At 46.3% G+C, this 60,673-nt stretch overlaps 1 protein-coding gene across 6 annotated transcripts; it reads left to right on the top strand.

The window, feature by feature from the left end:
• Positions 1-3,058: 3,058 nt before the first annotated feature.
• LOC135981584 (olfactomedin-4-like) lies at positions 3,059-28,610 on the top strand. 6 transcript variants are annotated; one of them, XM_065584787.1, is made up of 6 exons: positions 3,059-3,249; positions 5,513-5,537; positions 8,755-8,907; positions 17,290-17,502; positions 18,131-18,284; positions 23,148-23,251. In XM_065584787.1, exons 1-6 carry the CDS (start codon positions 3,179-3,181, stop codon positions 23,168-23,170), a joined length of 639 nt encoding a protein of 212 aa, XP_065440859.1. In that variant the 5' UTR covers positions 3,059-3,178; the 3' UTR covers positions 23,171-23,251. The 6 variants fall into 6 exon arrangements, with proteins under 6 accessions (XP_065440859.1, XP_065440824.1, XP_065440842.1 ...); XM_065584752.1 differs by lacking the exon at positions 23,148-23,251 and adding an exon at positions 26,650-28,610 and having other exon boundaries at positions 3,065-3,249; XM_065584765.1 differs by lacking the exons at positions 3,059-3,249; positions 23,148-23,251 and adding exons at positions 3,306-3,325; positions 26,650-28,610.
• Positions 28,611-60,673: the final 32,063 nt, after the last annotated feature.

The raw sequence follows: 60,673 nt of genomic DNA on the forward strand, positions 1-60,673 counted from the left end.
CTGGCTTGTCACTAAATTAAAAATGCTTTTGCACCTGTGCTTCGGAGTCATTTTAAAACTATGTCCTGCGCCTTCAAATAAAAATATGCTTTCTTGTCAGGGTTTCCCTCCATCTGCTTGTAGCAGCAGGGGTGGCGGAACCGAGAGTGATGGTGGGAGGGAGTGGGCTGGTGTCCCTGCAATGGAAATATTGTGGGGACTCAGGTAAACTTACACATCTGTGGGGGGAGAAAGTGACAGAAGGAGGGAGGTGAGAGCAGGATGCAGAGTGGCTGGAGTGGCTGCCGTGGGGCCAGGGAGCAGGGACCCAGAGTGGCTGGAATGGGCCCAGGAGCAGGTGGGAACACTTGAAATCCTCCTTCCCAGCCTGGAGCCGGCTGCCTCTCCCTTCCCCCTGAGGAGTCTCAGCACCGCTCCTCACTCACCCTCCTATCCCTTCGCCCCATCCCATTCTCAGGGGCTTCTGCATCCTCTAGATGCCAGATTCCCCTGGGGACATTCCACAGACTAAAGAGGGTGCGCACAAAGGTTCATACTCACTAGGAGCCTGATTCAAGGCCTGCTGAAGTCAATGAGAGTGTTTGGATGAGGGTTTGGATCAGGCCATAGGTCAATATTCACTTTGGTGAGGATTCTCCTTAGTGCTGGGTGGGGGATGGTGCATAGACAGCATGATTCCCTGCCCCCCGCCCAGCCCTGCTCCCTTATGCCTACCCCTGACAACAGCATGGATCCACTTACCTGTGGTGGGGTTACCACGGAGGCTGGGAGAAGGGAAGCTACAAGGCCACAGAGGAAGCACTACACTGTTCTGCTCTTCTTAGCAAGAGATCCACCAAGTTTTCATCCCTTCCACCCACAAGAACAGATGGGATGATATGGCCCATAATTTTCTCAATTAAAACCAGTGGTGCAAGTAAAATCCATTTCTTACCAGTACGGGGGAGAGTGGGGGACACCAGCTAAGGGGGGGGCATGACCTCTCCATGTGACCCTCCTTTTAATTCTTCCACCCCCCTCCCCAGCCACAGAGCTGCCTCTCTATCCTCCGCCTGTGTACTACAGCAGCGGGGAAAGGAGCAGAAAGCTGGCAGCTCCTCCAGTGGCTGTACCGCCCCCAGCCCTGTCCCCCCCCAGCTCTGTCCTCCAGCAGGGCTGCTGCTGTATGGATGGAGGAGACGCAGCTTTCTGGAAGGGCAGGGGCTGGGCTGGGGGCCGTACAGCTGTGCCAAAAGGAACTGCCAGTGTGCGGCCATTGGCTCCTCCTGTGTCTTACTGGTATGCTGTACCAGCGATAAATATTTTGCTGGTACGGTGTACCGTACCGCCGTAATTGCACTGCTGATTAAAACAAAATCCCGCATATTAAACAGAACTTTTGGAACATGTTGGGTGGCCTGTTTGTGATTAGAAATCAACCAGACAAGCAAATATTTCAGTTACCTTGTCCTCCCAATTCCCACACTGCCAGTTTGTTTGTGTTCCAACTGCTGTCACTCGTTGGATGTTTAGATTGCATAATGTTTTGCGCACTAAGTTAAACCAACAGTGTAGCTCTAAATTTGCAATAGAGCAAATTGATACAAAATAACAAATCTGGGTGCTTATTCAAAGTCAACAACAGCAGGTAAACATAGAAATCTAACAGATTTGGGGAGCTGTATGTCCCAAGAATGGATGAGAAACATTTTGTGCTGTTTACAGAATATAACATGTCTTGTGGCTATCTACAAAACACCTCTGCCCTAGTGGAAAGCACACTCTAATGGTGATAGAGCCAGATCCAAAGCTCACTGAAATCAGTGGGAGTCTTTCCATGAACTTCAGTGAGCCTAGGATCATACCTATGTTGACGTCATTAGGCCTAGTGAACCAAAGTTCTTCAATGTTTAGCTCTAATCGACCTCAAAAGCTAGATGCATGGAATGTGTAAACAGCCAATTATCAGTTACCCCCCCCCCATACCAGGAACCAAGCGATAATGATGAGGTTTGCATGTTTCTGGCTGAAGAGGTAATAAACCAAGGGTAAACAAGACCAAGTAACAGTTTAGAGAGAAGTTACTAACAAGCTAGATTTATAGCCCTAGAATGATTTAATTGCTTAAATGTATAAACATGCCTTCAGTAGAGGGGGGAGGAATAGAGGGGGGGGGGAAGGGGGGCTTAGTTGTAATATGTAGAAGAAGAGAGAAACTGTTTTTGCTGGTGTGCTTGATCTGAGACTTGCCTGTCTCCTTGCACCACTTTGAGATCTCAAATAAACTTCGTTTGCTTCTCCACCCCGGTATGTTTATTGGCACAAAGCACACCGGGCAACGAACCCCGCTGTTGCTGTCCTCGGGCCTCTGTGCCGGCAACACCTATAAAGCAGAGGGGCTGGAACTTTGGAGACTTGGATTCTATTCCTGACATTGTCACACTGACTTCTTCTTTCAGGGTCTATTCTACAGCAGAAAAGGTTTGTTGGTATAGCTATACAAGTATCGTTATACTAAACCCCTCTAGTGTACATTCAGTGTCTACCAGCAAAAAATGTGATTTTACTGGTATAGCTTATACCAGTTCCCCAAACAAAATAAGGACTTTTATACTGGTATAACTGCGCCTACACTAGGGCTTTTGCCAGTATAGAAGTGTAAAAAATCATACCCCTAATCAACATTATTATACCTGCAAAAGATTCTAGTGTAGATCTGGTTTAAGTGTTAGTTGTCCCTTTTGTAAAATGGAGATGATAATAATATTAATCCACGGATGAAAAGCTCTTTAACTTCTTCAGAAGGAAGATGTGGTACATGTGAAGTGCTATTATTACTCAGAGGAACTGGAATAACCTCATATTTGAAGGGACACAAAGTTTCTAACTTGTTTTGTAAATCAGGAAATAGGTGGGGTAAAACATTATGTTCTTATACTGGGCAGTACTGCTCTATGGGGCCCTGTAGCAAAGAGGCGTGGCCTCCTTCAGAGATTGACAGAGAGGGAGGGCCAGACCGCCCCTGGTGGGCGGAACCAGGAAGCAGAGGGGCGGGACAGGAAATATAATAGGTGGGTGCTGTAGGGCAGTCAGGAGGCAGCTGCCCAAAGAGGTGGATGTGTTCTCCCACTCCTGATGCAGGAGGCTGCAGAAAACTCCAGTTACCCTGAAAACTTGCCCAAGCTGCTAGACCTGACTGATGCTTAAGAGCTGCTGGGATTGCCACTGGATGTATACCCCCAGGAGATGGAGGATGAACCTGGGGTTCAGGTACACCCTGAGGGAGAGGAGAAAGGAGCCCAGCAATAGCCAACTGCAGTCTGGCTGCAGGAGCATCTGAAATGCGGTCAGTGTGTTGCAGTGGGATTCCCTGCTGATCCAGTGGCAGACCTCTCTGTTGCTGTTAGGGCCCTGGGTTGGGACACAGTGGAGTTGGGCAGGCCTGTGTCCCCCTACCCCTGCTGACCCACCATTGGGGTGGCAGTACTCCCCCTCTTCAGGCCAAGAGGCCTGTGCTTGTCTGGCTCCCACTAGAGCCAGGACAAGAGATTATACCTGCACACCTGACCACTGGTTGGTGGGCTAGACTCTTTGGTGGGTGCCTGACCCCTGGCTTGGGGTGGGGGAGAGTGGCCCTAGACTGTGTTTGGTACCCTGCCCTGTCTGAGGGCCTGGGTTCCTGACTATGCCCTGCCTAAGGCTTGGGCTTTAGACTGCTTGGTGCCCTGCCCTGCCTGAAGGCTTTGGCCCCTGAACCTCTTCTCTCTCGCTGGTGGGATCGAGCACTGAGACTGGTGACTTCCCCATTATTTTAGACCAGTACTGGACAACCTGCAGCTCCCATTGGCTGGGAATGGTGAACCATGGCTGCTGTGAGCAGCTATGCAAATGTAAACAAATGGTCTGGTGGCCTGCCAGCTGATTACCCTGACAGACTGTGTGTGGCCATCAGGTTGCCCACAACTGTCTTAGACTACTCTTCAAGGAGGAGTGACAGCAAAGAGGTGTGGCCTCTCTCAGAGATTGACAGCCAGGGAGGACCCCACACACACACACCTACATGCCCCTTTGCACTGGTCCATCAGCACAAACAGGCCAGAAACTTGACAGAACTGGCCAGATGGGATTTCTCCAGTGTAAAGGAAATCCCCAAAGAACCTACAGCTGCCACAGGGGCTTCCTTCAGCCTGTGCCACCTCTGCCTCACCTGCATACTGGGGGAGCTCTTGTGGAACCCAGCTCTGCATTGTGTACCCTCTGTTTAAGTCTCAGAATCCTCCCCCTCCTGCATTTTCTTACACTTAAAGAGGCAGTACTCAGAAAACAGAACCCAAGCTGCATTCCCCACAATAAGTATGTATTTAAAAATCCAACTGCCAACACTAAGGGTTGGGGAACTGACCTGACCTTCCACCCAAACTCACACCTAGCCTTCCTGCCAGTTCAGAAATGTCTGGATAGCCATTTTCATTCTTGCTTGCCTCTATATCAGGCTCCAGTGACCACTGGAAGTGGTAATGCCTAAATGCCGTGAGACCAGCTCATCAGAAGCAAAGAGTACTTTAAATCTGCTGGCAAACCATGCAAATCTTAGTGCTCCCACGCACAGGGCTGTTCCACAGTGTGCTGTTCCCTGATCTCCCCTGCTTCAGAAGCCATGGTACCAAAGCTGTAGGATGGGCATTAATGCTGACTGTCTTAGCATTCTCTTGCAGGTTTGCTGGGGCTGTTCTTCAGCTCGGCCCCCTCTCCCATCCAATGGTTGTTCTTTAGCCCAAACTTGTGGAGCCCCATGTGCACAATGCTCATGTTATTAGGCATCCAGGGGCTTAGAGGAAGGGAGGGAGGCTCCTTTGACGTTGTATGTGAAATAACTTAACTTGAGCTGTTTTCACCCCATCTGAGTTTAGAAGCAGGGTTACAAAGATGATGTGGCCCAGGTTGTCTATCTGCTCCTGAAAGGATTTACAATAAAAATACTGATAAGTCCAGTAAAAGGAAGCAGTTATTCTCCCCTCCAGAAAAGAATGCATTTTAATTATTGAAGCCAATCAATTAATTGATCTGCCCATTGTGTATTTATTCCTTTGTGGCTCCCTGAGAACAAGACTAGATACAGGGAATGAGGAAAGGCTTTGCGTTACAAAAGGAGAGGGTGGTTAATTTTTGACAGCAGGCAATGAGAAAGTTATGTTTGTATAATAGTCAAGTCACTCTCTGTGCCGTGGCTCACTCACCGGCATGTCATCACCTTTGTGAGAAGTGTCAATAAATATTACACAAGTACCTCTTTCTAAGCACAAAACTCCTACTGGGGAATTCCCAGAGCCCCTTATAAAAGGGATCCCACTGTCCTTTCTCCATCGTGTCTGTTTGCTGAGAAGATGAAGTGTGAAAACTTGGCTGTGCTGCTGGTCTTTCTACAAAATGCCATCGCATTGAATGCAGCCAGCACCATGCTCCAGAATGTGGTAAGATGCATATTATGACTTTCACAGGCTCTAATGTATTCTTTTTTCCTCCCGCTATTCAGGTTGGGAGAATCTTTTAAAATTGAGGCAAGTTTTCAGATCTCCACTTGTTCTGTGGGCTCTCTGCATGTAGCAAGTGTAAAATATCACCTTTAACAAATGTCCTGGGACTTAATTATAAATTTGAAAACAAATTACACTGTTTTAAAAACAGCCAAATTCTGTTTTTGGTTAGGCAAGTGCAATTCCCATTGAGAATCTGACTAGTTTAAATGCAAAATGCAAGTTGAAATTAATTAGCTGTGGTTTGTACTTGAGACTAACTCAATCCAAAACCACAGATGCAAACACCCCTCATCCTTTGGAGTGCTCTAGATCTGGATTTAGATCTCAGGTTCATTTGCCCAGCACTTTGAAAACACAATGCACTATGTGAGTTTTAGGTGATACTATCAATGCAGTCTCTTGGTCTAATAGGCCTTGTAGTGCTGGGACTTAGGTAGTGAACTCAGCATCTAAGGGGAGGGAATGATTTTCACTACAGCATCCTTAAGCAGTGGCAATTCCTGGTGGTAAGAATCAAGGCTGAAGTGTAAATATATAATAAGCTGAGGATGGGGGAATTTAGAATGTCAAGAATTTCTCATTATGCTCACCCTTGGGTAAACCATAATTTGTGCAGATATTTGTAAAATTTATGATGATCCTTGTAACTCGGCTGTTAATCACTATCAGTCCCCCTGTACAACACGATCAGGGGGCCAGACCAATGGCCGCATACATTACCTTTTTGACAAGCTGGCACAAACCCCCCTGTTTTCTCTGTGGCCTTTTTCCTGCCATCTTCCAGTTCCTCAGCTATCCAAATGGCTGTTTTAGGGGCTGGGGGATGAGGGAGCAGGTGATGGGGCTGCAGCAGCATGAGGCTCTGAACAGGTTCTTGGATGGAGTACTAGGAGGCCCGCAGAGGAAGCTGGCTAAAACTGGGGCTCCAGAGCACTGTCAGAATGGAGTTCTGCTTCAGTGCGGCTTTGAAGTTGTGCAGCTGGGGATGACCCCTGCCACGCAGAGCTCCTGCAGGAATGGAGCACTGCTCTTGTATGGCTGACTAGCAGCTACCTCCGTGTGCAAGCCCCTTCCTGCCCCACACGCCTTTAGTTTAATCACCCCATTTGATGCACAGTTTATCAAATGGTTTTGCAAGCACTGGAGATTGCCATGGTTCCCATTCGGTGGAGCTCGGCTGTGTACATTGGTGGGCTGCATCCCCGCAGTATAGTGTCTTGCAGGGCCGGCTCTGGCTTTTTTGCCGCCCCAGGCAAAAAAGCCTCCCCTCGCCCTCCGGCGGGGAGCGCGGCAGGGGAGGGCAGGGAGCACGGCCGCGGCCCTGCTCTCCCTGGCCAGCCGGAGCGCTGGGGGCAGGGCGGAGAGCCCGGCCGCAGCCCCGCTCTCCCCAGCCGGCCGGAGCGCCACCCCCCTCCAGGTGCCACCCCAAGCACATGCTTGGTAGGCTGGTGCCTGGAGCCAGCCCTGGTGTCTTGTGCAGTACATGGGACCTTGATTACTGTAGACTCCCAGGGATGCATGTTGAGATTCAAGAGTAACATCCAATCTTGCCAGTGCTACGGAGGGGTAGGACCTGAAACCTTATTCCATAAGAAGGCAGAGAGATGGTATATATGACTTTAACATGAATAATGCACATTGTTTTGGACAGACTGAGCATCTGTAGCCTTTCATTGATCACATGTAGCTTTTTTTTCAAGGGAAGGACTCCATGAAACAGCATTGTACCAGAAGAAACATTATCTGTCTCAGCAGTCAGCTGGAAATCCCAATCAACATTAGAGCTGCTGGAGATGGCTCCTTTAAAATCAAAGTTTCAGAATATTGAGGAATCTGGACTGCTGTTTGGATGTTGGGAGTGGGAAAGGGGGTCATGATAGTGAGTTGCGTTATAACAGGCGTTTGTTTCCTTTCCAGTCTACACCTTTCTCCCCTGTTGGAATAGACACTCTTAGAATAATTTTAAAAGTAGTTTGGTGGGTTTCTGATATTTAAATCCACTTTTTAAAAAGTTCTTAATTTAATAAATTAAGATCTAGATAAAGGGCAGTTTGTAATCTGTATCAGGGATTTAAAAAGTACCACAAAGTACCAGGCTAGCACAAATGGGGGCCTTATCAAAGGTAAGTACAATAACCATATTTGTCTGTTCGTTGGATATTTTCCTCTGCTCCTTTTTTCACTGTTCCTGCTGGGCAGAATGCAAATCCAGTAATGTGGGGAGTCTGAGGGTGACCATTTCAAAAGCACGTAAGGGACTTTTTTAATAGTGACCTAGGCCCAGATTTTTAAAAAGCTATTTCAGCATTGTGGCACTCTGTTGTAATGCCTAACCAAGTTAGGTGTCAATTCCCTTTTCAAAAGGATTTAGGCTTATAGGAGCTCAACTATAGGGGTTGTGTTAATCCAATAAAAAGCACAGTGTGGAACAGAAGCCTGTTTCTCTCACTTCATTAGAAGTGAACAAATTTAGTCATGGTACAAAACTACTTATAAAAACAATATTCAACAGCCAATATTTTATTATTTTTTTAACTCTAGCTGCCCCAAGTAAAAAACTTTGTTTATACCCCTGTGCGCTGATGGAGAGAGCAGTGATGCATGGCCATGACTCCACTCAGTACCCTGCAGTAGAAGGCATACCAGCTACTGCAGGTTGGGGGAGTTTTAAAGTCTTCAGCTCTCCTGTTTACCAGGGCTGGCTGAAAAATATCAAATGAAACGTTCCCAGTGAGGAAAACAGGGTTTAGTCAAAATCAAAATTTTCCATGAAAATTGGTCTAATTTCTGTGGCTTCTTCCATCAGTGAAGTACAAACAAAACTTTGTAAAGTGCTTTGAAATTAATGGACTACAATCACTATGTGGCCCTGTTGCAAAGACCATTAAAAGCAATGACTCCCTATAAGATTTAATATTTCCTGTTCTGCCATTTACTGACTCACTGTCTGATTTTAGAAAAATCACTTCACTTTCCTGTACCTCCATTTTTCCAGTGTTAAAATGGTTATAGTATTTAACTACCTCTATAGGGGTATGGTGAAGTTTAATGAATTGATATAGGAAAATACTTTGAGTTCATAGGAAGAAATTATTACAACTTAATATTGACCCTGAATGCATTTATTATGATTACAGCTTAACTTTTCCCCTGCTTGGGGACTGCCAGTCCTTTGCTGTTGATTCCTAGTAGCATATTGACTATTTATTTGCTTTCTGAAACCAACTTGTTCTTACAGCCATTTGCCAATGTGACCGGCTCTTTGAATGACAATGGAGTGTGCCAGTGCTCAGTGTACCTGCCAGACACAGTGTTTCCTGTGCAGAAGGTCGAGATTCTGGAAATCACAGCCCAAGTGCTTTCTGAGAAATTTGAAAGAGAACTTACTAAAGTAAGGATTTTTGGTTTTTCTTTTTTTAAAAGCTGACCAGTCCTATTTTTAGTGAATGTGAAACAGTCCAACAGTCAGAACTTTGCAGGGCCTGTCTTCAAGCAACTGCAGTGAGGGGCATGTAAAAATCACAAGGAAAAGGATGATTAAACATAAAATGTTCAATATTGTAGCATGCAAGCAGGGCCTTATAATATGAGTTTCGAGTATCCTCAGGCCTCATTCCTGGGCCTATAGGCACATGGTGTTCTTTGAGGGATGGAGGAAGCACTTTGCTTCTCTTTATGAACCATGGAACAGTCTTGTTGGCCTGTAATTGCTATATACAGTTACAGAGGAAGCCATGATTCCTGCTCCCTCCTGTGGTACTTTTATGTAACCAGCATATGGGAGGGAATGAGGGAAAAGAGCAAATGTCAGCTCAGCCCAGGCTGAAGCATGGGAAAAATCCACCACCTGACCCCCTCCATTCCCTTAACAGTTGAGAAAAATCAATTTTCTCTGTCAACATTTGATGCTCTAGCAATGACTACTGGATTATGCATTTTAGTTAAAGACCAACTCTTTACCCTTACACTACTTTCCTTCCTTGTTACAAGGATTCATATCTATTCTCTTCTCTCCCCCCTCGCTCCCTTCCACCGCCAAGAAAAAAACAAAACAGGCAAAACTAGGGGACTACTGTGGTTTCTCGAGAGACGGAGAACCTGCATTTGATTTTTGCTGGTAGATGAATATTCAGGGTTTAAATTAGGTGTCCCAGAGAAAGTGTTGGACGTCTCCAGGAGCCAGATGTCTTAAGAAATGAAGTGTCCTTGAATCCATCAGTAGAAAAGGCACATCAGTAAATTATAAATTCTAACCATAAATACTCATAGCTCTCTTCTTATCTGCTCTTGATTATACTAGATGTGCTGCATAAAACACAAAATGGAGGGGGAGAATCCTATAGAAAGTCTTTTCAGTTAAAATAATTCACTTTGCACATCTGCTTTTTGGGTGTGATATGGCATTTCCAATTTGGTATGACCTAGCCTGGATATCACAAAACAGCCGTAAATAATCTGGAGCTCACTCTTTTAACTTTACTGACATACATGCCACATTGCTCACATCTTGGAAAAACAATTGCTGCTCTGTAGTGTTCTCTCCTTTTCATAAAAGAAGCTAAGGGAAAATTATCCTCTCTTATGCTTACCACACAAGTCATCAGGTTTAAAAGATCATGCCAAATGAATATTAATAGTCAGTGCAAAAAACATTAATTCAGTGTTATGACTCTCATTGTAACATGATGGCCCTAAGTTACTTGGGATAAATTCTGACCTAAGGTATATACACACTGAAATGCACATGGTATGTATCTGAGGGCCAAAGTTGGCACTCATTTTCTGTGTGCATATGGAATTATCCAGATAATGGACTTCAAGACTTCAGTAAAGAAAATTGATAGGTAAGATCTTGTAGGAAGTCTAAAGGGGTGGGGGGAGTTCAGGAGAATTGTCAGTTTTTAAGAGAGACATTATTAAAGGCACAAGAGCAAACTATCCCAAATCATAGGAAAGCTAGAAGTATGGTGAGAGACAACCCTGGCTTAATCAGGAGATCTTCAAAGACCTGAAACTCAGTCAAACACAAGTGGAAACTAGGTCAAATTACAGAAGATGAATATTTATTTAAAAAAAAAAAGCATGAGGGGTCAAAATTAGAAAGACCAAGGCAAAAAAGATTAATCTAGCTAGGGACAAAATGTGTAACAAGAAAACATTTTACAAATATATATGAAGCAAGAGGAAGACCAAGGACAGGAGAAGCCACAGCAATGTCTGAAGTGTTAATTGCCTTTTGGTTGATATTTTCACCAAAAAGTTAGCATGACTAATATAGTGAACATCTATGTAAATGAGGTAGGACCTTAGGCTAAAATAAGGAAAGAACAAGTTAAGAATTATTTGGACAAGTTTAGATGTCTTCAGGCTGGCAGGGCCTGATGAAATAAACCCTAGAATATTGTGACAGACCTAGACTGGTTGGGTACAGGAATCTGGTAGAGGAAAACATACTGGACACTGGATGAATAGTTTTCTGTTCCCTGAGTGACCAGGGCAGGGGCTGCCCCAATGCAGTCAGGAAGGTACTAGAAGCAGTTATGTCAGGCAGACTCCATAAGACAGCTGGAACCAATTAAGAACAGATTAGAAGAAATCAAGGGAAACAGGCTACTCAGATCACCTGAAGCCTGTTTAGAACTGTCTGGGACTAGTTAAAAAGGATGTTCTTTCAGAGGGCTGGCTGGTAGGAACGGGGAGTAAGTAGGTGTGTAGTGGGAAGACTGGAAGAAAGAAGGTGCACAGTAAAAGCGCCAGAGGACAAGCATGGCCAGGGTGCTAGGAGGGTCTGTTTGGGGAAGTAGCCCAGGGAAGGGCTATAGCTCTGGTGGTATAGGAAAACTACACGTTATAGGTGCCATTAGGGTCCCTGGGCTGGAACCTGGAGAAGAGAACGGGCCCGGGTTCTCCCTCCCCCCCACTCCACCCCTCTACAAAAATGCTCCCTGAGTAGGAAGACAGGGGCTAAAGAGGGTCTTACATCAAACCCGTTGACTGGCCGATGGTGAAAGTGAGTCAGTAAGCTGTAACCCTTGCCTCTTGTTGGGGAGAGAGGCTACACTGAGGGTTACAGCAAACCTCTGAGGCAAGCCCTAACCGCCTAGAAGCACAGGACCCCCTGAGGCAAAGCTGGAGCTCTGCCACAATAATGAACTGGCTGAAGATATTGCTGAGCTATTAGCATTATCTTTGAGACTTCATGGAGGATGGGAGAGATCCCAGAGGCCTGGAAAAGGGCAAATCTAGTACCTATCTATAAAAGGGGAACGAGGACAACTCTGGCAATTATAGACCAGTCAGCTTAATGTTGGTAGCCAGAAAGACAATGAATCAATTTGTAAGCATATAGAAGAAAGTAAGGTAAGTAACAGTCAACATGGATTTGTCAAGACAAAGGATGTCAAACCAACCTAATATCCTTCTTTGACAAGGTAACAACCCTCGTGGATGGTGGGGACACAGTAGGTGTGATGTATCTTGATTTTTTTAGTAAGGCTTTTGTAAGTGTCTCGCACGACCTTCTCATAAGCCAAGTAGAGAAATATAGCCTAGATGAACCTATCATACACTGGGTGCACACTTTATTCAGAGACTGGTTATCAATAGTTCATAATTGAGCTAGAAGGGCATATTGAATGGGGTCCTGCAGGGATCTGTCCTGGTCTGGTTTTATTCAATATCTTCATAAATGATTTGGATAATGGCAGAGAGAGTACACTTATAACGTTTGACAATATCAAGCTGGGAGGGCTTGCAAGTGCTTTGGAGGACAGGGTTAGAATTCAAAATCATCTTGACAAACTGGAGAAATGGTCTGAAATAAATAGGATGAAATTCAATAAAGATATATGCAAAGTACTACAGTTAGGAAGGAATAATTAATTGCAAAAATGGATATGACTGCCTAGGAACATGTACTGCAGAAAAAGATCTAGGGTTTATGTGGCATCGCAAATGAAATATGAGTGAACAATGTAATATGTTGCAAAAAACCTGAACATCATGCTGGGATGTATTAGCAGAAGTGTTGTAAGCAAGGCATGAGAAGTAATTCTTCCATTCTACTCAGCACTGATGATGCTTCAGCTGGAGTATGGTGTCCAGTTCTAGGCACCACACTTCTGGAAAGATGTGGACAAATTGGAGAGAGACCAGAGGAGAGTAACAAAAATGATTAAAGGTCTAGAAACCATGACCTCTGAGGGAAGATTGAAAAATTGGGTTTGTTCAGTCAGGAGACGAGTAGACTTGGGGGGGCGGGGTGACCTTTTAGGTACCTGAAAACTGTTATAAAGAAGAGGGTGATAAATTGTTCTCTTTACTTCTTGTCCTGCCCTCAGTGGTTAATGGACTTAAATTGCAGCAAGGAAGATTTTTAGGTTAGACACTAGAAAAAACTTCCTAACTATAAGAGTAGTTAAGCACTGGAATAAATTGCCTAGGGAGGTTGTGGAATCTCCATCACTGGAGGTTTTTAAGAACTGGTTAGACAAACATCTGTCAGGGATGGTCTAGATAATATTTAGTCCCGCCTCAGTGCAGGGGACTAGACTGATGACCTATTGAGGTGTCTTCCAGTCCTACATTTCTAGGAGTCTCTGTTTAATGGCTCCCCTCAGACTCAAAAAGTAGTTGTCACAGTTGTATAAAAAATTGTAACTTTGAAAAGAGAGTCCTCTTACCGTTGGTTTGCCTACTTAAAGTAAGTCACTGAGATTCAGTAGTCAGACACATTATGTGCTTAATTGATTGTATCTGCCCTGCACAAGTATCGATGTACCATTGACTAAACTCCCAAAGACCTGCCCCAGCATGTGCTGAGGTTCAGTGTATATCCTGGAAAGAATTATTTGGCGGAAGTCTCTTCTATGGCTGTTACAAAGCCTTGGTCAGGAGTCTGTAGGTGATATTACCAGGACAGTAGAACAGCAAAGCTCTAGTCTTAAAAAGTTGACCTGAGTACAGTTTTTCATTAAAAGGCCATTTCAGAGCTGTCCCCTTGATTAAAATAGATTTTTAAAAATTGTGACTGGGGCAAAACACTCTTAATTCATGTTAAGATAATGCCAAATTGATTTTTAAACCAACAAATTCATTTTAGGTCTGAGAATATGCATGTGCCGTTTCAGTCCAGAAATTAATATTGAGGGAAGTGATAAGCACCTGAAAATTGGGGCTTATAATGGAAATGCCTTCTGACTCCAGAGTTGCTAATTTGACACAATAATATAATTCTATTTATTCTTGCTGAGAGATGCTGCTTAACCTTCTTGCCATTAAGGAAAAATGGGTACAATTTTAAGTCATGTAGGAGGAGGATTATATCTTTCCCAAGATGCAGGGCCGGCTCCAGGCACCAGCTGAGCAAGCTGGTGCTTGGGGCGGCAGATTGTTGGAGGCGGCATTCTGCCCTAGGGCGGCACGGCTGCTTTTTTTTTTGTTCTGCTCCGGCTGCCCTGTAGGGGGCGGCGGTGCGGAGAACCAGAGTGCCCTGTAGGGCAGTCCTCTTCCTTCTCTCCCCGCCGACCGGAGCGGAACCCTCGCAGCAGGCGGCAGGAAGCGGCGCAGCGGGAGGGGCCGCGTGGCAGTGCCCCTGCTGTAGCCCTGGCCACCCCCTTCTCTCTCTCTCCCGCCCGCTCCCTCCCCCTCCCCCTCCCCTCAGCTGGTCCCCCTGCTCCGGCCGTGCCGCAGGTGGTTTTTTTTTTTGCTTGGGGCGGCCAAAAAGCCAGAGCCAGCCCTGCCAAGATGTTCCATTTGTATGGAACTCTAATTTTCACAGACTGCTTGACATTCTCCTTGACAATGTTTGTACTGTGACCTCTACATTAGTAGAGACATGTTCAAAAGTATATTTATCCAGCCATCTGTTTAGTGGTTCCACATCTGAAGAGGCTGCTGTGCAACAGTTATTCTACCTAAATGCTAAAATAACGGTCACCTCAACTGGCCTTCATTTAAATCAGTTTCTGGATGGATGGATGGGATTTGTAATAGTGCACTGTGCTAAAATAACCCCTTCTTCAGGGGACTCAATTAGTTCTGATGCATAAAAGATTGGATACTATTTGGAGTGTGGAGGCCAGACCAGTGCCCACTGAAGTCAACAGAAAGTCATCTTGGACAAATTGGTGGATTTTGTTTGTTTGTTACTTTTTCAGCCCCAGAGAGTACATCTACACAGCAGTGAGTCTCCAAGCTCAGGTCAACAGACTTGGGCTTTGCATTATGTGCTAAAAATAGCTGTGTAGGTGTTAAGGCTTAGGCTGTGGCACAAGCTCTGAGGCCTAGGGAGGGGGATATTCTTAGCACTGTCAACTGGGGCTCAGAGACTCGCAACCATGCGCTGTGTAGACATTCTTCATGTACATCACTTCTCTGAAATAATCACTGCAGGTTTCCTGGTAGAATCTTCCCCCTGAAATTCTATATAATCCTGGATAAAGTTAGCTCATAGAGGGAACATTAGTGAGTGTAAGCGGGTGGCTTGACTTGTACAGGCTGGAGGGCCTGGGATTAACTCTCCCTGAGATTAACCTTTTGTGGGCCCAGCACCAAACATATTTGTGGCTCCCAATGGGAGCAACAGAGGATGGAGTGGGGAGGTTGGTCCCCAGAGTAAGGCGCCGGCTGGGCCAATGGGGCATGGTATGGTGGGGGCGGCTCTACTCTGCCCAGCCCAGTTCAAGGGCACTTTTCACAAACCGGCAGTTGCCAGATGCACACTGGCCCACGTGGCCCTGTGCTGCCAGAGTGCCCCTTCCCTTTGGGGGCGGGCTTGGGCAGTGCCCCACAGCCCCCTGCCCAACACCACCTCACTCCCTAGGCCTAGTGTCCCCTGGACCTGCTATGCCCAGCATCCCCCCACAACCTCCCCACAAATGCACAATGCCCTGCACACCACCACCCTGCCCAGTGCCTCCCAACCCCCACCACAACTGCCCACCCCCTCCCACCCACAGCCCCCCACTACTGCCCAGCACCCCCACACAGAACCCCAAATCACACAGAACTCCCCCACCCATTACTGCCCAGTACCTTTCCCCACAGTCCCACCACCACAACACATTTCCCCCCAACCCCCTCCGGCCGCATTCACTGACTCTACCGGGAGGTGACTGTCAGCTGGGCTGAGCCAGCAGCATTGTCGAGGCTGGTTCCGTTCCCAGGGTGGGGAATTGTGCTGGCCCCTCGGGAGTGGCATGCTCAGCCAGACGAGGGCCCGCCCCTGCCTGGGCTGGGTCCCTCAGGACCCTCTTGCCTGGAGGGGCCCAGCCAAGCCCCGCCACTGGCTCCTCATCCCAAACTGGCCAAGACTGGTCAGAGCCAGAGCTGCACTGGGGTCTGGCCAGGGGGTGGAGAGGAGAAGGTGGGTGGGGCAAGGGGTCAGAGAGGAGTGGGCAGGGAGGTGGAGGGGCTGGGAGAATAGAGGAGTCAGCGGGCTGGCAGGACCTCAGGGCAAAGTGCAAACAGAGCAGGCTGGGATGGGGGCCCTTTTGAGCATGGGCTGGGCCCATGGCACTGTTGTAAACTCGGTATTGCTGTGGCTAGTCAGCCCTGATTACTGAAGGAGGCACACCTGACAGGGATCAGGTGATTCCCCCATAAAGAGTAGCTGGAAGCTGAAGTGAGGGGAAAACTCAGGGAGAGCAAAGACTGCTGGGAGTGAGGAGGCTCCAGGAGAGTCCTGGGATATGTGACTAAGGGTTTATTGGCACCAGTGGTGCCCAACCTTATTACACAGGCGTGCCACATAATCTGTTTGGCCCACAAGGTTTTTACATATTTTAATAAGATTTAAAGTCACTTGTATTGATTTATATTTGAAGTACAGCTGGTTTTGTATGTATTCAGATAGGTTGTTTCTGTGTTCGATATTGTCTATTTACATGTGTAAACTAAAATGATGTAAACATGATGAAAAAACGCTAATGAATCGGCCATTAGTATATTGTGTTGAAGCAGACTGCAGGCTTTATGAAATGCTCTGGTGGGCTGTGTATGGTCCACAGGCCATAGGTTATACACCCCGAGCTACACTGTCCAGCAGTTTGGACTGTGGGGGTGTGAAGAGCCATGCGCACCAAGATGCTGCACTGTAACTCACTCATGTTGATACTGCAGGTGCAACCCATAAGGTTCCTAGTTTGCCTTCATGTAATCCTCTTCAAACAGGACTACGTTAATGTGAAGAAGGAACCTCCTAGTTCAAGTCCCTGGCATCCACATGGGGGAGTTACAGAGCAGCACTTCAGTGCACCCTGCAGTCCGAACTCCAGGGCGGTATAGATGTAGCCAAAGATTCCAGCTAGGAAGTGCTAGCAGTAGCCTGCTAAGGCAAGGGAGACCCCAAGAGAACAGGGGAAAGACAGCAAAAGCTCTCCAGGCAGGGAGGCTTGGGAGCAGGAAGAGAAGCGTTTGCTTGTTGGACTTTAATTTGGGACTCTGTTTTATTTGTAGTTTATTTTTTGTGAATAAACCCAGGCCCCAAGGAGGGGTATTTTGAGCCTAGAAAAAGAGAGTGGAGTCTGCATAAGGGGCCCTTGTGGGGGAAACAAAGGCTGGTGTTGCAGGGTGACTTCTGGCCATGAGGGGTTGCTCACAATGTGGTTGCCCTTGTTACAGTGTGGAATAAAGTGAAGATTATGAATGAAATTCTGCCCTCAGTAATTCACATGCAGTCCCAGTGGGATTGCACAGATGTAAAGAACATGTCAAACATGCCTGTTACATTTGCTAAACTGAACTTGAAAATTTGCTTGGGTTTTTTTTTTAGGTTAGCCAATATACCAAAGCAATTGAAATGTATGAACAGAAAATCCGAAACCTAACCATCAAAGTGGAACATATGGAGTCGACCAGTGTTTCTTACAGTGAGTTGGACTTTCAGTTGCTGAAACTGGAAATCAATGAAATGGAGAGACTGGTCACTCAGCTGAAATCCACACTTGTTGGAAGCAATGTGATTGTTGAACAACTATACGTGGAGGTAGAGTATGAGGGTTCTTCTGCCATTCAGAAACATTCAGTTCTGTTACTCCAGTGAAATTTGGAATGTCTCTACTATTGTCAGTGGAGTTAAAGCAAATCTTGGCCATAAGCATGTTAGCATATTTCTTCATATATGGCAATTTTTATCATTTGTGTGACTGAAAGGTGAAGTTCTAGGATGCTGCTATATTAAATAAATATACTGTCTACATTATCAGAATAAATATTAATTTATGAGCACCCATGCCTAAAACCTTCTGTGCTCCAACAAATATAATTAAAAACTTAACTTATTAGGGTAGTGACCCAATCAATATAAAATCAAGAACCCTTTCCCAATATTAAATAAATCAAATTTTCAAATTTGTTATCACTCACTCACCTGGAATGAATAATTGCTTTTGATGGTAAGTAAAATATCATTAGTTTCTTCACTGTCTTCACAAACATTTTCTTGTAGTTGCACACTAGCTTGAGACCTGATGTTCATGCTAAAACTTATTCTTGGGAACATTTCCTAAAACTTGTTCTGCGGCACCTTTTTTGAAATGATAAATCCAGCCTAAAATGTTCGTGAAATAAAGATGACTGTAATTTAAAGTCATGCTGAATTTTTATTTCTCTAGATCAAGAATCTGACTCTCATGGTAAATGATCTGGAATCATTGGACAAAAACAATATCCTTGCAATCCATCGAGAAATTGTGGCTCTCCAGAATCGATTGAAGGAATGTGAAAAACATAGAAATCAAACCACAACACCCTCCTATTTCCCACCAGGTAAGCATTCTGTGTATAAATCACATGAGGAGAGATGGGAAAAGTAGGAAGAGGACTGAGTTAAATGAAATGAAAATAAAGCACAGGTCTTGGGAAATTTGCCAGACATGTACTAACCTCTCAGCAACAGGCTGATATGAAAGATGAGGGCAGGAAACAAACACTTTCGCATACTCTTACTGTTCTCTTTTAAACCCTGTTATAAGCCTAGCCTTCACAGCCTCCTCAGGCAAGGACTTCCACAGATTGCTTGTACGCTGTGTGAAGAAGAACTTCCTTTTATTTGTTTTAAACCTGCTGCCCATTAATTTCATTTGGTGGCCCCTAGTTCTTATATTATGGGAACAAGTAAATAACTTTTCTTTATTGACTTTCTCCACACCACTCATGATTTTATATACACCTCTACCCCGATATAACGCGACCCGATACAACATGAATTCGGATATAACGCGGTAAAGCAGTGTTCTGGAGGGGCGGGGCTGCGTGCTCTGGTGGATCAAAGCAAGTTCAATATAATGCGGTTTCACCTATAACGCAGTAAGATTTTTTTGGCTCTCAAGGACAGTGTTATATCGAGGTAGAGGTGTAGTACAACAGTATGAAAAGTAATGTTTTCCCTTCTTTCAAACTCTTTTTGTGGTAAAATGCGGCTTTTCTATTAGCTCTGATCATGGATAACTTCTGTGAAAGTGATCTGTGTCTTGTCAGTGTCACTCTACTTCTGCTTGGAAAATTTAAGCAGCAGCTGATGCACTGGAGCTGTTTGTATGCAGACTCAAGAAGACAACATTGCATAGTTTACATTTGATTAATATGCAGAAACTTATTCTGAGCCATAAAGGCTAGAATCTTAGCGTGAAATCCTAGTCCCATTGAACTCAGTGGGAGTTTGGCAGTGTCTTCAATGGAACCAGGTTTTCACTCCATGTGGTTTTTTTGGTTTTTTTTTTAAAGGAAGTTTAAATTCTGTAGCAATTAATAGCTTTCCTTAAGAGAGAGCTTCCCAGTCACTAATGAGTAGGCAAGAGGATTTTTCAAGCAATGTTACTCCCTCCCTTGTATGCATTTATATGACTTCTGCTTTAGAATAATTTGGCAAAAAGAAGGTATTAAAATGTTCATAATACAATGGGGGAAGAAGACTGCTTTTTCACCTGTACCTAACAATTTGGCCAGCAAATCAGAGGTAAACCAGACTAATAACAAAAAGTTTGGAGAAACCTTTGAACAAAGCAGAGCACTTTTCACTGTACAGATAGTGCACATCTATTACCTACCAGCACTTGCCTCCTACCATCTTCAGGTCAGTTATTTCAAGCTTCCCATTAGCAGGAGAGAGGAACTGGTGGAAATACATTCTTCCCTCTGTGGCTTCTTCAGGGCTTGCCAGCACTGCAAGCAGCCAGTGCAGTTTGTCTCTGATAGGAAAAATGAACAACACCTTCTTGTTGGGTCAGATGATGCGGAGAGGGGGAAAATACACTCCTTAGGAAAGGCTTACCAATGGTTCAGTGGAAAGTGTAGAGTTTAAAAAGCATTTGAAGGGCACTTCATTGATTTATTGAGGGTGATGGTGTGAAGAGAGAGGCTGCCTCTTTCTTAACATGCCTGAGAACAAGTCTTTCTTACAGTTAAAAAGTGTTAAATCCTTTAACAATAGTGCTGTGCTCAGCAGATGTATGTGAGGGGAGGAGGAGGGGCTCATTTCAGCATTGGTGGACCTCTTTCTGGTTGACTTGAATGTGGCATGCCTGCAGAGCACAGCAGCTTTCTTAGCACCGGGAATGACCCGGAAGGCCAGATCCTCAGCTGGCATAAGTTGCCATAACTCCATTGATTTTGGTTGGACTATGACCATTTATACCAGTTGAGGACCTAGCCGAGTACTTTTTGGATGGTTTCTGGGTGCAGTTCCCCCATTGGCACAGGAGCTGAAGAAGGCTCCTAGTGCAACGGAACCTTGGTGGTTCTCATGTTTGGGGCAGGGGGGTGAAGCTGTGGAGAGGCCATAGGGAGGGACTCTGTCTTGTGCATGGTAGAGGTAAGTTGCCACCAACTTCAGATAGTTCAAAACAAGGCTTGGTGGGAATCTGGAAGCAGGGTGGGATTGTGATTTCTGGGTGTGCTATTAGCCCAGGACTGGAATAGCAACTGTGGAGAGCCTGGAAATTTGCCAGTCTGTTAGAAGTGGAGGTGTACTACTGTGGAGTAGTACTACAGTACTACTACTACTGTGTAAATACCTAGATAGAGAGACAGATTCAGATCCTCAGCCAGCTGTATAATTGCCCACACAAAGCCTGCTTAGCCTGACTTTCTGTGCATAGTGGGGAAGGAAGGAAAGGGAGCAGATGAAATGCACTTTGCCGTGGGCTCAATCTTTCATTTCATGTCATATTGTTCAAAACTTTCTACAGAAACAGAGTCCAGTGTCACCTTTGGGCATATGCCCAAATAAATGTTAGTCTTTAAGGTGGCACCGGACTCCTCGTTGTTTTTGTGGATACAGACTAACACGGCTACCCCCGATACTTAAAACTTTCTACAGTGACTGATTGCACACACAGTACAGTCCATTTCCTTAACCAAGAGAAAGTGGAAGGGAGAGGTTGCTGTCTGGGAACGGGGCGAATAAGTGAGTTTGCTGGATTTCCTGGATGGGTCCCTTTGGAGGCAGTGCATGGCTGCTCACACTAGACTACCAACACTCCCTAGCGCCTTTAAGTGGTTAGGCACAGTTTTCCATACATTTCCTCCACAACCTTGATTCCTGTCAAACTACTTCCAGCTCGTACTATATTTATAATATTTGTATTGCACTGACCCTTTGTCCTGTTTTCAGATCTGTTCCCCCCCCCCCCTTCATATTTTGGTTGGGTAAAGTGGACTTGGGAAACCTGAAAAACTCCTAACTTGTCTAGGGAGGGTTTAATTAAAGTTACTCGCTCTTGCAGTACTTTGGAATACAGCCCCTCAAACACTGCATCCCAAGGTGCTGCTCACTGACATGCTGTGTAGAGAGAGCAAGTCTCTTCTCAAGCAACCTATCAGAAAGAAATTACTGTTCTCCATCTAGCCTGCTCTCTGACTGCAGTTTTCTAGTGCATGGCCCAGTCCAAGATAGGATTCAGTAAATTTGTTGATAATAAAAACTCATTACTTCTACCATGCATGCAACAGTTTCCAGCACCTCTGTCACTAGTTACTGCCCCAAATCGGCAGATTTCGTGCACTCCCCCATATAAGTAAAGCTGGGATGTAGGAACAGAAATGGCTATGGTCTGGCGATCTTTTGCAGGTAATGTAGTGGTGCCAGTTATTTGAAATGTCAATGACTTAATTATGGATATGCTAATTTAGGGCTGGACATTTCCATGGTGTTTGTACAAACACAGGCCCACTCCAGCAATCTGATCCAGGTGGATGGATCCCTGTTCCCCTGATATCAGTGTGAATCAATATGGGTGTAAGGGTCTGCCTGCATGGGTCAGATTACAGGACTGGGACCAAAATGTAATATGTTCCCTTCCCCAGGGAACTTACTATTTCTGGGTTGGATGGTGTCTCAGCCCTTTAGAAGAGGTAGCACATTGCTGGGCTGCCCCAGCAGCAACACAGGAAAAATTGTGGTCCACGGAGTCCCATTTCCCCTTTCTGCCTTGTTCTTCAGGGGCCACAGGCCATGTTCCCTCTAACTTTCTCCATCCATGTGCAGAATTAATTGTATGTGCACCAAATTACCGAGGTAACGTGCAAATGTGCGCCACCACAAAAAAACTGTATTTAAAACTATATTTTAAAAGTTACCATAGGGATAAGTACTCCAGCCAGGACAGGTTAGGAATTTTAGAACTCACAACTCAAAGAATTAAATTTCTTAAATATAAGAGAGAAATAAAAATCATGACATGCATAGACAAGTTAAAACACTCAAATAACAGAACTTGGAAAGAATAAAATTACAGAGAATATATGTGCATTGCAGGAAGTAACAACAATAATAATACAAGTGTGTGTGTGTGAGGGACACACACACACAGGTTGCCCCTTTAAGTATGCTGCCCCTTTAAGTAGATTGGTACTGACCAGTCTGAAGCCTGCTTGTTCAGACACAGCAGGAGCCGCCAGCAAGCTCCATCCCACTTCCGAGTCTTGTCGTGTCCCCCCCACGCCCTGCTCTAAGAAGATGGGGTACATGGGCAGGAAGGGGGACACCCTGACATCAGTGCCCCTCCTCTCACCCCCCCCCGCTCTGCACAGCAAGCAGGAGGCTGCCAGGAGCAGCTGCCCAGAGGCTCCAAGGCAGAGGGCAGGAGCAGCGTGGCCATAGGTGGAGGGGTACCTCAAGTGTGTGGCACTTGATAGACTGCTGGGCGGCTGCACAGCCACGCAGCTTGGCAAGACCCCAGGGCACAAGGATATCAATTCATTGCTGTCACAACCCCAAACCTGCCAGCTTAGCTGTAGTGACTGGCACACTGGGGCTATGGAGCCATGGCTTCCCGCCTCTCCATGCTCACTCCTCTTCCCCTCAGAAGTGGGTTAGCAAGCAGACGTGCAGTGCTGCTTCCCCCTGCACCTCCTGACCCAAAGTCTGGGTAGCCTGTGTGGAGGAATAAAGCATATGTGTTTTCTTGGCTCCCTCTACCTTATTCCCCCACATGAACATGCAGCCCACCTCTGACAAAGAGACAAGATACGGCATTAACCCTGGAACTTCAATGATCAGAGGCCTAACACAGTAAAAAAGGAGTTAAAATGCTAAAGTCTGAATAATTCATATGGATTTATTTCAAGTGCCTCCCAATATTTACAAAATGACATGACACTTTGATTCTTTTGTGTATTTTTTTCCAAAAGATCCAGACAGGAAGGCAAGTTAGGATTAAATAAACAACAATGAATTCCTCTGAACCTGTGCAGAAGACAGAGAACCCACCCTGACTACCACAGAGAGGGGTTGTTTTTTTAACACTGTTTCTTGGAGAGTTTTCAAAAATCAAACATCCACTTATGGAACCTCACACATTTTCCCATGTAATTAAACTGAACGTGTTCCTAACTTTATTTTAATAATTCATGCCTGGTTTCATAAATAAGAAACAAACAAGTGTTCAGCAGAGAGATCTCTTTAAGGGAAGAAATAATAATTTATTATTTCTTTTGTAAGAAAAGGTCTCTATTGAACATGTTTTTTTTTTTTAATTTATGAAACAGCACAGTAATTACTAAAAGTTGGAATGGGTTCAGTTTAATGACATGAAAAATTGAGGTTGCATATATATATGAGTTTAGTAATGATGTTTTGCCCTTCATCCAAACTCTCTTAGTAGTACCTCAGTACCAGCAATATTATTTGAAACAAACCACAGATTTATAGAAGAATTAATATCCATTTAATTTTGAAATAAGATTGCTGTGAGTTAAGTACAGTAATAGTCAATATGTCAACAGTTAAGAACAAACCATAACACTAGAGGTAGTGATACACAATAGAGATATAAGGCAAATGGCTCAAATTGATTTATGGAGTTGGCAGGTTGCAAGCCACTTTGCATCATCATCTGCATTATCTTTCTTGCACTGCATTAGCTGAGGTATGAGCACCTCCAAACATCAGTATATGTGACAAGTACTGAGGCCATGTTCTTAGCCATGCTAATTGCCATTTGCAGAGCTACAGCCCAGTGCCTGCATTGTGTGTTATATCTGGAAATGAGGTCTCAGGTCTCAGTGGTCCATTCATTCCCAGTCAGTGAAGCATTTAAACATGTGTTTAAATGCTTTGCTGAATCTGAGCCTGGTAGTGTTTTTCAGCAAGGGAGCAAAACCCAGGGTTACACCATCTTCTAGAAGAGTGTCCCCAGAGGAGAAAATTGATCAGGGGGAAGTTACAGTAGCACAGAATGGCTGTAACCTCTGCTCTAGCCAACCAAGCCCCACAAATGGCTAGTGCTGACCAAGAAGGGGCTTGATGCAGGTGGCTGGGGGAGGCAGCAATTCAACACAGTCTCTCTGCAGCGTCTATCAGCAGGGCTGCACAGAAGCCCTGGGAATAAATGAAATCTGCTTCCCACCCACGGCAGTGAGGGCAGTGAGTGAATTCCTGATTCCCCACATGCTTTGGCACCAGGGGTCAGGCTGGGGGAGAGAGGTGTGGGAAAAGAGATACAACAGAAGAAAGGAGACAGTGGAGCTTAGGAAAGCTGGAAAGACAAAAGCAAAAGAAAGATGGTGAGTTTCACTGCAAAACCGTATTTCATAGATTGCCACAAACTTTACAATTCCAGTTAAATACACATTCGCATTGGATTCTGAAGACATTACCAATAGTTAGACTGAAAGGCCATAAAGATATTGTCCTGCCTCTAGGGCAGTGCATCCCTCTATCTGGATGCCGATAAATCATCACTGCCAGGAATAAATTTGATCCCTCTATTTCTGAAGAAAAAATGTTTTGCATTTGCAAGCAGCAGTTTTCTCCAAGTGGCAGGTGTGTTCCAGTCATTTCCCAGGGAGAGCATCTTCAGACAAGCCACAAGGGTTTCTCCCCCCTCTTCACATTGCTCTGTATTTTATGGACTGCTCAGAAGATGTTTCTGGCCATAGGCACCTGCTCATCTGGGCCTCAGTGGCAGTATGAGTTTCCTGATTCTGCTCCACTGATGTTCTTCAACCCTCCATAAGAGGGACCAGCTTTAGGTGTGAGAAGATAGTTCTGTCTTTGTTTATTTCTCTCTGTTCTCAATGCTAATAAGGGGGTGATGATGTTATTTGTGCTGTGGCCACTTCTCTATTAGGAATAGACTAAGCCCAGCAACTCTTTTCACATAGGCTTGCAAACAGCCATCAAATGGTAGTCACTGAACAGATAAAATAGAAGTGATTGTGTCAAAGACATCCCATCTACTAGAGCATATGCAACCTCTGCACTGATTTGATATCATCAGCTGTTGCCCTGAATTGATCAATTAATAGCTACATGAAACTCAGGTCTTCGCAGGTAAACTTTAATCACCTCTAAGAGGGAGCATTGTCTAGTGCTTAAAGCACCTGACTTTGAGTTAGGAAATGTGGGTTCTAGTCTTGGCACTGCCATTCATTTGCTGTGTGACTGTGCAGGTCGCTTAACATCTGTGTCTCCGATGACCATGCCTTTAAAGGGGAAAAAACTGGCACACATTCATGGTGGCATCTTTTAGGGCTGCAAAGAGTCAGACAAAAGGATACTTTTATTTTTAAGTGTGCTGGTGTCACCACTGCCAGATTCTGACCCAGGGAGACCTGCATATTTTGGAGTGGAGGATTTTTTTTCCAATACTTTAGTGTTCTGTATTCATTGTGAAACATTGAACAAGTGTCATCAACAGTCGCTTTGAGCAGAGGAACAGCTTTGATAGCGTTTACTTTCATTCAAGTTCTCTTCATTCCAGACATTGTTCATTACCCTGAAAGCTCATTCCACTGGGCTGTTTGTTCTCAGTAAACAGTGCAAATTCTACTCAGCATAGCAATACATCTTGAACAAGCATTGTGTAGCTATAAAAAAACAAATATTTTGGCTGATGGAATGAAAAAAACAACAACAGGCTATTTCAGTTATCCTGAAGCTCCTGGGACATCATAAGAAAAACCAAGACTGTCCTGGTTGAAATAGGTTGTATGGTCACTTTATAGTTACCTCATATTTAAACTGGGGATATTTACCTCCACCTTAGAGAGCTGTTGTAAGGCTGTGCTCATTAATATCTGAATTGCTTTGAGAGCCTCAGATGGAAGCTCTCTGAAGTATTGTTTTCAAGTGGTGATTTTGACAGTAACATGCTAATCTGAAATGAGCCTCTAGAACTAGTGCTGCTAATTCTCCCTCCACCTTCCAAAACTCACTGCGGTTCAGTGAGACAAGATGTTCCTTCTTGTTTCCCATATTTCCAGAACTGTGCTCCACTGCAGGAGCCAATGACCTAAAATGTTTCTGAAATGGTATTTTCTATGTGATTTCCCAGCCCAGCGGGGTGGAAAGCATAGACTAGGTGGAAACAGAAAACTGGTCACTTGTCTGAAACAGAAGCGAATCATTTATTTACTGCAAGTGAGTACTGACTAAAAACTGAGATCTCTAAAATGTGTTGCTGGATTGTTGGCCCCAGTTCTAGTGGGATGACCCCTGTAGTTCAGTCAGACTGGAACAGCTACAGAACTGAAATCCATGTGCTGTTTACATGGTGCAAGGAAAATCTTTGACAAAGATATGTATTTATTTCTGTTCTTGCAACAAAGCTGATTCTTATAAAGCACACACACTAAATCCTCTCTCCTAATCATGCCCTTTGAAAAGCCTGCATTTTCTCTTTGCTTACAGGCAGTTGTGGTCATGGTGGGATTGTGAATATCAGCCAGCCCTATGTTGTACAGCTGAACTGGAGAGGATTTTCCTTCAAATATGGTTCCTGGGGTAGGGATTCCTCTCTTCGGACCCCGCAGAAGGACCTATACTGGGTGGCACCTTTGAACCCAGATGGGAGACTCTTAGAATCTTACAGACTTCATAATTCCTATGATGATTTGCTGCTATTAAAAAATGCTCGAGAGTTAAACATTCAATATGGGGAAGGCAGTGGCACCGCAGTTTATAATAACTTCATGTATTACAATGTATATAGTTCAAGAGATATGGGCAAGCTCAATTTAAACACAAACACATTGGCTGTGAGGAAAACTCTGCCGAATGCTGCTTATAGTAACCGTTTCTCTTATGCTGGTGTTGGGTGGCAAGATATGGACTTTGCTGTGGATGAAAGTGGATTGTGGGTAATTTATTCAACCGAGGACAACAAAGGTAACATTATGATTAGCAAACTCAATGAGACCACACTTGATGTGCTCCATACTTGGAATACAAGGCAGTACAAGCCATCCATTTCCAACGCTTTCATCATCTGTGGTGTTCTATATGCCACAAGACCTGTCAACACTAGGAAAGAGGAAATATTTTACACATACGACACAAACACTGAACGGGAAGGTAAAATTAGCATAATTATGGATAAAATGTTAGAAACAATTCAAAGTATCAACTATAACCCCTCAGACCGAGTCCTGTATGTTTACAATGATGGCTACCTTGTTAAATACAATCTTATTTTTCAACCTGTGTTACACTGATATGAATATACACAACAACTAGAGATCACACAAAGTCCGATTTTATATCCCTTTGGGCAATGTGAATGTTAAATTAGGGCCTAATCCTACCAAGAGTCACTCCTGGGCATAAGGTTTATTACCATGAGCTGTCCCATTGAAGGATAATAAGCTCTATGCCTGGTAACAATTGGGTGCAAGATTAGGTTCATAGCTTTTTAACTGGTGTTTAGCTACAATGGCACCAGGAGTACTAGAAATGCCTCTGCTATAAAAATAGATTAAATAGATGACTTAGTGATGCACAGAACATGCATTGTGATAGGGAGATTGCTCACACACTGACGTGCATTTGGAGGAATGTCTGTATTTGGATGACACATGGAAACTGAACTGCTGTTTTGTCGTCACTGCTCAAAGTATGCAAGGCCATACATATCATATTAAATATTGGCCTCAAATAATTACTAAAAGATTAAAATTAGAGGAGAATTAGAATTTGATCTTTAAAGAGCAGCCATTGGTTAAGCTGAAGCTGTGGAAACGGTTGCCTTGTCTCCTTCTTGCAACTCATCAATGTATTTTAGATGGCAGGGCTCCAATGCATTACTTTCCTAAAGTTGCACTTCATGAAAAAACCTTATTAACCATTTTTGGATGGTTGCATTTTCTTAGCACTGTGTCCTGGGGTCCTGATCCAAAGCCCAATGAAAGCAGTCCCTTGGTATATGGCACATGCTACAACAGAACATAAGCTATGCCATCCTACATGCTCCACTTAGTCCTCTGAGTCCATTTAGTCTGCAATTACTCTGAGCTCCATTAGCATCTTTCAAAAACACTCTGAAAACAAGGAGCCAAATTAATAACCAGTATAATTCCATTGGCATCAATTACCTTACATCGGGGGTGAATCTGGCACATGATATATCAGTTACAGAATACTGAAGTTGGGACAAAATCAGTCATATGCTCTTTATTTTTAAAATGCCACTTATAAGATTTTTGTATCAATATCTGTACTGTAATCATGTCAGAAATAATGAGATGAACAGTTATGAAAATGCAGTAAATGTTTGCTGGTTTTCTTTTATTAATCCTATCTTTGTCTTCTTATAATCTGGATCAGTAGATGTGAATTATTAATTTTTGTTTAATAAAGTGTTATAAAAATCCAAACCCTACAGTTGTTTGTCATTGCACAACAGCTGGGAAATTTTGGGATGCAGCAAGAAGCCAGCTTGACCAAACAATATTAGAAACAGAAATCATACTCCTTTGGGCTTAGAGTGTTTAAGTGCTCCTGGAACAACACAAAGGTGTGAATCAATATGTCAGTAACTAGAGGAGGGACTTTATTTCCACTCATTGAAATATGTTCACCAGTTAGATTAACATTCTCCACCAAGTTGAGATGTTACTTGAGAGGTCTGAGGCTGATGACACATTTTTAAGTCAGATGCTGCCACTTACCAGGTATCTGCATCTGTTTCCTGAAAGTGTTTGAAATGAATTTGAAAGCTAGCCATCACTGGCACAGTAATCTGATCCATGAGCATGGGCCTTTAAAGAATTCACAGTAGTTCAACTAAGGGTTTGTTTAACTATAAAAAGCTAAAAGACAGCAGAACATTTCTTGCTTCACATTTTTTGGGATGGCATCCCATTAATTCCCAAGGGTTGCCCTATTCACAGGCATAAAAGGCAGCTCTATATGGCATCACATTTTAAGGAGCAATCTGGGGCTAGATCCACAAAGAGGACTTAGGTTCAGTGTTGCAACACCTAACTTTAGGTCCCCTGCCACTTAGTGGAATCTCCAGCCCTGACTCAGGTACACAGGCTCCCTATAAATGTATGTGGAGAGTTGGGCACCTAAGAGTGGGATTCACAGAAGCTGAGTGGGATGTTGCTGAAGCTAGCCAGTCGCAACTGCTGAGGGTTGGGCTTGAGTCCACGTAATGCCACTTGGGATTCACGGCTGTGAACCCTCTACTGGAATTAGGTGTTTAACCCAGGTCAGCCCTGTCTGAAGGGGGAAAAGAAAAGACAACTTGGAGGTTGTGATGCCCTTTTATACACAGTATTTAAAGCATTCAGCTTGGCTGTGGGAGACTAGGGTTCAAATCCCCACTTTTCTTGTGTCAGAGCAAGCACTTGAACCTAGGTCTTTCACTGCCCAAGTGACTATGCTAAGCACTGGGCTATAGGAAGAGTGGGGGGAGGGGCTTTCTTAATCTCACCCGTTGAAGTTGCTTCACTTTGTATGAAATACTTAAATAGTTAGTGGGCCAAAGAGCAGTCAGAATGACTCTATAGCAGTGGGATTACAGTATCTAGTTTACAGACCCAAGTTCTAGTCCTGCACCAATGACCGTTTAAGCCTGGACCACTACTGAGTTCTAAGCTGTTACTGCATCTTATTGTCACTGTGAGAAATCTTGTGATTAGCAACAAACTTGCTAGTAGCAGGCAGGGCCAAACCAGTCGACTTTCTTTTGTAGGAGGTTCCTATTTACCAAACAGGCTGTGCAATGTCAGCTCACTCTGTATCTAATATCAGAAAGACTAAAGCAAAGGGCAAGTCTAGCCGATTTTGCGCATTTCCCACTTGCAATTTTTGAGTGTCACATCAGCTGGACAGCTCCATGCCTTTCTGTACTGTCCAAAGAGAGAGTGCCTCTTCACAGTCATGGAGATGCCTAATTTCGAGTAGGTCCCAAATGGCCTCATACTGTAAATGAGTTTCTGATCTGGTACTCTCCAATTTACAAAGAGGAGCACGGTGTCCCCAGTCCCTGCACAGGCTGGCAAAATTGATCGGCAATGCAATGGGAAAGCAAGCGCCTTCCATTGAAGCAAATGACAAAACTTCCTTTTTCTTCAATGGAAGCGAGACTGCAATGAACCGACACCTGGACACAAATTCGGTTGTTTAGAGATCCATTCCTGACCTGATTCCTCTCCACAGTCTTGCATCTTGGCCTGTCTCTCTGTCATCTCCTTGTGGATATTTTGCTATCTATTTCATTGTAACTTGGTTAAAACTGAGCCTTTCATTCCTCTCAAGATCTCCACTACATTCTCAGTCACCATTGACAGTACTACCATCCTTCCTGTCACTCAGATGCATCACGAGGGTCATCTTTGACTTTTCACCATCTCTAGAGCCATGCATCCAAGCTGTATCCAAGCCTTGCCACTTCTTCCTCCCTTGCATTTCCATTATCAGGCCTATTCCCTCAGTCTGAATGACTCAAATTCTCTCCGGTGCTTATCTGCATCCTCTCGGACCTTCCTGGCACCCACCTCACTTTCCTGTCTAGTCAAAATGATGTTGCAAAGTCACCTTTTTGACCTGTCACAGTGACAATGTCAGTCCTCTTCTCGAGTCCCATAGAACATGTCATATGCAAGCTTTTTGTTCCTCCTTTATGGGCCTTTCACAGCCTAACCCCTCTCCACTTGCCTACTCTTGTATCCAACCCTGCCTCTTCTGCTCTGCCAATGCTGTCAGCCCCTATCATCCATTAGTTCACCTGTCACACAAGTGCCTTCCCAAAGACTCACTGCCAGACTGGAACTTTGCCCAGGTCTCCTGAACTCTGGGTATAGATGCATTGCCCCTTTCAGACTATGGATCATTGGGGCCTTGTGTTGGATGTAACCCTGTTTTACTGCTCCTCCTATTTTCCCCCTCCATTCATCCCTGTGTGATGAAGTATTTCCCTTTCCTATATTCCTTGTACTATTCTGGTGTGTGTGTGTTTACTCCAGGGGATGTGGAGCAGGTATTCTTGGGTTGGAAGGGACACATCTGTACATGCTCATGCACCATGCATTTCATAAGCACAGGTGTATACCTGGCACAGTTCACCCCTGTCCCTGATGCCTGCCCTTTTTGCAGTGTGAGGGAGACGCTGGCGCATGTCTATTTGGAGTGTGCCAGGTTTCAGCACCTTTTCCGGCTCCTCCAGAACGTTCTCCTAAGGTTCTGACCACACTTCCCCCCGCACCACTTGGTTTATGCACACGCAGTCCATATCCTCATGAAATCATGAGACCGCCTCATCAACCTCCTCCTGGCGCTGGCCGAGGTGGCCATCTATAATGCCAGGAAGAGGATGCTGGACAAGGGCCATGTTCATGGGGCCATGGACAGGGTGTGCATAAATCAGGAGGTGTGTGGAAAAGTTCAGGCAGAACCTTAGGAGAAGGTTCTGAAGGAGCCAGAAAAGGTGCTGCAATTTGGCACACTCAAAATAAATGTGTGCCAGGGTCTCCCTCATGCCGCAAAAAGGGCAGGTGTCGGGGTTGGAGGTGAACTGCGCCAAGTACACGCCCATGCCCATGGCTCCATTAAGGAGCCACCAGCTGATATCCCTGGTGGGCCGTGGGACCAAGGTAGAATACAGGCTGGCCCAGCTGGGGAAGGGGCCTTCAGACGCGGGCAGGCTTGTACCTGCCTGCCTCCCGGATTTCAATAGGTGCAAGCCTTTTTGGAGTCCTCATCATTGCGCCAGAGGCTGTTCCTGGCAGGAACCACCAGGATTGGAGACCTCCTGGACTATAACCAGGGGGGCTGGGTGGGTCCCTGGGTGCTAGGTCAGTGCATGGGGCTCTCCACCCCTCATACCCCCCCAATGCGTACTCCAGTAGGAGACAGCAGCCTTACCTCCCATCTCTCGGGCTTTCCCTGAGTGGGTCCTGTGGGAGGATGCTCCCACCCACCCCTTACCCCTGGCCTTCCAGACATTTTCATTGGGCTCCTGCCAAGTGAGCCACTCCCCCCCCCGGCTCCCTCCCCGCTGCAATCTGAGCCAGCTGCATGATCTGCAGCCAGTTCATTTCTGAACCGCGCCAAGGAAACATCTGTGCACACTTGTGCTCCACACATTTCATTTCCTTACCCTTGTGTCCTGCCCCGATACTAAGTGGTGGGACCTTTTGCCATCTCTTGGGGGCAAGGAACCCCGCTGGGCCAGCCTGTATTCCACTTGGTCCCATGGCCTGCCAGGGATATCAGCTGGTGGCTCCTTCATGGAGCCATGGGCATGGGCGTGTACTTGGCACAGTTCACCCCCATCCCCGACACCTGCCCCTTTTGCGGCATGAGGGAGACCCTGGCACACATTTATTTTGAGTGTGCCATATTGCAGCACCTTTTCTGGCTCCTTCAGAACCTTCTCCTAAGGTTATGCCTGAACTTTTCCACACACCTCCTGATTTATGCACACCCTGTCCATGGCCCCATGAAGTCATGAGATCCCCTGGCCTACCTCCTCCGGGCATTGACCAAAGTGGCCATCTATAAAACCAGGAGGAGTATGCTGGATGGGGAGGTGCGCTGCAACTGTAGGTCCTATTTTTGTTCCTCCCTCTGATCATATGTCTGGGCAGCGTTCCTCTGGGCCACATCTGCTGGCTCCCAGACACCTTCAAGGAGCAGTGGGCACTATCTGGGGTTCTCTGCTTGGTGTCCCCCTCTGGCTCCCAGCTTATGACCCTATGATCTCACTCCTGACCCTGTTTTCTTATTAGTTGTCCCCGAAATCATTTGGGTCCTGGGTTTAATCGCTCATCCCCTTAGGCTGGGGGAAGGGCCTTCAGACATCAGATATGGGTGGGCTTGTGCCTCTCCTCCTCCAGGAACTGACGAGGTGAAGGCTTTTGTTAGAGTCCCCATCAGTGCGCCAGAGGTTGGTCCTGGCAGGTATCACAAGAATCAGAGATCTCCTGGACTACGACCGGAGGGACTGGGTGGATCCCCTGGCATTCGGCCAGCACATGGGGCTCTCCACCCCTCAAACTCCATGGCGCATACTCCAGAAGGTGAGGGCTGCCTTTCTGCCCACCTCGCGGGTCTTCCTTTAGCAGGGCTTGTGGGAGGGTGCTCCTGGCCTGCCTCTTACCCCTTACACTCTGGACCTTTTCATCAGTCCCCTGCCCCTCGAAGCCCCCCCACATTTCCCCAGCCCCCCTCTGCATAACCCAAGCTGGCTGTGTGACTTGCAGCTGGTTCATTTTTGAACCGTGCCTAGGGAACAGCTGTATGTGCTTGTGCTCCATATTTCCATTTCCTCACCCTTGTGTCCCTCCCTGACACTAAGTGGCAGGACCTTTTATCACCAGTGAAGGGTGAGGAACCCTAGTGGGCCAGCCTGTAATTCACCTTGGTCCCATGGCCCACCTGGGATATCAGCTGGCAGCTCCATCATGGAACTGGGAGCACAGGCACGTATTTGGCATGGTTGACCCACCCCTCCCCCAAACCTGCCCCTTCTGTGGCATCAGGGAGATCCTTGGCACATGTCTACCTAGAGCATGCCAGGTTGCAGCCCCTTTCTGGCTGCTCCAGTTCCTTCTCCTCAGGTTCTGGCTTCACTTTTTCCTGCACCTTCTGATATACATACACCCCATCCATGGCCCCATGAAGTCACAAGACCTCCTCATAAACTTCCTCCTGGCCCAGCTGTCCATCCACCACACCCGGAGGAGGATGCTAGACTGGGAGGTACTCTGTGACAGCAGAGCCTATTTCTGCTCCTGCCTTGGCTTACACATCCAGGCAGAGTTTCTCTGGGATGTGTTTGCTGGCTCCCTAGACACCTTCGAGGAGCAGTGGGTGCTGTCAGAGGTTCTCTGCTCAGTGTTCCCCTCTGGATCCCTGCTTTTGAAACTGTAACCCTTACTGTTGTCCCTGTTTTCTCATTAGTTGTCCTCTGTATTTGCTTGAGCACTGTGTTCAGTAGTTCCTCCCCTTAGGCTGGGGGAGGGATCTTCAGCTGTGGGCAGGGATGCACCCACCCATCCCTGGATTCCCAATAGTTCTAGGCCTTCATTTCTGACAGTGGGGGGCATAAAATGAAGCACTTGAACAAGTGGCCTGGTTTTCAGACGTGCTCTTTTTGCTTCTTTGAGCGCCCAGATTTGAAAACTTCAGCCTAAGTGTCTTGGCAAAGGTCAGCCGGATGGTTTATGGCAGGCAAAGGCAGAGCCCACATCTCTTGATACTTTTAGTTACAAGACCATTCTTCTCATTGGTACATTCCAATTAAATACACGATCTCTGGGATGCTAACTGCTTTGATGGAAGAGTTCATCCTGTCTCTGGCTGTTGCTAAACCTGTCTTACCAGAGATGACTTTCCCTTGAGGCTCAGAAATACTACTGAAGAGCATGTTTTTACCTTTAGAATAGGCCACATTGCACTACAGTATCAGCCATTTCCAAATATATTTTCAGGGTGAGTGGCAGGAGACCTGAAAACTCATCGTCCCTTCAGCCTCATCAAGTTGGATCTTGATCTCACTTACATCAGTTTTTCATTAAGGTAAAACTCCATTTATTTCAGCAGAGTCAGTCCAGTTTTACACCCCCATAGGTGACAGGAGAATCAGGCCCAGTACATTTGCTGCCTACTCGTCCTGCTTTTCTCCATGGCTGGGGTTATAAAGAAAGCAATTTTGTTCAAGTAGGAAAACAAATTCATAGATTTTTCTCCCCATCTAGCTCCTTTCTGTAGTTCATGCAATCTCCAGGACATGAAGTTTATCACAGACCAAGGGGAAAATTTTGTGATTCCCTTTTAAAGTGTGAGGCGCTCATCCCTCTATGAGAGCACTTTTACTTACAAGAATGTGGGATTTTACATATATATAACGCTACAATTGACAGGTATGAGCCTATATAGATAGACTTAAACAGCAATAGGTATTGCACCAGCTGTATTTAAATTACAGGTTGGTGAAGATGCAAATTTGCTTCAACCAAAAAAATGTATCAATTTGTTGCCAAACAGCGAATTGTGTCAATTTCAGCAAATTGTTCAGTCACAAACAAATAAACAGGCAATGATCAAATGCTTTGTTTGGATTATGTCAAAGTGAAACATTTTGATTTTTGGGGATAAGTTCACCAGATAATTTAGGCACCGTTAACAAAACCCCAGAGGTAGGGGTAGGGGTTCCCCTCCATACACCCACAGCCCACTGATTAAGATACTCACTTAGCAGTAGTGACACCTGGGATTAACTCTCTGCTCCCAGAGCAGAGATTTGAATCTGGGTCTCCTACATCCCATGTGAGGGGCCTAAACCCCAGACTATTGACTAGACAGGGATAGCGCTCCCTCTTGAAGCTGATTCATGGTGTATAAAAATGTCTATATTACTTAGGCCAGAGAGATTGAGTAAAAAAAAAAAAAAAAAAAGACTGGACTTTGTAGATTGGTGGTAGGGCACTCACTTAGGAGGAGGGATCCTGGGTTCTAGTCCTTGTGCCAGTGAATACGTAACTATTCATTTGCCAAAAGTTCCCAAAAAACCCCCAACAGACATTATTTTTGGTCCAACTCAAACAGAATTTTTGTTTATTTTCAGGAAGGGCCAGCAAACCAGAAAAAAACAGTTATTCACCCAGTTTTAATTTAAATCTATACAGAAACCTATATACATCACCACTTGGTTACAGGAAAATAATGGGTTATGTAGCCTGTGGGCCGTGTTCTCCTCTCACACAGATGAGAATCAGAAGTAATTTCACTGAAGTCAATAGAAAGAGCCTGAAGTATTGTAAATTGGGGTTGCTCCACTGACTTCCATGGAGTTACTCCTGATTTACACCTGTGAACATGAAAGGAGAATCAGGCTCCCAATGCAGGTGACTAGAGCTGTGCAGAAAAAGGTCATTCCATTTCCCGGAGGATTTTGATATTTTGAGGTTTGGTTCCTATTCAATTTGGAATGAAAACCCAACATTTTGAAATTCTCTATGAAAGGGAAATTCCCTGAGTCCCTGACTCAGGGACAGTCTGCCTGACTGGAAGCTCCAGAGCTGCAGAGCTGGAAGCTGCAGGGTCCCCGGTTTAGGGGCAGTCTGTATGGCTGGCTGCCATGAGCTGCAGATCCTGGAACCCCTGGAAGCTCAGGCTACAATGAGCCATGAGACTAGGAACTTGGGAGATGGCGTTCCCGGAACTTCCATGGTCCCAGCTCCCTGTCAGCCCACCAGGTGAGCTGCTGGGGAGCCGGATGGGGGAGCTGGCAGGAACCGTCTCTGCAGAATGTTTCAATTTTGACAAAGCAGCCTGGCTAAATGGAAAAGCCTTCCATCAGGGAATTTCCAATCAGCTCTGTGTGAGACCCTGTGATGGGGTTCTGATGGGTTCCTCTGGGGGTGCCACCTGGAACTGGGTACCACTGAGCCCTCTGACCCATCAGCCTGGGTTCCCTCTCACACTGTGCTTCTGTGACCAGCTACAAAGCCCTCCAGCCTGCACTTTCACCAGCATTCATACAGTTAGGGGCACACATGCAGGCACTCTAACCCCCAGCTTCCCAGTCTAGGACCGCAGAGCAGTACCGTCCTGCCATAGTCAAATCTGGCCAGTATATGGGTTTAATACCCAGTCTGCCTCACCCTCAAAGTGAAGAGGACCATGCACAGTTGTGGTAATCAAGCAGAAATTTTCCCCAGACTCCTGAGTCAAACACATACTGGTTTGGATTAAAACATAAAATAAGTTTAACAACTACAAAAAGATACATTTAAAGTGACTATAAGTGATAGCAAACAGATCAAAGCAGATTACCTAGTAAATAAACAAAAATGCAAACTAAGTTTAACATATTAGCTAGGTAGGATCAGGGCCGTCCCTAACTATTCTGGGGCCGTATGCAGCCCTCCCATGGGGGGGTTGTGTGGGGCCCCAGGTCTCTGCAGGGGTTGGAAGGGTAGCTTGGGAGAAACACCCCCCAGCACTCACTGGGGGCGCAGCTGGGGCTGGGTTGTTGCACTTCCTGCCGCTGGTGAGTGCAGGCATGGCCCTGCTGCAGTCCTCAGGGAAGTGGGGGTGGAGCAGGGGCGGGAAGAGGCAGAGGCTTTGGGGAAGGGGTGAGTGGGGGCAGGGCTGGGGCGGAGCAGGGGTGGGAAGAGGTGGGGCTGGAGTGGGGTTAGGGCAGAGGTTTTGGGGAAGGGGTGGAGTGGGGGCAGGGCTGGGGTGGAGCAGGGGCAGGAAGAGGCGGGACAGAGGCTGAAGCAGCATGTGGTGCCCTACACCGCTGCATACTTTGCATATGGGGAGGGACTGCCCTGGTAGGATATGAATTAGTAAATTCTCACCCTGAGTGATAAACAGGCTGGCATATTCTTAAGGCACAAGCTGCCTTTGCTTTGCAGATGGGTTTCTCAGATTTTCATACGCAGGCTAGAAATCTCTTTAGCCTGGGACCATCACTTCTCCCAGTTCAGTCTTTGTTCCTCAGGTGTTTCCAGGTGTGTTGTTGTAGAGAGAGGTCCTATCATGATGTCATTTCCTCCTTTTATATCTTCTTCCCACTTGCTGGAAAGCTCTTTTGCCGTGACCTGGGTTAAACAGTTCCCATTGTGTAGTAATATCTCTGAGAGTTTTCTATTGTATACAGTTCCTGGGGTAATCCTTGTGCTTGTGTGCATTTCCTAAATAAGCCATTAATATTGTTTGGCCTTTTTACTGTTGTAACTGAAAGGCTGCTTGTGGGTGTTTTCAACCTCACAACATGTTTCAGTAACACATACATAGCCAAACTTCATATACAATGATAGCACGTACAATCCAATGAGATATTAATGTCTCGCAGGTCAAGAAATTTAGAATGATATCTCACAAGGCATACTTTGTGCAAAACATATCCTAATTATATGACAGTGGTGAATAATGGGGTTCCAGGGTGTCACACCTCCCTCCTTAGTTTACTGCAGGAGTGTTAGTCACTGACTAATGTGAAGGGAGTGCGCCCAATGCTCTCTTTATGTTTTGGCCATACAACTTCCAAGCAGTACCAAACATTGTAGTGTCACTCACAGGTGTTCTTCAAAGTTCTGTGTTCCTTTTTCTGGGTTGTCTGAAAACATTTTTGTGTGCAGCATTGTTAACATAATGCATATATCAATATCTTTTAGAATGCATGTGTCTTGGCATTTAGTCACCAACGCCATGAGCAAGTAACTCATGGGAATGCTGCTACCCTGAGCACAGAGGCACCTCAGGCAATTGCCACTTATCATACAGGGTTTGTAAAAGTAACCTCTCCCCAGCCAGACATGAAGCACATAAAGGCTGTCAGGATTAATGGCAGAGAACACCTGGGGCGGGAAGACAGAGGGGCAGAAATTTCTATGTTTAGAAGGAGTGTTGTTCAGGAAAGTGACTTACTGCCAGGACAGATGGCAGAGCTTTTATTAGTGGGAGGTTACAAAATCCTTCTGCCTTTGGCTAAAGTGCACATAGAAACTAAGGATTTGAGAACTGTATTCTCTGTGGCGGTGGTAAATGATAACCCGATTGCTTTGTTACTGAGGAATGATTTCTTCCCTGTAGCTTGGCTTTCAAAGAGAAATTTTACTCTGGAACCCCATTGGGAGAGGGTGAAGTCCCAGGAACTGCTGAAGGAATGGGAAAGTGTCTCTTTAATTCTTCTTCAGCAGTGGGAAACAGTATGTTTCAGGGGGAGGGGCTGGATGGTGGTTGAGACCAGCTCCTGCCCACTAGCTAAAGCATTTATTGCTAATTGGGAAATCTTTTCACAGTTTGTTTAATTTCAGGTGTGAATTACTCAGGGAGAATTTTTGCATTTATCTCCTTAGATTCAATGAAAGTTTCAAATCTGAATTCACTTCAGGAACAGCCATGTTGCTCATCTCAGAATGTTTTCTACCTGGTTTCTCACTTTTACCACATGCCTGATGTGTAAACCCAGCCTGCTATCAAACAGCCAGCCATACCCAGAGGTGCCTTCCCTTGTCTCTTAGTTTGTTTAATCTCAGCCTCTCCTTGTGGTGAGCCTTGGAAACTGCACAATTAATCTGGCAAGAAAAACATCCACTAAGGGGGAGACTTTCAGAAAGGATTTAATATGAAAAAGTCACAAAGTCAAGCTGAAGAAATTATAGACATAAAAAAGCAGAAAACTTCCACCCCCTCCAAACAATGGAAAATTATACAAAGAAAGCTTATGAACCTTTTCCCACTCACTCTTGTATTTCCTGCAACTTCACACAAATCCTATTAATACACCTGCTTTGTCTATCTACCAGGCAGGGACTGTCTCTAGGCCATCATTTCTGAGAGAAAGAGGCAAAACATTTACATCATCACACGATTATTTTGTCCAATCAAATTCTTATGATATTGAACCCCCAGAGTCATCATGTCCCACATCATCATAACGTGTGTCTTCAGGAGGCAGGGACGGGGTTTCCTTCTCCATCCCAGAGACAATTTCACTCCTTAGCGAGTGCAGATTCCAACCTGAAAACACCAAGGGGGAGACACACAGTCAGTGGATCCACTCTATGGTTATGTGCAGCTGCAAAGCAAGGTGGAGTGAACTTTACAGCAGTGGTTCTCAAACTTATTTGATTGTGGCCCCTTTCTTTGTATCCGTAGTAACTGACACCTCCCCTCCCCACCACACAAGTATATATACCAATTTAAAAAAAAATCAACATGCAACTTTCACTAAATATGAAAAACAATAGGGCATTGAGTCAAAAAGAGCCATTTAAGTATATAACTCTCCAGCCACCCAGCTGAAAGGCAACACTACCGCCAGCAGCGGCAGAGAAGTAAGAGTGGCAACACCAGACTATGACATCCTTACTTCTGCACTGCTGCCAGTGGCAGTCCTACTGTCAAGGTGTCATCCCCACTCTGAACTTTAATGTACAGATGTGAGGACCTGCATGAGATAACCCCTAAGCTTATTTACCAGCTTAGGTTAAAACCTGGTACTCCTCTGCCACCACCAAATGATTTAAACAATAAACAGAGAAAGAACCATTTGGAGTTCCTCTTCCCCCAAAGTATCTTCCTCCCAAGTTCCTATAACCCTTCCTTGGGTAGACTGGAGAGACTTCTTCACCAATTCCCTGGTGAACACCGATCCAAAAACCCTTGGATCTTAAAACAAGGAAAAATTAATCAGGTTTTTAAAAGAAAACTTTTAATTAAAAAAAAAAGGGTGAAAGGGATACCTCTGTGAGACTAGCATGCAAGTAAATCTCACAGACAACAGATTTTAAAACACAAAGGATGTCCCTCTGGGCAAAACCTTAGTTACACAAATTTGATTCACTCTCTTATTCAAAAAGAAGTCACAAAAGAAAATAAAAGTAATCTAAGAGATTTCTTCTCTAATACTCACTACTTTTAAGAAATGTTAGCTGGCTGATTCCTGGATCTTTCCACTCCGGCACACACTTACTGAACAGACAAAAGACTGATTTCCCTCCTCCCTCTTTTTTATATCTTATCTTTTTATTGGTCCTTTTGGTCATGTGTCAGCTAGGCTATGTGAGCTTCTTAACCGTTTAGAGATAAAAGAGGAGTTAACCTTTAACTGTCTGTTTATGACAGCTGACTTCAAAACTGGGCACCCGGACAGGAGCCACCGCTCTCTGCTCTGGCTTCTCATGCTGCCCCAGAATACATTCTGTGCTACCCAGTCTGAGAACCTCTGTTCTACAGTATGGATGGGAATTGTTCCCCCTTCAGTCTTGGGTCTATGCCAAGTTCTAATCCATCATCTCTATACATAGTCTGGAGATTAAAACCTTTGGTTTCCAGAGCAGGTAAAGTTGTCAAGTGCCAGCTGTAGCTACCTGTCACTTCATGTACAAAACCCAAGCACTTACCAGCAAGGAGCGCTTAGTTAAGAACATTATAACTTTCACTCTGCCCTAACAATGAACATTAGCACGTTATTCTTATAAAGTATTAATCAATGCACATTTCATCACCACTGCACCTCCTCTGGGGTGGCTGATGGTGTCTCTGCTCATGACACAATGGGAAAGAGAGGAGAGATATTGGCCAAGGACAATGGGCAAAGCCCATCCCAGATTTTACAGGATGTGACATGGGCTCTTTAACACTAGTGCTGCAGTAACAGGACTTTGGTGTATAGGATTCTGCCCAAAAGATACACATACAGTGAACTGATGGGAATCGAGCACATTCAGGGCGTGGCAGCCACACAAGATTCGGAACCTAGAGGCAGAAGGATCCTAGGTATCTTGCTGGTTTGATCACGAAGTACCACCCAGCAGGGACCCTGCTGTTCCTCTCCCCATGGCAAGCCCTGAAGCCTCTGCTTTGAGGGAATGGAGAGACGAGAGAAGGAGAGTTTGTCTCACAGGCGTTGGGTTGGCCAGGGCTGTTCCCTTGCTGCATACCCCACATTTCCAGCTACCCTATTATGCAGAGACAGTGTGAAGTGCAAACAGATCTCCACTCACCTGTCTGGGAATCCCTGTCATTCGCCCCAGTGCCTTTCTCATTATTCTGCCCCAAACGAGGGTCACCTTCAGTGTCAGACACTTCTCTGGCATCATCATAACCATCCCCTGGGACATGTCCAGGAAGGGCAGGGGCATCTGATGTGAAGAAGTGAAGTAATTAAGAGAATATTCACAGTGAGGATATTACTACAAGCTGCAGATGCACCAGCCTCATTGGTCCCTGAGGATCTCTCAGCGACTTAATTTCCACCCTCAGGGATGTAAGACAAGCCCTCCTCTGGAACCCTCAGCTTGAGGCAGGGCCGGCTCTGGCTTTTTTGCCGCCCCAGGCAAAAAAGCCTCCTGCCGCCCCCCGCCCGCCCCTCCCCAGCGCAGCAGGGGAGGGCACCGAGCCCGGCCGCAGGCTGCTCTCCCCAACCGGCCGGAGCCCCGGGAGGAGGGCGGAGAGCCTGGCTGGGGCTCCGCTCTCCCTGGTGGCCAGAGAGCCGGGAAGAGGGCAGCAAGCTGGCCGGGGCTCCGCTCTCCCCGGCGGCCAGAGTACCGGGAGGAGGGTGGAGAGCCCGCCGCGGCTCCGCTCTCCCCCGTGGCCAGAGCGCCGGGGGGAGGGCGGAGTGGCAGCCAGAGCGCCGGGAGGAGGGCGGAGAGCCCGCCGCAGCTCCGCTCTCCCCGGCGGCCAGAGCCGGAGCACCGCGCCGCCCCCCTCCAGGTGCCGCTCTAAGCACAAGCTTGGTGGGCTGGTGCCTGGAGCCGGCCCTGGATTGAGGGGTTTTACAGATCACATTGATTTGATACATTTCAATAGCTGGTTGAGAGGATCCTAGAGTTCCCAGATGATGAGGGGGAGGGGGAGTTCTAGAAAGAGGTGACTGGGATCTAGTCCAGAGGGATTGCTCCATGAGGCATTTGGTTACAATAACTACAAATGTAAATGACTTGGAATTGTCCAGAGTTTGTCTCCGGCTTCCTAAACTTGACATTATTTTTAAAATGTCTTCAATGCGTTCTCTTGATAAAGTTTACCCCATAAACTGCCATCAGTCTCCAATGTACTGACACCAGTGGGAGCTGAGCCAGCTAATAGGGTGGGACATAGGCCCTCGGGTGTAAAATCTCTATGTCCCACCAACCCCCCTGTCACAGCGTGTCTGACACAGATGTAGATAAGCTGCCATAGCTGCATGCCAGGAAAGGCTGGCAGGGAACATTGCTGCTATGTAAACGTCTCTGCTTCGGTGCATTGTCTTTACAAATAGTGAGTAACCCTAGTGCACACGGCAGTGAGGGTCACAGGGCAGTGACCTGAGCCAAGTACAGCATGGGCAGCTCCTGAGCAAACTGCTCCTTCAGTCCCTGCAATGGGCCTCTGGCATGACCTAGGACATCACACGCTTCCCTACCGCTGGACCTCCACACAGCTCTTGTAATGCACCTGGTCAGTGCCCCCAGCATTAGTCCAATAGACAATACTGGTGGGTGAACTTCCTGGTTTTCTTAACAAAGCACTATTGTCCCTACTGGGAAATACAGTTAGTTTTTCATTAGGGTGACATTGCTTCCAGGAGGCAGATTCACTGCTCACCTCGGCCGTCTGGAGCCTGGAGGACGTCGTTCAAGGCAGGCTCCTCCACGTTGTCATAATCCAGCTGAGACCCCGCCGGGGAAGCTCCCTCTGAAACAGCAAACACCACACTCAGCCCCTGGGACCAACAGTGTATCTTCAGCGCAGGTGGACCTTATAACTAGAGCTGTTTATCATGGCAAGTGAGGGAGATAGGGTTGGGAAAGGGAGATCTGGTGCAGGGGGCAGGAGCAAGGGGAGGGGAGGTTTTGAGAAGGTGATTAGGAGGGTAGGGGAGGTCTGGAACAGGGCCAGGAAGGAGGAGATGTGAAGGGAGGTGGGGATCTGGAGCAGGAAGACAGGAGGGAGGAGAGGTGGGTCTGCAGTGGGGGTGGGAAGGAGGGGTGGAGAGAGGAGGGGATCTGGAAAAGGGAGAACGAGGAAGGAAGAGTGTGGAGGGGGAAATCTTGTGCAGAGAGGGGAGGGGGGTCTGGAACAGGGGCAGGAGGGCGGGGTAGGGAAAGACGGCGGTGTAGAGCAGTGGGTGGGAAGGAGCGGAAGGGGCCTGGAGTAGGGGGGCAGAATGGAGGGAGGCATGGGGAGGGGAAGTGGGGATCTGGATCAGGAGGAAGGGGAGGGAAATGGGGTCTGGAGTATGGGGGCAGGAGGGAGAGATAGTGAGGGAAGGGAAGTTTGGAGCAGGGGGCAAGAGGGAAGGAAGGGTGGGGAAGGAAGGGGAGCAGGCTGTATCGTGAAGGAAGGGCAGAGAAGTTGAGGGTCAGAAGAGGTCAGGGAAATGTTGCTGTTTGCAAAGAGCTAAACCAATCCTGTCGTGTTACGGTGACATTATAGCTAATGTGAATGGTTGATGTCAGAGTGAAGGTCTCCAATCACTCTATCTGTAACTCACCCCTGAACAGTAACAAAAATTCTGTGTGCGAGTGTGACTCATGCTGCATTAATTAGCTCAGTGGGTCTCAAACTATTTCCCAGCCAGTCCTTCTTCTGTCAGAGAACTGAACCAGGAGGGGAGAGCGAAGGCAGTGCTGGGCAGTGGGTGGCAGTTCCTGGCTCACGGGTGAGGGGAGGGTAAGCGCAGTCTCCAGCTGAGCAGCCACGGGGAGTTGTGCAGTTTGGGTGCATTAAATGGTGACTTTTCAGCCTGCGATTCTCACCCCCACCCTGGTGTTGGTGCCACTAGGCATAGCTACCAGGTAACTCGGGGAAGTGGAAGGCCATAAGTGCCAATGAAACTCCCCTGCTCTGGGTCTAAGTGAGCCACAGTAACTCCATCTTGTGAACTTTAACCTACCTACATGCTAACAGCCTACATGCTGAAGCAGAATATGTAATGGTCAGCTTTTTCTAGCAGACAGCTGCAGTTTCGCTCGCACTAGCAGAAGCAGTAGTGATAAGAGGGGAGAAGGGGGAGGGAGAAGCCTGCTACGTCTTAGCTTGCAAGGCCGAAGATAAGCATGCGAACAGGAATTTTTCTAACATGCCACAATGTGTACCTGCTGTAACTGCTCGGGACAGGAGGAGTAGTGGGGGAGAAACAGACAAAGCTTACACAGAAACAGCTTGGAATATAAAAAGGGAAAACTTGCTTGTATTTGCTGCGCTTGATTTGAGACATGCTGGTCTCCTAGTGCCTATTCAGAGCTCTTGAATAAATTTGGTTTGCTTCTCCACCCTGGTGTGTCTATTGGTGCGGCGCACACCGGGCAACGAACCCTGTTGCCCCCTCGGGGCCCTCTGGGCCGGCAACAGTTTTGATGCCCAATGTGGGCTCAAGGCTGAAATTTAGCCTTGCCCGGATCCCTCCTGGCGGCCGACAGATTACGGCGACGACCAACACCCAGCGCGCACCGGTGACTTCATCGGGGGCTTCGGCGGAGACGTGGTGTGATCGACCCCGGAGGGCACAATGGTGCAATGCACCCGAGTAGTGGAGAAGCAGTTGGGGGCGACGGTGAGGAACCGGACCTTTGGATAAGGTAGGAACAGTCCAGTGAGGACTTTACCTGTTTTGACCTGGGGACGCCCAGTGTCTCCCTAGAGTATGGGGCAGGGACAGAGTGCAGCCAGTGGGGCACAGTGTACGCCCTTAGAATGCATCCTAGCAAACTGGGATGTGTTTGGGTCAGATTCGATGCTTAGAAGTAAATTAAAAAGGTTCTGTCCAGTTGACTGGCCTCAATATCAGTTAGAGTGCCAGGAAAGGTGGCCACCAGAAGGATCATTTAATTACAACACCATCCTTCAGTTACTTTTGTTTTGTCAGCGAACAGGTAAATGGAATGAACATCTCTATGCGTATACGTTTATGGTGTTAAGAAATAGGACTGATATTTTGCACAAGTGCCATTTGACTCCGACAGGCTCGGTAGTAACTGCTGCTAATCCCCAGCACCCTCCCACAGTTGTAATGGCAGAATCGGTATCTCCTTCGGCTCCAGCACCCCCACAGGCTCCAGAGAGTACCCCCTCGGTGGGATTGTATCCGTTGATTACTGAGAATGTGGTAGCCTGTCCAGGAACACAGGATCGTGCAGCCCAGATTGTGCCAGTGTATTCTCATGTGCCTTTTAACCCAGTGCACCTAGCTGCCTTTAAGGCAGAAGCAGGGGAATTCTCCACGAATCCAAGCAAGTTTATTTCAATCTTTGAAGGCTGGTCTAGCAAGCCATAAGCCTGACTGGGATGATTGCAATATACTTATGAGAACCTTGTTGTCTGAGGTGGAGCGGAATCAGGTTATAGCTAAGGCTAAGGAGAAAGCACAGAGAAGGCATTTAAGGTTTAAAAGGGAAAGCGATTGGACACCAGAGGTTGTACCGAGTGGAATCCTCCAAAGTGGGTGTGCTCGTCCTGGTTTGTTGCTTCAAAGCTCTGTATAGAAGTTATTTTACTGGAAGGGTGTATAATGGCAATGTGTATGTGTTCATTGTTGGGAAAAGGTGTATGAGTGAAAAGTGGAAGGTTCCTTTGGAGGTTAAAAGAAGCCAAGAAAGGGAGAAGGAAAAAGAACAGAACGAGTTAACTGGAAAATATATCTAGCAAGCTCAGTCCAAAGATAAGATGCTGGCCCTATCCAAGGACATTGTTCACAGCTAAGACTTGGCTGACAACCAAGAGAAAGGGGGGCAGTATACCCATTTTTCAGTCCTAGATTTAAAATACGCTTTTTTCACGATTCCAGTCGACACCCAATCTCAGGAGATATTCTCCTTCGAGTGGGAGGACAACAGAAGGGTTAAAAAGCAGCTTTGCTGGACAGTATTGGCCCAGGGATTTAAAAATTCCCCCACTCTGTTCGGCCAGGCTCTGGCCAGAGACTTGGAGGAGTGGGATAATTCGGACAAAGTCCTCTTCCTGCAATATGTAGATGACTTGCTAATTGCTGCTGTGGGTCTAATCCCTTGTCTCAAAGCCACTGTGAGCCTCCTGAACTTTGTTGGACTCCGAGGATACAGGGTAGCTCGGAGCAAGGCTCAGATTGCTCCCTCAGAAGTACAGTATCCGGGATTTCACATAAGACAGGGGGAGAGGCAGTTCTGAAATGAAAGAAAGGAGGCTATCTGCCAAGTTCCTATCCCTAGCAACTGCAAACGGCTCAGGGCATTTCTGGGCATGGCAGGCTTTTGCAGAATATGGATCCCAGAGTTTGGACTGTGGGCTAAACCTTTGTATGAATGTGTTAAGGGAGCGGATCATGACCCCTTTCACTGGTCCCCAGAAGCAGACAGGGCATTTAAAATCTTGAAAAGGAAGCTGATGGAAGCCCCAGCCCTGGGTCTGCTGGATCTCTCTAAGTCGTTCCAACTGTATGTGCATGAAAGGAAAGGGATAGCCCTGGGAGTGCTTACTCAGTTACTAGGCACCTGGAAACGTCCCATGGCATATTTCTCTAAACAACTGGATCAAGTTGCAAAGGGGTGGCCAGCATGCTTGAGGGTGGTTGCAGCCACTACCCTAGTGCTTGGGGAAGCGGAAAAACTGACACTGGGAGGAACTGTGCAAGTGTATGTTCCCCATATGGTCCAAGCCCTGCTGGACACTAAGCGTGGTCTCTGGCTCACACAGGCTCGGGTTGCTCGGTACCAGGCAAAACTGTTAGAGAATCCTGAAGTTACCCTGCAAACCTGTCCCTCCCTTAATCCAGCTACCCTGCTACCAGAGACAGAAAAGCAGGAACATGACTGTCTGGAAATCATAGATGCACAATACTCCAGCCGCCCAGATTTAAAAGATCAACCACTCCCAAATGCTGACTTGGAATGGTATACTGATGGCAGTAGTGCCGTTGTGGATGGGCAAAGGAGGGCGGGTTATGCTGTTGTGACCCTTCATGATACCGTGGAAGCTGAAAGTTTACCTGCTGGAACATCTGCCCAGCTTGCTGAACTAGTGGCCCTGACTCGTGCACTCGAGCTGGCAAAAGACAAAAGGGTTAATACCTTTACTGATTCAAAGTATGCTTTTGGGGTATTGCATGCTCACGCTGGTTTGTGGAAGCAAAGAGGGATGCTAACAGCCCAAGGCTCCCCGGTTAAGCATGGGTCTCAAATTCTCCGGCTGTTAGAAGCGGTACAACTCCCCTCAGCAGTAGCAGTGGTGCATTGCAGAGCCCATCAAAAGGAAGATCAAGATGTAACCAAGGGCAATGCCAGAGCAGACAGGGAAGCCAAGTGCGCTGCTACCCTGAAATCACCAACAGAGGAGAATGCCCAAATGCATGCCCTCATCCCATCAGTAGGTGAGCTTGCAGGTCCTCAGTACTCCCATGATGACAAAAACCTGGCTGACAGGCTCGGTCTCCAGGAAAAGGAGGGATGGCTTTATTCCACAGAGGGAAAAATCCTCCTGCCCAACGGCCGGATCTGACCAGTGTTGCAAAAACTGCATCAAACCACCCATGCAGGCAGAGAGGCTCTTACCCAGCTTATGAATAAATATTTTCTAACCTCTAGACTTAAACCCCTAGCATCACAGGTACAGACGGAATGTTTAATCTGTCAAAAGAATAACCCTCGACCAGGAGTAGCAGTGCCACCAGCCACCCTGGAACCTACCCCAGGCCCAGGATTGGTGTGGCAAATAGACTTTACTGAGTTTCACAGGACCCAAGGATACAGGTACCTCCTCGTCTTGGTGGATCGATTCAGCGGATGGCCTGAAGCCTTCCCATATTGTAACAACCCTGCCAAAATGGTGGCTCTTAAGTTTGTCAAGGAGATCATTCCTCGCTTCGGCCTCCCCCAGTGGATGGAATCTGATAACGGAACACACTTCACATCTCAAGTTGTTCAAAAGATATCAAGTGCCTTGCAAGTCCCCTGGAAGCTCCACACACGATGGCGACCACAAGCCAGTGGAGTAGTGGAACGCACAAATCAGACACTCGAGCGACACCTCTCAAAGGTCTGTCAGGAGGCCTCTCTTAGGTGGCCTGATGCTTTGCCCCTTGTGTTACTCCACATTCATGCTCTCCCCAAAGGTAGGTTAGGGCTTAGTCCCTTCGAGATTATGTTTGGAAAGGCATGGCCTCTGAATGGTACACCGGTTCTGGCAGGGGAGTGGGAGATGGGCTGTGGTTTTTTGTCTCAGTACATGTGCTCTCTGTCTGCTGTTCTTTCTTCTCTTCACAGATAGACCAAAGATTCACAGCCTCTTCTGCTGGATGCCCCGGTCCACTCCTTACAGCCTGGTGACTCCATTCTCGTTCAGACCTGGAAGGACGAACCTCTCCAAGAGAAGTGGAAGGGACCCCACACTGTCCTGCTGGTCTCTCACACGGCAGCAAAGGTTGAAGGACACAAGAACTGGATTCATAACTCTCGACTGAAAGCAGTACCCACTCCTGAACAGTGGACTGTCGAACCTTCAGAGAAGACTGCCTGCGACGATTTGGGACTTAAGCTATTATTCAAAAGACAGTAAGGGTAACTGGGAATGCCTGGTGATCTGTCTGAACAGCCACAGCGCACTCCCCGCGAAAACCTTGAGCATTGGTTCTATCTATTTACAGTAGGCCGACCAGGCCTATGGTCCTGGTCCTTTTATTTTTTGATTTGTTTGGTGTCAATAATTCTTATCTTCTGGGCATTTGGGTTGTTGTGACTACAATATGGATTCAGGTTTAGGGTCTCTCACAACATCCCTTCTTGTCACAGAAGCAATCCTTCTGTTACCTACTGTTTCACCCACATCGCATGCAGGATGGGGAGCCATCCCTGCAGACATGGCTACCAATACTTATGAGGCCCTGAAAATTGCCTTTGCCCGTGAGTTCAATCTCTCCCACTGTTAGATATGTGCCCAGACTCCCCACCATTCAGCTGGATTGCCCTGGAAAGTAGTTCCCCAAAATTGGTCAGACTTTTGTCAAAGGTGGATGGTTACCAGCAGTAGCACCTCTGACAATTTAAGTCTGCAATCTAACTGTACTGCGGAAGCTCCTTATGGCCTACACAATGGCTCTTGGACTTCCCACTATAGTAGCACTCTTAAGCCCCAGCCTATTCGTTTACGTTCTCCACCCACTGGTCTCATATGTTATCAGCAAGCCAGTACAAGTATTCATACCTGGTTTGCCGGCATTAGTACATGTAGATTTTATATTGGTCCTGGTATAAGTCTCACTATCCCTTTACTAAATGCCACCGGTTGGCAAACCGGCACTGCATTATTTGCCCTTTCCCCACAAGCCACCCTAAGGGACCTACAAGGTAGCAATGGAAAGGCTAGTTATGGTGAAGCATTCTGGATCTGTGGTAATAGTGCCTATAAATGGCTTCCTCATGGTTGGCATGGTAGCTGTTATAAAGGCTATCTTGCTCCTCCCCTCCGTGTTCTAACCCAGGCTCCCTCAGGTCGCCCTAGGTACTATCGGTCCTTGAGAGCTACCATTGAACCCATCGGAGAAGGAGACAGGTTTGGAATGATATTCCTCCCTACTTATGGGGTGGGACGGCTAACCCAACTCTACAGAAGACTGTCTAAATTTCTCACCCAGTTTGCCAATGATACCCTGGCCATAGAAAAAGGCATAAGCTCTGAGCTGTACCAGCTTCGATTGCTGGCTCTACAAAACCGCCAGGCCCTAGATTGTGTGTTAGCCTCACGGGGTGGGGTCTGTGCCCTTATTGGAGAAAAATGTTGTACCTATGTCCCAGAGTTTTCACAGGATATTAACAAGCACATCTTGTCAGCTGAACAGGCCCTGAACCAGTGGAAGGCCCAGGAAGGAGAACCCACTATTTTTGATTCCCTTTGGGGTTGGTTACCTGGTCTAAGGGGACTAGGGGGAGGCATTGTTCGCCTCTTGCTCACAGGTGTTGTGATATGTTTTGTTCTTTTTCTTTTGCTCGCTTGCTGTAAAGTGCTCATACATGAGATTTGTACCTCCCATTCCCCAGAAGTTCCTTTATACTCTCTCATTGATGATCCCAATTGCATGGAGCTTAATCGCATTTTGTCTTTAGAGTATGAGAAAACTCTGCCAAAGATTTGTTGAGTGTTCTCAAAGGAGGGAATTGTTGGTGCCACTAGGCATAGCTACCAGGTAACTCGGGGAAATGGAAGGCCATAAGTGCCAATGAAACTCCCCTGCTCTGGGTCTAAGTGAGCCACAGTAACTCCATCTTGTGAACTTTAACCTACCTACATGCTAACAGCCTACATGCTGAAGCAGAATATGTAATGGTCAGCTTTTTCTAGCAGACAGCTGCAGTTTCGCTCACACTAGCAGAAGCAGTAGTGATAATGGGGGGTAGGGGGAGGGAGAAGCCTGCTACGTCTTAGCTTGCAAGGCCGAAGATAAGCATGCGAACGGGAATTTTTCTAACATGCCACAATGTGTACCTGCTGTAACTGCTCGGGACGGGAGGGGTAGTGGGGGAGAAACAGACAAAGCTTACACAGAAACAGCTTGGAATATAAAAAGGGAAAACTTGCTTGTATTTGCTGCACTTGATTTGAGACATGCTGGTCTCCTAGTGCCTATTCAGAGCTCTTGAATAAATTTGGTTTGCTTCTCCACCCTGGTGTGTCTATTGGTGCAGTGCACACCGGGCAACGAACCCTGTTGCCCCCTCGGGGCCCTCTGGGCCGACAACACTGGCAGAGGAGCAGAGGGGGGTTCCAATATCCATAGACAGACTGAATAACATCACTAGATGTTTTTTATAACCTCGTAATTTTTGTTCTGTGGCACTTGGCATTACAACCTTGTGCTCCCAACAGGAGCTTCCTCTCCCCACCTGCCCCACACATTTCCCTCTTCCACTGGTCTCCTCCTGCCTTCCTCCCCTGATCTCTTCCCTCTCCTCTTCTCCCCTTTCTTCCTGGCCTCTCTGCCCTGCGTGTACAGGCTGCTCCTTCCCCAGATGAGCAGCAGACTCTGCCCCCACTCCCTGCCAGTAGCTTTTCTCCCAATAGCCAGTTCTGAGATCCACCCCACCCCTAGCTGTCTCTAGTGCTGTTTGCAGCTCAGGAGGTTGTGGAGAGGCAAAGCTGCTGCTGGGAGACAGGCAGTAAACAGGGAACATGAGGATGGGTCACTGCCTGACACACAACCCTGGGAGATTGGCTGGGAGAACTGGTCCCTAGGACAGGGTGTGAGGACTCAGGACTGTCCTTGCAACTGGGAGCAAGTATGGGCATCATTACAATGACCATGAGCTATGGCTACATGCAGAGTTCCACTGTGACCCCTTGAACGAGCTGGCTGCAGTAGTGGATGGCTGAGCTGGGGACACCATGTTTATGGAGTCTCCATGGAGCTTAGAGAACAGTGCAGTTCATTTCATAACACCAGCACATGTCCAGATCATCCTGTTCCTTTAATGCCAACCAAATATAAATCATTCGCTTTGCTGCAGTCCAAAGGGAAAGTTATTCAGGTGTGGTTCATTTCAGTCCAGACCCAAAGGAAACCCCTTGGCCCTGGTCTGCACTAGGAAAAACGGGCTTTCTATCCAAGATCCTGTGATGGCAGCCATTAGCACCTCTCAGGATAACAATCACATTTACATACTGTTTCTATCATATACTGGCTCCACTTCTCTAGCCCAACTTGGAATAATGACTCCACTCACCACTCTGAACATTGGGAATGTTCAGATCTGGGTATGAGAGTGAAACCTGAGACTTTGGTCCATCCCTGATATTTTCTCATTAGTTTGCCTGGACCCCACATAATTGTACAAATTTGTTTTCCTGCACAGTTTAAACAAGTCAATAATTGTGAAACACAATCTTCTGGCAAAGACTGACCTGGCTTCTACTCAGGACTCTAGGAGGAAGATTGGGGCATGGAGCGAAAAGTAGCTACATGGTGATATCCCCTACACTGTATACGCCCCTGCATCACTGTGTCTGCATCATGTGAACCAAACTCAGATTTCCCATAGAAAATAAAAATATCTATAGGACAATGCACAAAAATATATTCGAGCTGAACATGTGCTTGGTATCACTATATGACACTATCCGACAAATAATTGTGCAGTAATTTATTGCCCATTTCCTGCAAAATCAGTCTGATCACCCAGGCCTCAACACAGAATTCTCCGCTTTTTGGTCATGTACAGTTGTGTCATGGGCTCTAACCCCAGCACATTATATCTGAACTTCTTGGGAATTTGAAATATAAACTCCATTTAACCTGCTAGATGGTTTGGTTTGATCAGGATTTTCTGGGTTCCAGCCCCCTACGCACTACAATTACTGAGCTGTCTGTGAAATATACATTAGGGCAGGTTTTTCTCTCAGACAATAATTTAGACTGATATTTTTGATGAGCAGTTTCAGTGTCAGTTTCTTCCATAGGTGCTGGAACTAAGGGTGTGGGGGGTGCTGCAGCACCCCCTATCTTGAAGTGGTTCCCATCATTTACAGTTTGGTTCAATGGCTCTCGGCACCCCCATTATAAAAATTGTTCCAGCTCCCCTATCGCAGGCTCACATAGCAGCCCATCAGGTTCCCATGAATCAGCTACTGCTGTGCTGTGCAGTGCACTCCCCTACCACACACATGGATCATTCTCATGCTGTTAACACCCACCCAACAGGTTCCAATCATTGTATTATTTCAATTGTATCAGGATCCCAGTTTAGATTTTAATGCTATTTTAATCAGTTTGGGAGACTTTGGGCCAGATTTACTCCCTGAATTGCCCCAGCACGTGCTGCTGTAACCTATGGTCTGGACCCAACCACTGGGCATTATATCTGTCTGGAGCTGGGACACAGCATGGCAAAGAGCCTGCAGCCTCCTCTGTGCTGGAGGAATGAGAGCAGCCCTGAAACTGGGCAGTGGCAGCTTTGAGAGAATGAAACCAGTGCAGCTGTGAGAGGCACTGATACAGCACCTCTGCCATGCAGCTTTTGCTGGTCGGGCTTCTCTAGACTCCAGCTAGGATTCAAAGCTTCTCTGCTCCAGCAGAAACCCCGGGGCAGGGAGGCAGGGCTCCTTCAGGATAAATCTCCCTGCTGGCAGAGCTTCCAGTAATCTTTGGAGCACAGGGCATTGCACACTGCACCCCACCCCACACCTCCTCACCCGTCAGTGGGAGGAATCAGCTCTGGGTTTATTTATGTCAAATCCTGCTCATTTCACACTTGCAAAACTTCTACTGGTTTCAGTGAGTGAATGGGGGAATGAGGAGCCAGGATTTGGCCCTTAGAGATGTTGGATTCTGGACTGAACTGACATTTCTGTTGGATCCCAAATTATTGATGTATTTATTGGGATTTAAAATACTAAAGTGATGCCCAGCCAAGGCTCTAGGCACCTGAACAGCATGGATAACACACTCAAATCCCAGCAGCATTAAGTCACCATTTCAACAGGACCTCAGCCAGCCAGACACATACAGAAACTCCTTCCCACCCATTTCTCATTATGTGATGCACGGCCTCGGACCTCCCCAAATGCCCCATCAAAAAGCTGTGGTTTGCAATGCGCCCAGAAGGTCACCAAATTCAGGCTATTTTTGTTCAATGGGATGAGCACATTTCAGAGTCCCTCACAGAGAGCTCCCTGCCAGCCACCCCTCTCCTTTATAAAAGGGAGAACCAGCTTAGGTGCTCCTGCTGACCACGGATGTGGCAGTACAGCACAGGGAGAGAGGTGATCCCTCAGGAAAGATGGTCTCAACACGTTAGCCTCCACCCAGAGCTGGATCCACCCAGTGCAGATCCTTGCAGCATGGCTGTAACCAGGGCCAGCTCTAACTTTTTTACTGCCCCAGACAAATAAGAAGAGCGCCGCCCCGCCGTAACATCCCCCCCCCCGAGCGCCGCGCCAGGCTGCCAAAACCCCCGCTCCCCCCGAGCGCCGCACCGGGCCGCTGAAACCCCCGCTCCCCCCGAGCGCCGCACCGGGCCGCTGAAACCCCCGCTCCCCCCGAGCACCGCGCCAGGCTGCCAAAACCCCCACTCCCCCCGAGCGCTGCGCCGGGCCGCCGAAACCCCCGCCCCCCCTGCCGCCCTCTGAGCGCCACGCCGGGCCGGCCAAACCCCCGGAGCGCCACGCCGGGCCGACCAAACCTCCCCCCCTTCCCCCCCCCCGAGCACTGGGCCGGGCCGCCTCTCCTCCCCAGCGCCGGGCTGGGCCGCCAAAGCCCCCCCCCCAGCGACGCGCCGCCGAAACACCCCCCGCGCTGCCCAGCCGAAACAAAACAAAAAACAAAACAAAACCCTCGACCGCCGCCCCGCCGAACAAAAAAAACAAAACAAAAACACCGTGATCACTCCCCACCACCCCAACTTTGGCTGCCCCTTCTAAGGTGCCGCCCCAAGTACGTGCTTGGTCGGCTGGTCCCTGGAGCCGGCCCTGGCTGTAACATGGTTCCTGCGAGATGCCCCAATGACTAAGGGTACGTCTTCACTAGCAATGTTAAAGCGCTGCCACCAGCACTGGTGCACTGTCTACACTGCCACATTACAGTACTGAAACTTGCAGTGCTCAGGGGGGTGTAAAGTGCCAATGTAGAAAGGCCTAAGTGAGCCACTGCATTCTACAGCAGCTTCAGTCTCTGAATGGTTCTAAGATACATCCCCACGTAAAAGTCACTGCAATAGTCTAACAGAAGCATGGAACAGTGGCAAGGTCCAACAGTTGCAGGGTCCAATTCCAAAAGGAAAGGTCACAACCTCCTAGCCAGACGTGGAGGGTAAGAAGCGGAATGTAAAAGTCGCCACCCTAGTTCCAGTTAACCCAGCTCCCCTGGTGAATCACAGAGGAGACTTACCTGCTATGTCCTCAACTGTGAGGAGAAGAAGCCACAGCTCCGGAGTGGAAAGATGTCCCTTCATTGCCAGCTTGACTTGCTGCCCCCTTCTCTTCCCTGCACTGGCTGCACCTAAACACCTGCCAGGGCTCCTCTGTGTCTGACAGAAGCTGGCATCAGTTGTGCGAAGGAACCAATAGCAAACCCATCTGCCTTTTTAGTTATTATCAGTGGTTTTATCTGTGACTTTATGCAGCTAAAACATCCAATAAATCTTGAAAGCAACAAACATCACCATATATGAGTGATGAGCCCCCTCCTGACGTCAGGTTTACCACAGCCTCAGATCATCGGGTAACCCCCCAATCTCTGGTGCGGGAAAGAAAAGTGCTGTACAAACTGTATCCATGCTGTTTCTCACCCCAATAGATTCTATATGATATTAAACATGAATTGAGAGACATTAGAGGCAGGTTATTTTATAAACTAGGGAAGAAATCCCATGTGGCAAAGGTGATCATTACAAGACCAATTCCCAGTATAGGACATACCGAATTGTGATTTTCGGTGTAAGGGACCATCTCTCACAAAGGGTGTGGCTGTGCCTTTTCCCTTTCCTTCCCTATCCTTATTTTTACTAACCTCTCCACGCCAATCCTGCCATTCCCCCTCACTCAGTCCTCCCCCTACTTAAACGAACAGTAATGACAAAACAGGAAATTGCACCAGTCATCATCATGTGAATTTCCTTCTGTGTTATTTCTCTCATCTCCAATCCTGCATCTGTTCTTGAGTGTTTTAGACTGCCAAGTCTCTGGAGCTGAGTTTGTGTCTGTATCTGTGACCTGAATGGGCCTTTGGGTGCTACACTATTATAAATGTAATAGCAATATGATTAATACTAACAATAATAATTAATAATTCATCCATCTCCTGCTGTATTATCAAGAGGTTTGAAGAAGAAAGAAGAAGGCTGCACCAGTTAAAAAAATAAACCAACCTGGCTAAGAGAGAAAGTGAAGTCAGAAATAAAGATAGATAGACATGAAACAAGTGGAAGACATGTTACATGTAGGAATGAGTATATATGAGAAGTTGTCAATTTTCTACAATTCCTAAGGGAAGCAAAGGCATAGAACGAGAAATCTATAGACAGCAAAATGAAGGACAATTAGAAGGAATTTGTAAAGTATAGTAGCAAAAAACAGAATCCTAAAAATGGTATCGATCCATTACTAGATGGAAATGGTATAATTGTCAGTAGCAATGCAGAAAAAACAGAAGTGTTCACTATATATTTTTGTTTTGTATTTGGGACAAAGTCAGATGATGTAATCATATCGGATGAGGATGAAGAAGAAGAAGAAACCCAGGAGAACATTTAAACTGCTGACAGACATTTTAAAATCAGCAGGTCCAGATAACTTGCTTCCAAGAGTTATAAAAGAAGTGGTGGAGAATCTCGCTGAATCAATAATGTTGGTTTTCAGTAACTCTTGGAACACTGGGGAAGTACTAAAAGACTGGGAGAAAACTAATGTTGTGCCAATATTTAAAAAGGGTAAACCTAGGTAATTGTGGGCCTGTCAGCCTGACATCAATCCCAGGCAAAATAATAGAACTTCTGGTGTGGGACTCAATTAATAAAGAATTAAATTAGAGTAATATAATTTTTCAGTGGTTTAGATACATAAATGTAGTTTCTCCATGTTACAAATCCTATAGAAATCCATTATTTCCAGCTTCTGTTGTGTCTTTGTGTATCCCAAGCTACATATTGAAAACTATTGTTAAATTCTATAACGTTAACAGGGGAACAGGAAGAGGGGGCAGCTAAGTCATTAGGCGCTAATAGAGTTAAGCACTGCTTGAAATGACACAGTTGTCAGCTACACTAAAGAGATCGTGTAGTGTGGCTAGTGCATCTGGTTTTTGAGATTTTTAGTGTTCATGTTTTCAAGCTTTTCTTCACAACCACTTTTTTAACTAAAACTGAGGCTTTCACATAATTACATAACTCCAGGAGCAGGAGCTAAAAGAAAAACAACAAATATCACAAGACTCACAATATTATCAGGAGAATTAACAATACTGTTGCCTTATATATAATTATCTAGTCATGTTCCCTCTGACCTGCAGCAGATTGCTTTCAAATTTACTTCTAGGTGTAATTGCTTTAAAAAATATTCATGTTTATTAGACATCTCAATCTTTATGTAAAAGAATATTGATACCGTCATTTTCAAAATTAGTGCTCGTGTTTAAAGCTGCACTGCTGATGTGAGGTAAAAAGGAAAGAATGTGCTCTTGAGCCATAATTCATGTAGGTTAACATTTATTGGAAAAAAACAGTAAAATTCTTCTGATTATTGTTCTTTATGTGGCTAATACTTGATGACAAGAGGATAACTGGAACTAAAGGCATGTCTACACTGCCCTGAAGTTGGGGCTACTGGGGTGTGAATAGCACCGTAACTCCCATGTGTGGCTGCTGCACGCATGAACTAAAAGGTTCCTATTTTGCATTAATGTAGTCCTGTTTGAAGAGGACTATGTTAATGTTAATGTTAATGTGAACTAGGAACCTTTTTGTTCATGCCTGCAGCAGCCACAGGGGGATGTTACAACACAGTACTTTGGTGCGTACTACCATTCACACTTCTGTAGTCCAAACTGTGAGGCAGTGTAGATATGTCCTAAATTCTCTTTCCTGCCCAGACTCTAAATTCTTTTCTTGATATTGACAGGAGATTCCACAGGCAAATACCTAAGGCTTTGAGATGCACCTGGCACATTTCATAGTACTGCTAGTGCTATTATTTGGGGGCAATGTTTGCAAATGTGCATTCTGCTTCTGGAAAAAAAAATCCTTCCCTTCCACCATGTATACGACAATCTTTTAATTAGACAGGATGAATCTTAGAAATTCCTACTGCAGAATAATTGTTATTTAATGGATAATTGAAGCTTCCATTGTCACATCACTTTGGGTTCCATTTTCCATTCTTTACTCAGGCTGAGATCACAAGGACTTCAATGGGAGATTTGCTTGAGTAAAGACTGCAGAACTGGGCTTAGACTAGTTAATTTATTAATATCACTTACCCAGAGCCCCTGTTTTGCTGCATTGTTTTCCTCTTTGTGGAAATCTTATTGCTATTCTGTGAGATAACAGTATTTGGCTTTTATTTCATATGACTCTTATTAATTAGCATCTTATTTTAATTAAAAAACACTTCTAGCAGGCCTACCAATCGTATAGGGGTAATCCAGTGTATTATATTTATGAATTATCATATTGGTTACATCTTTGTAAATTACTTAGTATACAGTCCTAAGCAATATTTATGTGGCATGAAAATAAATGAGAGTAAATATCAAATTTAGGCTTGGGTTAAAAAAAATAGGTAGCACATGCATATGAGGTGGGAATGTCAGGGAAATGTTAGATTTATAGATTTGAAGGCCAGCAGGGACCATTATGATAATATAGTCTGACCTACGTAACACAGGCCATGGACCCTCACTCAATAATTCCTGCTTCAAGCCCATAACTTCTGTCTGAGCTAAAGCATATCTTTTAGGAAAACATATGGTGTTTAAATCAATTACATTAAATTTTACAACGTTAGGTTAAGCAGTCATGCTAACTGCTTTGCTACATAGGCTATTGTAACTACTAACAGACCCACTAGGCTTATTATCTTAGTAGTTACACAGATTCTTATGTAAACCTACTTGCATGTCTTGCACTACAGCTATAATAGCTTCTATTTTATAATCTTCAAGCATTTTCATATGCCTCAGGACATGATATATAATCTAACCTTGCACCCTTAGATTTGGTTGGGGTTACAAGTCAACACAGGTCTCAAAATGTAACTGTAAACAGGGATTTATCATTGAGTGGGTATGTTTCTAGTTGAGCCCCACAAGAAGGCTCATGCAGAAGACCCTGAGGCTGCAGATGAAAAAAGGACCCCGGATAGGGAGAGCTCGGAGTGACCTGCCAAGAAGAGAAGAAGCCTGGCTCCAGGAAAAGTCCTGAGAGTCAGTGCTCTGGTAAGGAGAGAGAAAGACTTTGTTTAAGTAGAGTGTGAAGCCCAGGAGTACAGGAGACTGTTTCTGTTTGTGTTGTACTTGGACTCCCAGTAGGGAAAAGTCCAGAGAGTCAATGCTCCCATTTTTATTTCAGAAGGTGGAGAAAGCTACTAGGGGAGGGCTTAGGGTTACCATTTTTTAAAATAACAAAAATAGGACACTCCAAGGGGCCCTGCCCCTGCCCCAACTCCGCCCTCTTCCCCGCCCCGGCCCCACCCAACTCTGCCCCTTTCCCAAAGTCCCCCGCCCCAACTCCGCCCCCCACCGAATGCTCCGCCCCCTGCTCCTCCCCCTCCCCAGCTTACCGCGAATCAAATGTTCACGGGAAGCCTGAAACAGGCAGGGAGGCAGGCAGCAGGTAAGCTGGGGCAGGGGGGTGCGAGGAGGCGCGTCCCAATGGGATGCGATAAATCGATCCCCGAGAGGTCGATTTCTACCCGCCGATTCAGGCGGGTAGTGTAGACCCAGCCTTAGACAAGTTAGATGTTCTCGAGTCTCTAGGCCTGATGAAATACATCCTAGAATACTGAAGGAACTGACTGAGGAGAAATCTGAGCCATTAGTTATTATCTTTGAAAAGTCATGGAAGATGAGAGAGATTCCAGAGGATTGGGAAAGGGAAAATATAGTGCTGATCTATAAAAAGGGAAATCAGGACAACCCACAGAATTACAAACCAGTCAGCTTAACTTCAGTACCCGGAAAGATAATGGACCAAATAATTAAGCAATCAATTTGCAAACACCTAAAAAGGGATAAAAGCAACCAATTTGCAAACATCTAAAAATGGTTAAAAGGGATAACAAACAAGGGTGAAGGGTATGGATCTACTACAGACTGCCAAATCAGGAAGAAGAGGTGCATGAGGCTTTTTTTAAACAACTAACAAAATCATCCAAAGCACAGGACTTGGTGGTGATGGGGGACTTGAACTACCCAGCCATCTGTTGGGAAAATAACACAGCAGGGCACAGATTATCCAACAAGACCTTGGAATGTACTTGAGACAATATTTTATTTCAGAAGGTGGAGAAAGCTACCGGGTGGGAGGCTGTTTTAGATTTG

Source organism: Chrysemys picta, chromosome 1 (genome assembly GCF_011386835.1).
Source record: "Chrysemys picta bellii isolate R12L10 chromosome 1, ASM1138683v2, whole genome shotgun sequence".
Lineage (NCBI taxonomy): Eukaryota > Metazoa > Chordata > Testudines > Emydidae > Chrysemys > Chrysemys picta.

What these genes read in the sequence shown, in the direction of transcription:
- LOC135981584 (XM_065584752.1), top strand. Translation starts at nt 3,179, where the DNA reads ATGCTTAAGAGCTGCTGGGATTGCCACTGGATGTATACCCCCAGGAGA. An exon ending in TTGAACAACTATACGTGGAG is followed by an intron (nt 17,503 to 18,130) that starts GTAGAGTATGAG and finishes TTATTTCTCTAG; the next exon opens with ATCAAGAATCTGACTCTCAT. An exon ending in ACCCTCCTATTTCCCACCAG is followed by an intron (nt 18,285 to 26,649) that starts GTAAGCATTCTG and finishes CTTTGCTTACAG; the next exon opens with GCAGTTGTGGTCATGGTGGG.